Raw genomic sequence first — 72,089 nt, 5'->3', positions numbered from 1 at the left:
CAAAGACCTCTATTGTATTCCTTATACTATTTGTAGTCTATTCTTAGGGTCTGTTTGTATTCTGTTCTGACTGATGTCTTGTTTTACTTGGGGCTAGACATTCTTATGTTCTCTTCATGCCTAGAGCCTACTCCACCCAGGGTTTATGTATTCCTTTGAGATTTCTAAATAGGGTCTCAACAGCATTGCATGTATCTGTGGTTATGTTGCTTATTCTTATGGACAAAGTAGATTATACATGGTTCTTAATTTTTATTGGAATTAATTTTTATGTATTAGTATTGACTCAGAGATCATGCTACTTTTATTCTGATGGTATTTCCATGGGATTCCTTCCTTTCTCTTTCTCTCTTTCTCGCTTTCTTTCTTTCTCCTTTCTTTCATTCATTTATTCATTCTTGGTCTCAAATATTCCAGACTGTCCTTCAACTTTGTAATTCCAATTTAATTCCTCTGCTGGAATTAAAGTGCACCACCATGCTCAGCCACATAGAAAATTTTCAAAATCAGTGACAGTAAACCAGACATAGTAAGAACCAGAGATTCATAAGTTAACATTTACATAAGTATGCACAAAACTGCACAACTTAAACAGTATTGGGATAAAGGGTTCTTTAACAGTGGAATAATGAAAATAAAATGTGAGGTTAATTTGTTGGGACATGCAGAGGACTTCTTGGCATATTTGAAGATAACTTTAGAGATGTTTGCATAAACTTAAATAGATGAAAATGCTTCTTTTCTAGATTAGAGGCCAGTGTGTGTCATGTCTTCCCTTCACCACAAGATTCAGTAATATTTCAAATACAATGGGGCTTTGGAGAGGCTTGGCATCTTGGGCTTTGTTTTGTTCTTTTCTCTAAAAATGTGATGGTGGAGGGAAAGAATCTACTCCTCCCCTACACAGGAATGGTTTGAATTGAGTTCAAACTCAAGGACAAAAGTCCACAGAAATTACTTGTTCAGAATTTGTGTGTGTGTGTGTGTGTGTGTGTGTGTGTGTGTGTGTGTGTGTATGTGATGAGCCATCTTGACAGCCCCAACAAAGAATTTTGATGATTGTAATAGTCAGAGTTCCCCAGAGGAACAGAACTGATAGAATGAATCTTTCTGTCTGTCTATCATCTATCCATCCATCTAAAGGGGATTTATAGTGGTCCAGCTAGTCCAACAATGGCTGTCTACCAATGGAAGGTCTGAGAATCCAGTACTTGTTCAATCCACAAGGCTGTATGTCTCAGCTGGTCTTCAGTATACAACAGAATTCTGAAGAAGCAAGCTCTAATGTCAGCGAAGCAATGGACTTGACAGACAGATAGACAGACAAAGAGAGACAAAGAGAGGGAAAGGTAGAGGCAATATGATGTAGAAGTTCTTAGTGTGTGAGAGGAGTATCTTTAGCATTCATGTATGAGACTACCTTACTTATCCCTTCTCCAGGTACCCAATTAGGAATTGGATGAGGATGCTCAGCAGTCCAGCATGGGTGAGTCCTCAGTGTAGCCATATGAGTTCACTGTGATTGTGATTAACCCACAGACCTATTAGCTACTCTGATCTGAACCACTCACTGAAAGGTATCTTGATGGCAGTTGGGTTAAACGAGTGAACACAAACTGGGAAGCCCATAGTTTGTTTAAAGATTTGGAAGCTACACTAGGTCAGTAAATGGCCCTAAAGATGCAAGGCCCTCATCCCTATAACCTGTGACTGTTGTCCTCATGAAGGCCCAGAGACTTTGCATATGTATTAAATGTGTTCTGATAGGAAGATCATACTGGATTACCTTTGCATCCATGTGCCTTTATTAGAGGCAAGCAGAGAGATTTGAATACACACAAACACAAAAGAAGGTGTTGTTACCACAGAGGCAAAGTTAGTTATGTAACTGTAAACCAAGAAATTAGAGCAACCAACAGAAGCTAGTAAAGGCGTGGAATTTGTTCTCTCCGGAAGCCTCAGTGTGGTGCATAGACCTGCCAACTCCTTGATTTCAATCAGCAGTGATACTGATTTATACTTATGGCTTCCAAAATACAAGAATAAATTTTTATTAAGGTTTATCTCCTATTTTAAGATAACAAGTTTGTAGTAATGGAATTAAAGCAGCCATAGAAATGCTAAAGAAGTACATTCTGTCCTTGCTGGCAGCTATAATGTAATTGGAAGCTAATTTAAGAACAACCAATAGAGGAGGCTAGAGAGCTATCAGTGGTTAAGAGTACTTGCTGCTCTGTCAGTGGACATGGGTTCAGTTCCCAACACTCACATTGTGGCTCACACTCGTTTGTAACTCTGGTTCCAGGGGATCAGAAACCTCTTTTGGTCTTCTTGGGGAGTCAGGTATACAAGTGGGTAAAACACCCATATACATGAACAAAAAAGAATAACCGATATGAAGACAGCCTAAAGGGAAGTTGGAAATTAAGTGTGTATAGTGATTGCTGATCTGCTAGATCACACTGATGCTATAGCTGTATTGGTGATCTAACTCTCCAAGCATATAAATGAACAGTTCTCTGATGGTGTTACTCTGAGGTGGGCCAGTTATTAATAGTTATTGACTCTCACTGGGCAGAGGTGGCACAAGCCTTTTGTCACAGCACTTGGGAGGCAGAGGGTGGCTGATCTCTGTGAGTTCCAGGCCAGCCTAGACAGCCAAAGGCAGCAAAGGCTATACAGGGAAACCCTTGTCAAAAAAAAAAAACCATAAAAAGTACCAGGGTTGTTTGTTTGTTTGTTTGTTTTAGAGGTTTTGAGACAGGGTTTCACTGTAGTTTTGAAGGCTGTCCTAGAACTCATTCTGTAAGCCAGGCTGGCCTCTAACTCACAGAGACCCACCTGCCTCTGCCTCCCGAGTGCTGGGATTAAAGGCGGCACCACCGCTGCCCAGCTGATAGTACCAGCTTTTAAACTGACATATAGGGGCTTGAGAGAGGACTCAGTGCTCAAGAGCAATGGCTACTCTTACAGAGGACTTGGGTTCCATTCCTATCACCTACGTGGTGGCTCAGAACTATCAGTAATTCCAGGCTCAGATCATCTGGCACCCTCTTCTGGTTTCTGGGGGCACCAGGCATGCATGAAGTACAAAGACATACATATAGGCAAAACACCCATACATGTAACATAAGAAAAATGTGCTTCTTTATATGATACAGAGAGGTTAAAATCCTTATCTCTGAAGCTTAATAGATTAACTTTTTAAGACAGTGTTTCATGTAGCCTAGGTTGACTTCAAATTACTGTGTTGCTCAGAGGGCCATGACCTCCCCCTGATCCTCCTGATCTCCCTTGTACTGACATTAGAAGACTGTACCATAATTCCCAGCTTCAGTGATATGCTGAGAATCTATTTTTACTTACATATATGAGTGTGTGCCTGTGTGAGTTTGTGTGCACCACATGTATGCATCTGGGAGTCCATGGAAGCCAGAAGTTGTCGGGTCCCCTGGAACTAGAGTTACAGGGAATTATGAATTACCAAGCATGGGTGTTGAAAATGATCCCAGGTCATCTTAAAGAGTATCAAGTGCTGTTATCTGCTGAATCATCCTTCTAACACCTATCAATGAGTTTAAAATATAGAAATACATATGTGTCCACCACATTGGTCACAACTGCACAACTTCCAAAACAATGTATATGTATATGTATCCACCATCTTGATTGTCCTCCATTAGTTTTTCCTTTTCTTGCACCTGGCTTTTTCACTCAACAATGGATTTAAGTTTATGCTAGTCACTGTGTCAGTAGTTTACTCTTTTTTAAATGTATTTTTTTAAATGTGTGTTGGTGTTTTGCCTGAATGCATGTTTGTATGAGGGTGTCAGATCTTGGAATTACAGGCAGTTGTGAGCTGCAATGTAGGTGTTGGTAATTGAATTCAGATCCTCTAGAAGAACAGCAAGCACTCTTAACCCCTGAGCCATCTCTCCAGCCTGCAGTAGTCCACTCTTTAACTGCTGTACAGATGTACCACATTTTGTCCCCTCATTTTGTTTAAGGACTTTTGGAGTGCTTATAGGATTTTTCCCCTCAGAAATAAATGTCTATAGACAGCACTCCTTTTCTGTGTCTTTTGGGACATGGCTCACATATCATTATGAGTTATTACTGTTATGTTCTATTGGGGGATTTCTCCTGGAAAGAAGATAGTTTTTGAATCTTAGTCAGCTTGAATATGTTTACTCTCATGTATGAATGCTGTCTTTGTTGAGCAAAATATTAAAAATTATCATCTTTCCTCTAACGCTTAGGATTTCTGAACAGAAACCAATGCTGTCTACTCTCCAGTTTTCTGTAAGGGCTTTGGTAGAGCTTATCATTATTCTTGGCATCTGAACACTGTAAAGCAATGGAATGCTTTCAACTTTGGCCATACTCTTGGAACTAAGAAGTTTTATACTTAATGTAAACAGTGTAATGTCACTGACAGTGCACTGATAAGTTATTATAATCTTTCTGATTTCTTTGCAATGAGAATATTTAGAATATGCAGGGGAAATTGATGGTATAACCTTTAGCCCTCTTCAGATATTTTAAAGTCACATATATATTAGTCCTGAAGAATATGCTACAGGATATATGGTTTCTGTATGGGTCTTCAAGGTTGGGGGTATTCTGAATGTCTATGATGAAGAAAGATACATTGTTACTTATAGCATTTGCATGTAAATTGATTATCCATTGCAATCGTTTTTATCAGACATTGCTCATCAGATCAGACCCTGAGCCCCATTAGGTATGCTTTTTGAGGTAATTCTAAGGGACATGTAGTGAAGAACTGTCTGTGACTAAAGGAAGCCATGTGGACAGTCTTCATGTATTTAATGGCCCCCCCAAAACCATTCAGCCTTTCCCTACCTTTATGATTCATCTCTAATGACAAATAAAATGGAATTTCAACTCTATTTCCATGTTGTGTCTGATGAGTTTCTCTAAAAATTTCCTGGTTTAAAGTAGAAGCCGTGTCTTTAAAGGTATATCTGTAATCCCAGTACTCAGTAGGCAGAGGCAGGAGGGTGAGGCAAGAGAGTGAGAAGTTTGAAGTTAGCTTTGGATACATGAAACCTTGTCTCAAAAGAAAAATAAAGCTGCAGTTGAAAGACTACAGAATCAGCTTTACCATGGGGAGTTTCCCAGTATGAATCCTCCTGCACTGAGTACTTCCCAAAACTGTGTTTGTGGGGCTGCAGTCAGAGCCAGCCATGCAGCTCCAGGTTCGTACCTGAGAGGGAAAGTGTGGGTGAGAGAAAAGCTAGTTAAAGGGCTTAAGAATTCAAGACAGAGACTCAGGGTAGCTTTCAATCCATACTGAATGCTGCTCTTAGTTTATTCTTTCACCATCTTATGTATTCAACCAACTGTGGGAACTAAATGGCAGAAGACTTCTGTTAGCATGTAGAAGGGGCAAAGAGACTTACTTCTCTTAATTCTCTACCTAGCCACACCTGCCATCTGGCCTTCAGGGTCAACAGCAAACACACCTGGGCCCAAGCCTATTATTTAGATAAGAGCCATCCACTGCCAAGGGCAAAACATCCTGTAGCTGCCAAACTAACGTCTTATGGATTTGAACTCTCTGAACTTGGGGCAAGATAGAATGGACTCCTTTTCATGGGTCCTGACAATTCCCCCTTCTTAAATTAATAAAATAATACCTGTGCTTCTGCAACAGGACAGATGACTATGTCTGCCTTAGGTTGTTTTCTTTAACCTTCCAGCGCTTAACCATCTTCAAACCACACATTCTGCCATGTGTGACCTGTCTTAGGTCACCTGGAGGCAAAAAGATCTTACCCATCCCTGACTGTAAGCCTCTGTAATTAAAAAAAAAAAATTAGAGGATGGTGCATAGCCCAATGCCACACATCTCTGAGCCAGTTCTTTTATCAAGAGTTCACAAGCAAGCTTGATAATGCTAAGCAATGCATATGCTTTTATGGCTTCAACATCTGCAAAAGAAGAGGATGAATCAAGATAAAATGGCCTTTTACATTGGTCTGGGATGTCCTGAGTGACTTTTGCTGTATCAAAATCTAAATCTGCCTTTTTAATTACATTGTATCCAAAGACTCATAAGCATGACTTCAAACTCCTGTCAGAATGAACTCTGACCTTTTACACCCATAAACACTTACATATAGCACTACAAGGTTGCAAACATCAATGATTGCAGTATGATTACTAACAATAGACATACCATTGGCTGGGTTACAACTCTCATAATTTCAGTTCACTCAAAGAAGAATAAAATGGTCTCCTGGTGGGTGAGCTATGAATAACTCCACAATTCTGAACCTTTTCTTTTTCCCTTTCCAAAGTCCAATGCACTGCTACTTGTAATTTTCAAAAATAGGCTTGAGGTACCACAGTTGAGTGCTGAATGCCAGCTGTAAAACTTTTGTTCATCCCCTGTTCATATATTGAGGGGTTTTCTACAGTAGTGTTCAATTGTTCTAAATGAGTCCTTTTCCCCAAAAGGAAAAAACTGTCCAAAAAAAAAAAATGTGTTCTGTGTCCCAAGATGTGGTGTGGATAACTGCTAAACATTCACTCCTTGGCTGGATCCAGGATGAAAACTCACAGGTCTGGAAAGGCAATGCAGCAGGCTTATTGAGAAACTGGAAATCTGCAACTGACAGTCTCCTTTCCTTCTTGGACTGTAGAATCAATGACATCAGTAGGTGGAACACAGCTTTCAGCAGGTCTCACTGGAACTCATTTGAGCAGGCTCCCACAATCACAGGTCCGGCATTCCTCTGCTCCACGAATCTCACCAGGCATTTTGACAGCCACCAAGCCTCATTTTCTTCCTTCAAGAAAACACAAACATGCCCTCAACCCCATATTAAAATAGGGTCAGGTCCTTTCCATAATCCAGTGCAACAATCTTTCCATTTGGCCTGACCAAAAGTCGCTTGAGTTCCATCATGACAGAATCTGTCTGTGGCAGATTGCTCACGGGCACCCACATTAAAAAAAATTTTTTTTTAAATGATGAGTGCATGATTTAATGCATTATGTGGAGAGTGGGGGCACAACTCCCCTCTACTTACTTTTTGAAGTTTCATTTTTCAAGGATCTATGGGCAAGCTCCACAATTCTTTGTCCTTGAGGATTAAAAGGAATGCCTGTTTTGTGTTCAAATTTCCATTGGGAACAAAATTGCTGAGATGCTTTACTAATATATCCAGATGCGTTGTCTGTAAGCAAAACATTTTAAACAGTGACTTATCACATGATTAGTAGCTTCTCCAGTTTGTGCAGTGGCCATTAAGAAGCCTGAATATGTATCAGTTTCTACATGCACATATTTTAATTTGCCAAATTCTGCAATATGAGTAATATCCATTTGCCATAAATGATTAGGAAAGAGGTCTAGAGGATTTACTCCTAGATTAGTTACAGGTAAATGTTGTGGGCACACATCACATTATTTAACAATTTGATGAGCAGTTTCTCTAGTCAAACCAAATTGCTTTCTTAGACTTTTGCTATTTTGATAATGAAAGTTATGTGACTGCTGAGCTAGTTCTATGTAGAATAAAGCAGCCATATTTGTTAATCTGACTCATTACCTCTAGCCAGTAGACCAGGAAGGTTTGAGTGAGCTCTTACGTGACTCTCAAAGCATGTTTGTTTGTTTGTTTGTTTGTTTGTTTCCCTCTGATGAATAGCATTTTGAATTTACTCAAGCAGTATTCTAACCTGATCATTACTAGTTCCAACATATGGAACTGTCTCTCTATTACTTGAAGAGTTAAAAACATAATAACTATCAGTATACAAATTGAATGATTCATTCACTAGAAGCTGAAAAACAATTGCAACAGTTCATGTAACTCAGCTATTTGAGCTGAAGCTGGAGTTGTCTGTACTATATACTCTTTACTGTCAATAACATAAACCACTTTTCCATTAGAGGAACTATCAGTCAGAACTAACATAGCATTTTTATAGGATTACTCCCTACAATTTTAGGGAATATAAAAAAGGATGCATTTGTGCAAATTGTAACAGTCTATGAGCTGGAAACTAATTATCAATTATTCCTAAAATTTGAGCAAAAGCAATTGCCCACGAATCACTGTTTTTGAAGTAAGCAATCAACCTGTTGTTTGGTATAGGGGACATGTATTATACTTGATTCTCTGCCAAAATATCCCTAGATCCCATGCAAGCTACTGCTTCAAAATAAGGGCTTAACACTTCAGCTGGGGAAACAAGTAGGTACTAGGTGCAACCATAATAATGGTCTATTTCTGAATTTCACTGAGTCAAATAAAGAAAACTCCCAGCACCTTCTAGAAATGGATGTATGGGTTTCCATTAACCTAAACTGGGGAATGATGTTCCTCATTCAGACCACGGCTGGAATCCTAGCCAATTCCTTCCTGTTTCGTCTGTATACCTTTCCACTGTTCACTGCACAAGTGGTGAGACCCACAAGCTTGATTCTCAGTCAGCTGGTCACATCAAACGCCCCAAAGGTATCCCTCAGACAGTGGCCACTTTTGGGTTGACATCTTTCTTGGGGGGGGGTCTGGGTGCAAACTTATCCTCTACTTACACAGAGAGGTCAGAGGGGTCTCCCTCAGCATCACCTCCCTCCTCAGTGGCTTTCAGGCCACTAAGCTTCACCACAGTACTTCTGGGTGGCTCAGCCTTAGAATTATATCCTCAAAATATATTGGCACCTGCTGTTTCCTCTGCTGGACCTTACACCTCCTGCTCAACCTCCACGTTACTATGATTGCAGGTGGTCCAAAATATAGCAAAAACCTGAGTGCTAAAGGAATATATAGATACTGTTCCTCAACCATGACTGAGAGATTGAGTTTCACACTAGCAGGAGTTATTTCATCCCTAAGTGATACGTGTCTGGTTATCATGGCCTGGGCCAGTGGCTCCATGATTTTTGTCCTGCATAAACATAAGCATCACATCCAGCACATCCATAGCCACAGCCTCTCCCAATGGCCTTCCCACAAAGACGGAGCCACACGAGCCATCCTGATCCTGGTGGCCATGTTTCTTTCCTTTTACTCTGCTTGTTGCCATGCTTATTAATCTATAAGGTCTTTGGAATTCAGTATTCAATAAAAATGACAATTATTGCTTCACACTTCTTGTAAGACTCAAAAACTGAACGTGGGACTTCTTGCAAAGAATCATGTAGCCTGACTGCAGCTCTTCACCTCTCCCTCTGTGTCACAGATCCAGTCCCCCAGTCTCATCTGCAGCTTGCAGCAGAACACCCGTGTAAGCATCCCCAAGTCTGATTTCTAGAAGATCCCACTAATATTCCCATCCTAGTGCCCCTCCTTCCCCTTATTGCTGTATTCTATCCCCCAGCTCCAACAGGCTCTCCTTGCTAACACATAGGTCACTCCTACCAGGGAAGCAGGTAGGCTGAGTGCAGATGTCCACCTCTCCTTCTCCTCCTCCAGATACATCCTCAGTCTCATCCCCAGCTCTGTAGCAGAATCCCTGCTGTGGTTCCGTTTCTTCTCTGACCCCATCCCCAATGAATCACAGAGATCTCCTCAGACCTTCTTTCTCTCATCTCATCCTATTATCTCAGCCTCCAATAGGAGCAGGCATTCTCTGAGACCAGGCAAGTAGGTATGCTAAGTGAAGACATCAGCCCCTCATTTCTTCATACTCCAATACCCTGATCTCATCCATGTTTTGCACCAGAAGACCTCTGCAGCCTTCTTCTCCCTCCCATCCATATCTTCTATAGATCCCACAGACTTTCTCTTCATAGCTTCCCTACCCCTATCTTTGCTCCATTCCAGCCCCCAACTCCAACAGACAGTTCCTGTGAACCCATAGGCCATTTCTGCCAGAAAAGCAGGTAGGGTAAGCTTACCACATATCTTGCCCACTCCTTCTGTTGTTACCATCCAGTCCCCAAGTGTCATCTCAGAAGCTAACTGAAGACCTTCACCACACCCTCATTTCTTCCCAATCCAATCCCCCAATCTCATCCCATGTTTTGCAACAGAATACCCGCTTCTGGAATGAACTCCCTTCAATCTCTTTTAACCCTATTCCAAGGAGACTAAATAAGCAGATCCTTGTAGAACATTCTTCTCTCCTCCCACTTCTAAACACATTAGCACAGCTAGTCTAGCCACATTCCTAACTAAAAGCACCCATTACACATTTTACCAGGAAACCCAAGTAGCCACACCTATCAGGTCCACAGGAAATTTCCTTCCAGGCAACACACAGTCACCATCATCTCCTAAGAACCAGGGAAGAAAGAGAAACAAGGCACAAAAGGCCCAACAGAGACAAAATCAGATTTCAGCACCTAAAGCTGGAATTTGAAAACCCAGAGCCAGATGCATAGACACTACCATAAAAACACAATTGAAAACAACCAGGACAACATGTGCCTGCTAGAGCCCAGCAATCCTACCATATCAGCCCCCGAATATTCCAACATAGCTTAAGTAAAAGAAAAAGACCTTAAAGGAGCCTGTATGAAGATGTTAGAGGTCCTTAAAGAAGAAGTAAATAAATTTCCTAAAGAAATCCAAGAAAACAGAAACAAACAGTGGAAGGAAATGAATAAAGCTATTCAAGACATGAAAACAGAATAAAACAAAAAACAAAAAAAAATGAAACCCACGTAAATCTGAGAATTCTCAGAGTCAAGCTTCACCAACACAATGCAAGAGATGGAAAAATGAATCTTAGGCTTTGAAATTAAAGAAGATGCCAGAAAATGGAAAGATCTCCCATGTTCTTGGATAGGTAGGATAAACAGAGTAAAAAATAAAAATAGCAACCTTGCCAAAAGCAATCTACAAATTCAATGCAATCCCCATTAAAATCCCAGCACAATTTTTCATGGACCTTGAAAGGATAATAATCAACTTTATATGGAAAAACAAAAGACCCAGGATAACCAAAACAACCCTGTACAATAAAGGAACTTCAGGAGGCATCACCATCCCCGACTTCAAGCTCTACTATAGAGCTGTAGTCCTGAAAACAGCTTGGTATTGGCACAAAAATAGACAGGTAGACCAATGGAATCGAATCAAAAATCCTGACATTAACCCACACACCTACAAACACCTGGTTTTTGACAAAACAGCTAAAAGTATACAATGGGAGGAGGAAAGCATCTTCAACAAATGCTGCTGGCTCAACTGGATGATGGTGTGTAGAAGACTGCAGATAGACCCAAGTCTATCACCATGCACAAAACTCAAGTCCAAATGGATCAAAGACCTCAACATAAATCCAGCTACACTGAACCTCTTAAAGGAGAAAGTGGGAGGTACCCTTGAATGAATTGGTACAGGAGACTGCTTCCTGAACATAACTCCAGTAGCACAGACACTGAGATTGACAATTAATAAATGGGATCTCCTGAAACTGAGAAGCTTCTGTAAGGCAAAGGACATAATCTACAAGATCAAACAGCAGCCCACACAATGGGAAAACACCTTCACCAACCCCACATCTGACAGATGGCTTATTTAGAAAATATACAAAGAACTCAAGAAACTAGTCATCAAAACACCATATAATTAAATTAAAAAGTAGAGTACAAAACTAAGCAGAGAATTGTCAGTAGAGGATTCTAAAATGGCTGAAAGACACTTAAGAAATTGCTCAAAATACTTAGCTATCAGAGAAATGCAAATCAAAACAACTCTGAAATACCGTCTTACACCTGTCAGAATGGCTCAACAAAAAAAAAAAAAAAAAAAAAAAAAAAAAAAAAAAAACAGAAAAGGGAACACTCCTCCATTGCTAGTGGGAGTGAAAACTTGTACAGCCGCTTTGGAAATCAGTATGATTGCTTCTCACGAAAATGGGGATCAGTCTGCCTCAAGATCCATTAATTTTACTCTTAGGCATATACCCAAAGGAGGCACATTTATACAACAAGAACATATGTTCAGCTATGTTCATAGCAGCATTATTTGTAATAGCCAGAACCTGGAAGAAACCTAGATGCCCAACAACTGAAGGCTGGATAAAGAAATTATGGTACATTTACACAATGGAGTGCTACTCAGTGGGCAAAAAGACAAACAAAAACAATGAAATCTTGAAATTTGCAGGCAAATGGATGGAAATAGAAGAAACAATCCTGAGTGAAAAAACCCAGTCACAGAAAGACAACATGACATGTACTCATCATATATGGATTTTAGACATAGAGCAAAGGATTACCAACCTACAATTCACATCTCCAGAGAAGCTAGGAAACAAGGAAGACCCTATAAGACATACATGGTCCCTTGGAGAAGGGGAAAGGGAGAAGAGTTCCTGAACAAATTGGTACTATGTGGGAGGAGGGAAGTATGAGAAAGAGAAGGTTATGTGGTTAAAGAGAAACCTGGCACTAGGGATATTGCCTGGAATCCACAAGAATGAGCCCAACTAAAAATCTAAGCAATAGTGGAGAGGCTACATTAAATGCCTTTCCCATATAATGAGATTGATGACTACCTTAAATGCCATCTTAGAGCCTTCACCCAGTAGCTGATGGAAGCAGAAGCAGATACCCACAGTTAAGCACTGAGCCGAATTCCTGGAATGCACTAGAGTGATGAGCAAAAAGGTTAAAACAATGCTGGGGAAACCCACAGAAACACATGACTTGAACAATTGGGAGCTCACAGACCCCAGTCTGACAGCTAGGAACCAACACAGGACCAAACCAGGCACCATGAACATGGGTGTCAGGTGGAGGCCTAGGCAGTCTATAGGGCCTCTGGCTGTGGATCCAGTATTTATACCCATGCATGAACGGATTTCCCCAAGGAGGGATAGTCTCTTAAACTAGGTATGCGGAAGATGGCCTAGGCCCTGACCCAAATGACTTGACAGACTTTGATGGTCCCTCATGGAAGGCTTACCCTTCCTGGAAGTGGATGAGGGATGGAATGGGGGGTCAGATGGGGCCTGGGAGGCTGGGAGGGAGAGGGAACTGGGATTGATATGTAAATTAAGATTGTTTCTAATTTAAACAAAATTCATTTAAAAATACATTTTAAAAAGAGGTATATAATTATAGAGTGTGAATTTCCATTATATTATGATTTCTAAGAAGAGATCTAAGTATTGAAATGAAATTTTAAAAAGTGTTAGCTGAAATGTCAGTGAACTGGAGTATTCCTGACTTTTAATTTTATACATTTATTGACTGATAGGTTTGTATGTGCATGTGTCTGTCCATGTTTTTGGACATGTAAGTGCCAAAGCACTATGTGAGGTCACAGGGTAAATTTGAGAAGTCAGTTCTCTCTTCCAATGAAGTGAGGCCTGGTGATTTAATGAGGGTGCTCAGACTGCCTTTACTTGCTAATGTGCTGAGTCATCCTTCTGCCTAACTTTTTTACTTCAATATGGGGATTATGGGTGGGTTGGAAAATAACACTCATCTGCTGAAATAACAGACTTTGGAATTTGTCTTCTTACTTGAATATACCTATTTTGTATTATTAAGTGTGTGTGTGTGTGTGTGTGTGTGTGTGTGTGTGTGTGTGTGTGTGTGTGTATGATGCCTTGCAAGTGCAGTCACAGGACAACTTTGTAGGGTTGCTTCTTTCCTTCTAACATTATGCTTGTTCTTTGCATCACACAGGTCATCAGGTTTGTGTCTGAAGTGAATTGACCTGAAAACCTCCTTCACTAGCCTTGGTATCTGTTTTTAAATGATAGAAAAAAGGACACAGTAGCTTGGATATTTGCTCATGACATTCCAAAGACATGGATATTTCTTATTTTATTGTTTTCTGCTGTTTGGTTGTGTGTTTGTCCAAATTCTGCATGATAAGCTTTTCTGAAATTCCTTAAGGAACTTCAGAGACCACCAAGAACATGGATTGGTGGATCAACACAATTTACAAATTTGTAGGATCCATGCTGGAGCTATAGAGTGTGAAAAGTGTCTTAAAAAATGTTTAACTTCTGCTACTGGCCTATTAGCTTCTTAAACTTACCAGGGATCTCTCTACAAAACAATGCCCTGAGCACAACTTCTTCTGGGTTTGTAAGTCCCTCAGTAGACAATCAAACAGATTGTCACCCTTCCTGAAGGGTGCAGATGATGCCCAAAGCTGTGACTTTGGATGCAGAGGAGCTAGGAAGTCTCAAGAGATGGGAATAAAACTTTTAATGGCTCTGGGATTTAGTGGCCACCCACATCTAGCACCTCACTATACAGATTATGCCCACAACCTGCCTGCCTAATTTTCCCTGTGTGGTCTTAGCCTCAGGTCCTAGGTCAAGGGCATTCCTACATAAAAGCTTCCTTCACTGCAAGCCACTGCCCCATATGGGGCTGTCCTGTTGCTGGCTATCTGGTACTCAGCAGACATGTGGCTGTGCATGCTCCTTCCTGTTCTCGTTGGCTGTCTCTCTGGGTCTGCCCTTTCTCAACCAAGGGCCTGGCTGTTGCCAAGGCAGAGGCCTCACTTTGACCATCCTGGAGATGTACTGTTGGGTGGCAGTTTCTCCATCTTTGACCTGTCTCGTGGTACGCTCTATGACTTCACTGCCCCACCAGCTGGACTGCAGTCTTCAGGGTAAGTGCTGGATGTGGGATTGGAGTCTCTGAAGTCCCTAAGCTGTTTTACAAAGATGTGGGAAGCCTTGGACAAGGGATGATTTTCAGAATCCCAGCTAGATGGCCACCACCCCCAATTTTTCTTTTGGCTGTTGGTAAAGTGGTATTATCTATTGCTTATGTTTGTTGTTGTTGTTGTTTGTGGGTGTAGTTCATTTCCTTAAGTTGGAGTTTTCCTTCCAGAACTTTTTGTAGTGCTGGGTTAGTTGATGTGCATTTTTAAAACTGGTTTTGTCATTGAATATCTTGGTTTCTCCATCAATGTTAATTGAAAGATTTGCTGGGTATAGTAATCTGTGCTGACATCCATGATCTCTCGGTGTTGGCAGAATATCTATCCAGGACCTTCTGGCCTTCAGAGTTTCCATGAAGAAGTCAGGTGTAATTCTGATAGTTTTGCCTTTATATGTTACTTGGCTTTTTTCCTTTGCTGCTCTTACTATTTTTTCTTTATTCCATAAGTTTGGACTTTCTTTTGTGGTCCACTCTATTTGGTGTTCTGTAAGCTACTTGTACTTTCATTGGCATGTCTTTCTTTAGCTTGGGAAAGTTTTCTTCTATGATTTTGTTGAATATATTTTCTGCACCATTGAGTTGGGTTTCTTTACCTTCTTCTATATATATAATTCTTAGGTTTGACCTTTTCACCATGCCCCATATTTCCTGGATATTTTGTGTCAAGGATTTGTTAGACTTAAGATTTTCTTTGGCCAATGAATCTGTTTCTCCTAGTGTATCTTCAATGCCTGATATTTTCTCTTCCATCTTTTGTATTTAGTTAGTTATGCTTGCATCTGTAGTTCCTGATTCTTTGCCTAACTTTTCTATTTCCAGTGTTCCCTCAGACTGTATTTTTGGGTTTTTGTTTTGTTTTGGTTTTTTGTCTCTATTTTAGCTCTTTGAGTAGTTTCTTGTAATGATTTGTTTGTCTTTTCATCCATTTCTTGTATTTTTTCTTCCATTTCTTTAAGGGATTTTCTCATTACCACTTTGAGGTCTCTATCATCATCATAAAGTTGTTTTTAGGGTTATTCTCTACTGCTTCATCTGTGTTGGGATGTTCAGGTCTTGCTCGTGTGGAGGCCCTAGACACTGGTGGCATCATATTATTCTTTCTGTTGTTTATTCTTATACTGTCATCTACCCATCTCTTCTTCCAGTGCATACATAGGGTCTCTCCCTCCTCTGGTAGCTATGAGACCAAGGTTTTCTTCCACTGGGTGCAAGCAGTTCTAATACTCTGATGGCTCTTCTACTCCAGTAGGTGTTGGTGGGACTTCTCCTGTTGTTGGAGGTTGGATCAGCATGTTGGCTGACTCCAAATGAGCCAGTCTGCTAGGGTACTCCCTTCCCCCATTCATTAAGTCCTCAGTCCTCAGGATGCTTGGAGCAGAGCACTGAAAGGCAGGCCAGAAACAGGCCCACATTTACCCTCTCCTGTGGTTGGAGGTGGGACCAAGATGCATCCTTCAGGTATATGCCCAACAGTGGTATTGTACTTGAGGTAAGTTGATCCCTAATTTTCTGAGAAATCACCATACTGATTTCCACAGCTGATGTAAAAGTTTGCACTCCCACAAGTAATGAAAAAGTGTTCCACTTTCTCTACATCCTCTCCAGCATAAGTTGTCATTGGTGTTTCTTATTTTAGCCATTCTGATCGGTGTAAGATGCCTTAGTATTAGTTATGTATGCCATTTTGGTGTTTATCGTGTTACATCTCAAAAGACTGCTAAGAAATGCCCCATCCTTCCTCTCTGTTTTTAGATGAGAGTGAAGAGAGATGTCTGCAGAGATGCTGTGCATGGAATTGTAATCTGATAAGGTAAAACTAGAAGCTTCTAGGGTCTTACAAGAAGTTTGTCCTTTCCCTATAAATGAGTTTCTGGTGAAATTCTGAGAAAACTGCAGGTTTGTAGTTTGAGGAGGGTCTTAAACAGTTTCTGCTTGTTCTGGAATCTTCTTCTCTGCTGGCAAAAGGCTCTAGCCAGAATCTGGAGTGCGGGGCTCCCTTCTCATGTCCCCAAGGTTTTCTTTGACTTTCAGCCCTACTTCAATATAGAAAACTCTCTGTTCATACCTCCTCAATAACAGTGTCACAACACAAAGGGTGTGAGATGAGGAAGGCAACAAGGACTTTCCTCCTGGGCTTGGAACTGTCACTATATAACCGTTGGCTGCATGGTTAACAAATGCCTCTGTTCCAGGCACTAAGGATGGGTGCTTCCCCAGGGTAGCTGTGCTTCAAACCACTAGCAGCCAGAGACTGAGGAATTCTGTTCCCCCGCTAGTGGCAGCTTTAGCAAAATCTCTATTGTTCTAAGAAAACTCGAGACTCACAGGCTAGGGTGAAAACCTGCAAGCCCAGAGAGAGTAGCGCCTGGCTAGCTTCCTCTCTTAGCTGGCCTCCTGGAAGCCACTCCCCTTCTACACTGCCCCAAGTAAAAGACCTAGGCTAAGCTCCTCCCTGCTACTTCCTGTCAAATAGTTGCTAACCCCACCTCTCTCAGCCCAGGTTAATTTTATTTAGTTAATGCAAATGCAACACATCTTTACATAGTTAAACAAATAGAGCATAGACAAATGTAGCCCAGCTTTGCCTAGTTAAACAAATATTCCACAATGGCTGGGAATAATTGTGAGGGGACTGACTTACTTGGCTTTGGCTCATGTGGGTGTACACCAGCAAACAGAACAGAAGCTCGGGGAACTGTAAGCACATAAAATGGGCCTGGAAATGAAAGCCCCTGGAAGATAGGAAGGGCCACCTTAGTAGGATAGTCAAGGCTGTGTTCTACGGGTTGCTGGTCTCAATGGGAGTGCTGCAGTAAGTACTTGCTGTGCAGAGTGGCTCAGGAGGGAGAACAAAATGACAGTGCAGAGGGCTTGTTTTTCTCTTTGCTGTAAATTAGGGCTCAGGCAAGGCCCTGGGTCGTCATCTTAATTCTCTTGGTAATTAAAATGTATTTGGCCCTTTAGGGCAGTGATGGCTCATGTTTGCATTTATGACAGCTTGGGAAATGTCTCTTACAAGAAAATTGATTTTGTAGAGTCAGGATGAACACTCACACACATTGCAGGACACCTCAAATCTAAATCCATTGAGAGGCAGCTTGGAGCCAGGAAGATGTTTCCAATAAATATAATATATAGAGTTAAGTATATATTTGTACACATATATATTTATGTATTTCAAATATCTATATCCACATATTTGACAGGGTCTCACTATGTAGTCCTGGCTGTTCTTTAACTCTGTGGAAATCAGGCTAACCTCAATCCCACAGAGATGGATTTGTCTATGTGTCCCAAGTGCTGGGATTAAAGATGTGCCACCACAACCCCTTACCCCCCCCCCAGCTCCAAACCTTTCACAAGCAAAACCTATCCTAAATGAAATCTAATGCAAAATTCCAACTTCAAAACCAAGGCATCTGAAAGTATACCTACGGTAGCTGACAAGGACTGAGGATACAGGGAACAGGGTCCTATTGGAAGTATTGAGAATATTCAGGAACTCGGTTGTAGTCATGGCTGTGCAATGCTGGAAATTTTCTGAAATCAATAGAACTTCTGAGGGACAGCTGACATTCAATCTCTAGCTCACAGATGTCTCATAGGGTCCATCCCTGGGGTATAGAATCTTCTGAATTGCAAGAGAAATCAGTGGTTCAGAGTCTTTACTGGCTCTAGGGTAGGTGAGTTCTTTCCTTCCTCCCCTCGTGACATTTGGCAGTGTCTGGGGTATTTTCCATTGGAGTAGGGGATGTTTGTCACCTAGTGGAAAGATGTTCACCTCATGGTGTACAGAAAACAGAAAGAGAGAGGGGGAGGTTTCATGGACAAGATACACTTTTCAAAAGAACATTACCAATGGTCTTCTGCCTTCATTGAGACTCTAGATCTTAATAGTCCATTGAACTATGACATCAACATAATGATGAAGCTAGTGCTCTTATGGTCTCACAATATCTTGATAATACCACTAACTGAGGACCAAGCTTTCAACACCTGAGATAACAATATTCTACCCTTGGCCTCTAAGTACTCATGCTCATCTTTTTGTTTAACTCATATCCGTGAATCTTAATGTCTCAATAATTCCGTGTTTCTCAAAAGTCCAAGTCTAGAGTATCTTCTGAGACTTGAGGCAAACTTTTAACTGTGAGCCCCCCCCCCCAAGAGCAAAGAACAAGCTTCATACTTACAAAATATAATAACACAACAAACATTCCCATTTCAAAGGGAGGAAATGGAGACACAAAAAGGAAAGATTGGGCCTTGATGGTGGGGTGTTAAGAGTAAGTTTTTCCTTGCATGCCAGGTCCCACTGCCGTGACAGTCCCAAATAATTCACAGAGATGCTGTATTGGATACAATGCTATTAGCCAGTTACTAGTTTCTTATCTGCTGGCTCTGCCTTAAATATTAACCCATTTCTATTAATCTAAGTACTTCCACGTGGCTCATCTTACCGGAGAGAGGGACTGGAGTTTTACCCTGTAGGCTCTCCATCTTGGATTTCCCTACTCCTTCCTCTTTCCTCCTTGTCTCCTAGTCCCTTCTATCTTGCTTTTCTATTGTCCAACAGTGCTGTATTCATTAACCAATAAGAGAAACATATTTACAGAATGACATCTCCCATCATCTCTTTTCTGTCAAAAATAAAAGGGTTTTAACCTTAACATAGTAAAATATATCACACAACAGTTATCAAATAAGAATCACAGTTAACAATATTCAGTCCATTAACATTTAGCAAGATTTAAAGAAAATATTCCATCATTTATCCTATCTTTGTGAGTCTAAAGTATTATGTGTAATTTATCTTTATTCCTAACTAAGGAAAACTATTACCATAACTGTCTTCAACTTTATCAAAGACCACAGAAGGATAATATATAAACTCTAGAAATGACAGAGCCTTCTTGCTACCTGATCAGTCACCTGAAGTTCTTCTGTAATGTTTTATCTTCAGCCCATAGGCCATAGTGTGTCTGGAAGACTCCAGCAAAGCAGGAAACTTTAAACTGTCCATATGTAGTGGCAGTTTGTCAGTCATTTTTCTCTGTGTCCTGCAGACTGTCTGGCAGACTCTTTCATGAAGCAGGAACTTTGTAGCAATGTCCATCTCGTATCAGCAGTCACTTTCCTGTGGGTCCTGCATGTCCAGTTTATACAGCATAAAGTCAAACAGTCCAGACAAGAGCAGTATCTTGTCCAAATGGCTAGTCTTGCCATATTGGAAGCAAGTTCCATAACATGTGTCTTTAACGTCCATCTTCCTTTCTGACACAGGTGGTGTTGCCAGGAGCAATTGTGCCTCATTGTTAAGAAAAACCCTAAACCATTTTAAATGTCATATTCTGTAGGTCTTTGAAAAGTTTGAAGAATGTCTACCCATCTCAAATACATCACTATATATCTAGAAAACCTAACTAACTTAACTCTAAGTTTTGACTATCATAGGTAACTATCTATAATCTGTACTAATTTATACATTACATTTATAAATGAGCTATATAAACACAATACCTAAACAAGAGGATAAATATGCATATCACAAAATTGACCTAATTTTGTATCAATAAATGAAAATCCATTCCAAAACAAAGTATTCATTTCTATGCCATAGTGGGGAACAACTTTAACCCCTGCACTCGGGAGACAAAGGCAGGTGGATGCTTTTCTTTGTCTGCTCTTCAATTATTTGAATAAGACCAAGAAGAACCCTTAAGAGTAACCCTGATGACTCTGGTGGGATCCCCCAAATTTTCTGGGAACAATGTGATCTCCAAAAGGGCTTTGACAATTCTGTCTTTATGACTTTTCTGGCTGTATCCAGCATGGCCTTTTTCCTGGGCTGGTTCTGCCCGTTGCAGTGACACTATAGACATCCCAATTTCTGGCATCTTGGACTTTCTGGTATCTCTAGTGCATTTAGCATCATTTCTGTAGATACATACATTGTTTTCTCAGAGGCTGCCTATAGGGAATCTATCATCATACACATTGTCTGACTTCCCAGACTTTCCTTTAAAATTAGAATGGGGGCTGGAGAGGTGGTTAAGAGTACTTTCCAGGGGACCAAGCTTTGTTTCTCAGCACCTACAGTGCAACTCACAACCATCTGGAACTCCAGTCCCAGGGGACCTGACACCCACGTTTTGCCCTCTTAGATCACTCTTGTTTAAAACAAATCAAATAAAACAATGAAAAACAAAAAGAAAACAACCAAACCCATACACATAAAACAAACAAATAAATAAAAAGTATTGTGGAAACCCTTTGTGACCCACACCTCATGCCTGCCATATGTCTGCAAAGTCAGCATTGTGCTAAAAATAGGTTTGCTGCTAGTACAAGCAGAAACCAGACAAGCACGGCAGCAGGTTCTGTGTGTGTAGGAAGATGGAACATGGGAAGACACTTTCCTCATGGAACATGGGAAGACACTTTCCTCACCAGCCTGTGCAAGCAAGGAACCCTGGATCTCTCTCTCTCTCTTTTCATTTGAAAGCAGTCTTACAAATGAGTTTATACTTGTATTACCTTTGGTTCTATAATGGATGAAGTTCCATCATGGTCTAATCACCCTTGATGGTACCACTAGCTGAGGTACCATCCATACTAGAATGACTATCCTGTTATGCATTCTACACCAGACAGCCCCTAACTACAAAGAATCACATGATGCAAGATATTAAGTTGTTCCCAAATCAGGACATCCTGATCTCCTTTAAATAACACCCTTTTGGGTCAGAGAAAGCACCATGGGTTCTGTTTGCTCAGACATTCGGGTCAGATGTTCATGTTCTCATATATTAGTAAAGAAGCAGAGGGTTAGCAAGCCTAAGAGTTACCCCCTACTGCGACTTCCACTTGAAGTAGTGTTTCTCCAAAATGTTATTATGGGAGATGTCATTCTGTAAATATGTTTCTCTTATTGGTTAATGAATAAAACCCTGTTGGCTAATAGGAAAGCAAGATAGGTAGGACTAGGAGACTATGAGAAGAGAGGAAGAAGTAGGGAGGAGATTCAAGATATAGGACAGGGAGAACAGAATTCTGGCTCTCTCTCCGGTAAGATAAGACCATGTGGAAATACTTAGATTAATACAAATGGGTTAACATTTAAGACAGAGCTAGCCAATAAGAAATGCTAGTAACAGGCCAACAGTATTTTATCTAATACAGTGTCTCTGTGTGTTATTTGTGGCTGGCGTGGCTCTGGGACTAGGCCGGTGGGAAAAATATACTCATAACAAAATGGCGCCCAATGTGAGGCTCAAACCCGTGATCCTGAGATTAAAAGTCTCATGCTCTACCAACTGAGCTAGCATTATTTATGATTTATTATATCTTGTCTGAAGATTCAGAAAGCAAATTCAGCCTCAAATTGTAGAGATCAGGCTGTGGTGGTACACACCTTTAATCCCAGGACTCAGGAGACAGAGGCAAATGGATTACTCTGAGTTCAAGTTTATCTAGAGCTACAAGAGACTGAACCAGCCTAAAAGATAGACAGAGCTCATGTCTTTAATCCCAGTGCTAGACAGATATAAAAGATAGGAGCAGGGTCTTCAGTAGTCAGTCTCAGGATTTTCCAGTCATGTTGAGGAGAACATAGAAGTCTGAGTGTTTCTGAGGAGCAGTGAAGTTGGGAGCAGTCTGAGGATCACCTCTTTGGTCTGAGCTGAAATAGAGGTAAGAGATAGTGGCCAGCTGCTTTGCTTTTATGATCTTCAGCTTGAAGCTTGAACCCTGTTATCTGTCTCTGGATCTTCCATTTATTGTGTTACAATGTTAAGTTCTAAAATGTTTCTCATAAGTGTAAGTTAAGTATATATGGGTGTTATTGAGATGAAATACAACTTCCATTTAATTGTTTAATTAATTTTCCCTTTTATTAAAAAATTGACAGGGCAGTGGTGGTGCACGCCTTTAATCCCAGCACTTGGGAGGCAGAGGCAGGTGGATCTCTGTGAGTTCCAGGCCAGCCTGGTCTCTAAGAGCTAGTTCCACAACAGCCTCCAAAACCACAGAAAAACCCTGTCTCGAAAAACCAAAAATAAATAAATAAATACCAATTATTTATTCATTTTGTGTGTGTGTGTGTGTGCGCGCGCGCGCGCGCGTGCTTGCGTGTGTGCGTGCGTGCGCATGCAGCTTAGAAGACAACTTTTAGGAATCAGTTCTCTTTCTGCCATGTGCGTTCTGGGGATTGCATACAGGTTGTCAGCCTTGATGGTAAGCACCTTTACCCACAGAACCATCTTGGTGACCCTAGACAGCTCTTATGCAATTCAGTGTTTGGTATTCAGTTGGCCCTTGAGCAACATGTGTTTGCACAGTGTTTATTAAATAACACATTGATAATTGTCAGGGTGCACCATGTAGAGCATGTCTGTAATGGAAACGAGACCCTTCAAGGTGAGATTTTAAGGACTACGTGACAGCAGAAAAGCCCAGCCTCTCTGATGGACTGAACCCTGACCAGCCATACAAAGCCATATTTATTGATTGTTACACAAAATATTTCCTGATACCAAGTTCCCTAATCTCATTTACATGTCTTATTAAAGGAGAGCACCACATGACCTCATGATTTTAGTTCTTTATTATTATGTGTTTGCAATAAACAATAATACAAGACACTCAGGGGTGCCTGAAGCTTCTTGTGACCAAAGTCATTGGATGGCTACAATGCCCATTCAGTAAAAGAATTCTATAAATCACAGAAAACAATCACTGTTTTCCACAAGGTTTCTTCAAGGTGAAAATACTACTAAAAAAGCAGCTATTCATTCTAATATCTACCCCAATACAATGATTCTGCTAAATTTCTACAACAGATAATGTCTTTGGGGGGGTTGTCAAGAAAGGATTACTCTGTAGCTTTGGAGCCTGTCCTGGAACTCTCTCTATAGAACAGGCTGGTCCCAAACTCATGGAGATCCTCCTGCCTCTGCCTCCCCAGTACTGGGATTAAAGGCCTGTGCCACTGCTGCCTGGCAGATAATGATCAACTATGTTTGTAGTTGCATAATTTGCAATAGCAAGAGCCTGGAAGCAACCTAGATGCCCCTCAACTGAAGAATGGATAAAGAAGATGTGGCACATTTATACAATGGAATACTACTCTGTGGGAAAAAAAACAATGGAATCTTGAAATTTGCAGGCAAATGGATGGATCTTGAAGAAATCATGCTGAGTAAGGTAACCCAGTCACAAAAGGAGGAATATGGAATGTCCTCACTCATATATGGATTTTAGACATAGAGTGAAGGATCGCCAGCCTATAATTCACACTGCCAGAGAAACTAGGGCACAAGGAGGATTCTAAGAGATTCATACAAACTCCCTCACAGAAGGGGAAAGGGACAAGATCTCCTGAGCATATTGGGAGTTGGGGAGAGGCAGTGAATGGAGAGTGAGCTAGGAGAAAAAGAAGGGGAGGAGAGGAAAGCAATGGGATTAAGAAGATTGCGTCAGGGTAGGAATAGATGAGAGAAAAAGAGAGAAAGAGAGATGCCATAAAAGAGGGAGCCATTATAGAATTGAAGAGAAAACTGAACCTAGAGAAGTGTCCAGAGACCTACAAGACTGACCCCAACTAAAAATTTGAGCAACAGTGGAAAGGCTACCATAAATGCCCTTCCCTGATCATGAGATCAATGACTAACTTATCCACCATCATAAAGCCCTCATCTGGAAGGGGACACCTATCTTCAAATGCTGCAAGGGGGTCATGGGATGTTTGCTTCTTGTAGCTACCTGGGGCCTCTCTCTAAAACAGTGCCCTGAGCACCATGGAAACCACTGCTCCTGGACTTGCAAGTCCCTCAGGAGACAGTCGGACCCATTGCCCCCCTTCCTGTAGTGTCCAGATGATGCTCAGAGCTGTGACCTTGGACTCAAAGGTGTTGGGAAGCCTCAGGAGAAGGGGATAAAACTTTTAATGGCTCTGGGATTTAGTGGCCACCCACCTTTAGCACCTCACGATCCTGATTATGCCCACAACCTGCCTGCCTAGTGTTCCCAGTGTGGTCTTAGCCTCAGGTCTTTGATCAAGGGCATTTCCTACATAAAAGCCCCCTTCACTGCAAGTCACTGCCCCATTTGGGGCTGTCCTGTCACTGGCTGTCTGGCGCCTAGCTAGTAGGATGTGGCTGTGTACTCTCCTTCCTGTTCTCTTTGGCTGTCCCTCTGGGTCTGCCCCTTCTCACCCAACAGCCTGGCTGTTGCCAAGGCAGAGGCCTCACTTTGACCGTCCTGGAGATATTATGGTGGGTGGCAGCTTCTCCGTCTTTCGATTCTCTAATAGTACTCTGTCTGACTTCACTGCCCCACCAGCTGAACTGCTTGCTTCGGGGTAAGTGCTGGATATGGGGTAGGTGTCTCTGAAATCCCAAAGCAGCTTTACAAGGTTGTGTGAAGCCTTGGACAAGGGTTGGTTCTCAGGATCCCAGCTAGATGGCCATAACCTTTCTCTGTGTACATATGCAGCAGGTCTGTTGTTTGCCTTTTCCATCACCTCTGTGTCTGTCTGTCAGTCATTCTTGTTTATAGCAGACTGAAATATAGGCTGCTCGTGTACTGGTTGTAATGAATGTGTTCCACAGGTCCAGTGGGTATTCTTGGTTCTTTTATACGTCCTTGTTTCTTAAAACAATGCCTAGACAGGTATGTTTGTTGAATGCATTAATGTGTAACTAATAGATCTTCCATCAGTTATCAGCCCCACAATTCCTCTCTACTGTATTCCTGTTTTTGATTATTTTTGTTTGTTTGTTTGCTTGCTTGCTTGCTTGTTTTTTTTTTTTTTTTTTTTTTTTGAGACAGGGTTTCTCTGCATAGCCCTGGAACTCTCTCTCTCTGTGACATGGCTGGCCTCAAACTCCAAGAGATCCCCTGCCTCTACCACTGGAGTTCTGGAAATAAAGGTGTGTACCACCACAGTCAGCTACTGTATTAATTTCACGTGTAATTTTTTTCTAAGAGTCTCATGTAGCCTCTAATTCACTAGGTAGTCAAAGATGACCTTGAATTTCTGAAGGTTTCCAATTATTCCTGTCTCTACCTACTGGGTGCTGGGATTATAGGTCTGTACCTCCACACTCAGTTTATGAGGTGATGCAGATGAAACTTACAAACTGAGCCATGGACACAACCCTTCCTTTGCCCATTTTTGTCCTAGCCTTTCCAGCTGTTGCACACAGTAGTTCCAACACAGTCTTTTTGGTTATTATTGGTTTTTAAATGTCTTTATTTAGTGTCATTTTTCTTAATTGGCTGCGTATGGAGTGTAGGACTCTACTTCTAGCACTCAGGGAGCTGAAACAGGAGTATTGATGATTTCAGGCCAGATTGGAGTCCATAATGTGACTTGAGTTAAAAATAGTTGTTAAGAGTGTTTTCTAAAGTAACTATGATCATTTTGTATTCAGTCACAAATGCAAGAGATTTTTCTCTTCTGCATTTTCACATTTAACATCACTTTAAATGACTAGTTTTATGAGACAGGATCTCACTTTGTGGTCTGACTAGCCTGGAATTCCTTGTGTAAGTTCTGGCTATCACAAACTCACTATCTTCCTACATCCCCAGCTTCAGGGCTGGAATCGCAAGTGTGTGTCATCATACCTGGATACCATGTTATTTTTTAAGCCAGTGAATAATAATTGTATGTAATGGGTACAGAGATGTATTTTAATAAATGTATACATTATGGAATTATTAATTAAGCTCCCCAAACAGACCCATCACTTTCCATACTTTTTTGGTGCTAATAACATTTAAAATCTAACATAGGAGACAGAGATGGGAGAATATGAAAGTGGAGGTCTTAGGGTCTGGGGAAATGTCTGAGTTGGTGATGTGTCTGCCGTGTAAGCATTAAGCCCTGAGTTTGATTCCAAGTGCCCATTTGAAATCATAGCATGTTTAGCATCTGTATCCCTGGTTAGGAGCAGAGAGACAGATTCTAAAAGTCACTGGCCAGCCAGATTATCTGAATGTATGAGTTCCAGGTTCGGTGAGATAAACTGTCTCAGAAAATGAGATGGAAGGGGGGCCAGGGCGATGGCACTCGGCATGCAAGGCTGATGGATGACCTCAATCTGAACCTTTCCTGAAACCCACATCAAGGCGGAAGGAGAGAATTGACTCACTAATTTTTTCCATGACCTCCATATGCTGCAGCATGTGTGGCTCTACGGACACATCATACAGACACATGCACACAACAATGTGCAGACACCTGCATCTGCCATGAGATCTTGTCTGCAGTGTTTGAGTCCTGTCCTGACCCAGCATTTCATATTTCTTCTCCCCTACTTCTGGCTCTTACTTTTAGCAATTCTGAAATAGATGTTAGTTACTAAATATTGTAGCCAGCCATGCTATGCAGTACTTTTTTCTCTGTTTCCTTGAGATAGAGGCTCTCTATCTAGTTCTGGCTATGTAGACCATGGTGGGTTCCAACTCAGGAAGATCACCTGCCTCTGCCTCCTGGGTGCTGGGATTAAACAAGTGTGCTACCAGCTTATTCAATAGATCTCCAGTTATCCCTCCCATATTCTGAAAGTCCCCCATCTGATTACTGTCTCCACACCACCTCTGGCTTCCCATGGAATATTCTGGACTGTGCTCCTGTGCACATCTGTGTACAAGTATTTGTGGAGATGTATGCTTTTCCTTGTGTCCCATGAGTCACTGTGTTTATTCTTGTCCCATTTACCACATCATGAGTAATAATATGGGCTTCTCTCTCCCTCAGAGTTTCCCAGTGGGGCTACCGGGTGGCCCAGAGTTTTGTCTTTGCCATCGAGGAAATTAATAGGAGTGCTCACTTGTTGCCTAATTTGACCCTTGGCTTCTCCATTCGAAACTCAGGGGATTCAGTGCATGGAGCCGTCCATGAGACTATGAGCCTGCTCACAGGGCAGGAGGAGCCCATCCCCAACTACACATGCCAACATCGCTCACCACTGGCTGCGCTGGTTGGGGACACAAGGTCATCCCTGTCTGTCTCCATGGCCAGACTTCTGGGGCTGTACAGGTTTCCCCAGGTGAGTTGCTCAAAGCCTTCTTAATTTGTGAGTATAGTACAGTTCCTCACTGTTGACAGTGAAAATGATGGTGGTGGTCACAGAAGTGAGCAGCTCTACTGTGGAGACAGGCTCCCTGCAAATATTCTTCATGCCCAACATGGTTTTCCTGCATGTATAGCTATATTAGACAAAACTATTATTCCCCTGCATTGACAAAAAACTGGGACTTTTTAAAATTAAAATGCATATTTAAAGGTTTTGGTGGTTTGAAAAATGGCTCCCAAACGCAGTGACACTATTAGAAGATGTGGCTTTGTTGGGGTAGGTGTGATCTTGTTGGAGGAAGTGTGTCAGTGTGGAGGTGGGCTTTGATGTCATCTGTGCTCAGGTTGACACTGCCCTTCCTGTTGCATGCCTATCAAGATGCAGAATTCTCAGCTCCTGTCCCAGGAACATGCACACCTACATTCTGCCATGTCCTGGCACGATGGCAATGGACTAAACCTCTGAAACTGTAAGCCATCCAATTAAATGTTTTCCTTTGGAAGAGTCGCCATGGTCATGGTTTCTCGTCACAGCAAAAGAAACACTGAGGCAACAATTTACTTTTTCCAAATGTGTATGAATATTTTGCCTTCATGTATAAATATATAGCATATGTGTGCCTGGGTTCCATGGAAGTCAGAAGAGGGCATTGCATTCCCTAGCACTGGAATCACTGATAGTTTTTAGCTGCCATTTGAGTGTTAGGGATTGACTCAGTTTGTAGGGTTTCTGAAATTTGTGTTGTTGTTGAATTCCAACTTTAAAGCATGCTAGTTTGATAAGATGCAGGGGACTATTCCAGTTTTGTTTTGTTTTGTTTTGTTTGTATCTGTTGGGTTTGTTATGTTGCCTCCTATGTGGCCGATTTTAGAGGAGCTGAGAAGAAGGTATATTCTTTTGTGTTTGGATGGAATGTTCTATAGATGTCTGTTAAATCCAATTGGGACATACCTTCTGTTAGTTCTTTTGTTTCTTTGTTAAGTTTCTGTCTGGTCCTGTCTAGTGGTGAGAGCGGGCTGTAGAAATCTCCCACTATTAGTGTGTGTGAGAGTCAGACCAAGCCTACCTGTGGTGCAGGAATAAAATATTAGGGACAGGTGAAGTACAGATGCTGAGAGGAGAGCAGGTAAAGCTACGGATCTGGGCTCCATTTCAGAAGCCACAGGACTGTGTCTGGGATGATCAGCAGTGAGGGGCACAGAGATTCTTCTAGAATCAGTACAATTCTCAGAGTAGGATGCTCAAGCCCATTTCTGAAAATTATTAATGTTTTAAAACTTAATATACATTTAGGTGCGTATGTCTGTTGAGTCTATGCCACAGATACAGGAGGAAGCCGGGGAAGGATATCTGATTTCCTGGAGCTGGAGTTACAGCAAATGTGATCCACCTGATGTGGGTGCTGGGAATTGAACTTGGGCCTCTAAAAGACCCACAAGGACTTTCAACTGCAGAGCCATGTCTCCACTCTCCTCCTTCTACATTTAATCCAGACCATCAGCCCACACCTCAGTCCTGATCTCATCCACTCTTTATTTCCTGGCTCTTCCCTGACAGGTCAGTTACTCATCCTCACTACCCAGCCTCAGTGACAAGATCCAGTTCCCATCTTTCTTGCGGACCCTGACTAGTGACCTCAGATCATCTCTTGCAGTGACCCAGCTGATAATTCACTTTCGGTGGTCCTGGGTGATCATTCTGGCCCATGACGATGATTTTGGGCAGCAGGCCAGCTCTCTGGCCAATCAGGAGCTGAGCCCAGCCGGTGTGTGCATTGAGTACACTCTCCATGTCCCTTCCCATGAGTCCTTGGGGAAGATTGAAGAGATTGCCCAGAAGATGCAGAAATACACAGCCAGGGTTGTTCTGGTTTTCCTAAGCAATTCTAATTTCCAACTCATCCTGTATGGCTTACTGGACACCACTGTGTCAGGCCAAGTCTGGGTCAGCAAGGGCACTCTACACATGGCACTAGCCCTGGCCATTCCAGGCATTTCCCAGGTACTGCATAGCACATTTGGTCTTCTGTACCACAGCAGCAGTGCAATTGGCTTCCCTGAGTTTCTTGGTCACCTGCGCCCCAGCCAGGCCCCAGGAGACGTGTTCATAAAGAAGTTCTGGGAGTCTACCTTTGATTGTACATGGCCCCACCAGAGCAGCCCAGTAATAGAGGGTGTTCAGTTGTGCTCAGGAAATGAGAGTCTGAAAAACAAGCTGTACCCTTTCCAAGAAGTGAGTAAAATTGATGCTGCTTACACAGCTGTCTACAGCATTGCCCATGCTCTGCAAGATATGATTGACTGCGAGCACCAGGATGGGAAAGGTAGAGATTCCCAGGCCTTCCAGCACTGGCAGGTAAGAGAGGCAGTTGTGCAGGGATGGATGGGGAAGAGGACTTTGGTTCTGACTAAGCTGTAGAGGTGAAGCTGACTATATGCTTTAGCAACTGACAGGCATCTTAGAAGGAATAATGGACAAGTATTCCAAGGTAGCATGTGATCTCAGATGAGTCCATTCCCTGGGTATTGCCTGACTTAATAAATAGAGGATGCCTAGTGAAAATTAGTATTCCTAAGAACAGTAAATAGATTTTTTAATATCCCAAATTTAAGCTTTGATAAACAGTGGGTGAGTTTTAGTATAATCATGCTGCAAATCAGAATTTCAAACTGATATCAAATGCCATTTCTTTTTTATTTTTCCTTCTTTTGGTGTATGGTATATGAATGTGAACACGTGTGTGTGTACATGGAAGTGCATATGGTGGGGTGCACACTCATGCATACATACATGTGGGAAGGCCTGGGGATGATGAGAATTCACCTTTCAATCACTAAACTCCAGAAATTGTTGATGTGTCTAGTCTTGGTAGCCAGCTTGTACTGTGCATCTCCTTTCTCCACCTTTTTTGTGTTTGTACTATTATAGCTTTTATCTTAGTATTTTTTTTATTGAGCTATATGTTTTTCCCCACTTCTCCCTCCCCTTCTGACCTCTCACTTTCCACCCTCCCCCGTGTCCCCTACATTCCCTATTTACTCAGAGGTTCTTGTATTTTTCCCCTTCCTAGGTGGATCCATGTATGTCTCCTGGAGTCCTCTTTGTTACTTTGTTCTCTGGGCCTCTAGGCTGGTTGTCTTTGCTTTATGTCTAATAAAGTTCATATTATATTTGTCTTTCTGGGTCTGGGTTACCTCACTCAGGATGGCTTTTTCCAGTTCTATCCATTTGCCTGCAAATTTCAAGATGTCATTGTTTTTTAAAACTGAGTAGTACTCCATTGTGTAAATGTACCACATTTTCCTTATCCATTCTTTGTTTGATGGACATCTAGGTTATTTCCATGTTCTGGCTATTACGAATAATGCTGCTATGAACATTGTTGAGCAAATGTTCTTGTGGTAGAATTGAGCATCCTTAGGGTATATGCCCAAGAATGGTAATGTTGGATCTAGAAGTAGATTGATTCCCAATTTTCTTTGAACCACTATGCAGATTTCCAAAGTGGTTGTACACGTTTGCACTCCCACCAGCAATGGAGGAGTGTTCCCCTTTCTCCACATCCTTTCCAGCTTAAGCTGCCATCAGATTTTTTTGATTGTAGCCATTCTGATCAGTGGAAGGTGATATCTCTCAAATTTGTTTTGATTTGCATTTCTCTTATGACTAAGGATGTTGATCATTTCTTTAAGTATCTTTTGGTCATTTGAGATTACTCTGTTGAGAGGGTTTTGTTGTTGTTGTTTTAGATCTGAACCCCATTTTTTATCAGATTATTTGGTAGTTTGATGTTTAGCTTCTTCATCCATCTGTCAGATGTTGGGTTAGTAAAGATCTTTTCCCATTCTGTAGGGAGCTGCTTTGTCTTGTTGACCATGTCCTTTGCAATCCAGAAGCTTCTCAGTTTCAGGAGGTCCCATTTATTCATTGTTTCTCAGTGTCTGTGTTACAAGTGTTATATTTAACAAGTGGTTTCCTGTACCAACACATTCAAGGCTACTTTCCAATTTCTCTTCTATGAGATTCAGTGTGGTTGGTTTTACATTGAAGTCTTTAAACCATTAGTACTTGAGTTTTGTGCATGGCGATAGATATAGATCTATTTCCATTCTTTTACATGTCAGCATCCAGTTACGCCAGCACCGTTTGTTGAAGATACTCTCTTTTTTCCATTGTATAATTTTAGCTTCTTTATCAAAAATCAGGTGTTCCTAGGTGAGGGAGTGAGTGAATTGATGTCAGGGTTGATGCTTCAAGGCTTCTTGCTCAATTGCTGACACTTGTCTCCAAGCTTCAAATCCCAGGCTGTAATTAGAGATGGGCTGTTACATCCCTTTGACATTTAGTTGGGGTCAGAGGTTTGAATTCTCATCCTCAATGTTTTATGACAGGTGGTTTAGTCATGGAGCCACCTCCTAAGCCCTTACTTATTTTTCTATTTTAAAAATATTATTAATAATTTAATACATGTATATAATACAGTTTGGTCATTTTGTCCCCAGTCTTTATATCTTCCTTCCTTCCTTCCCTCCTTTCTATCCATCTATCTTTTTTCTCCAAGCAACTCGGGGTAGCATAGATTCAGATTTTAAGAAGATCCCTGAAAGATATGATGAGGTCAACAATGAGAGTGGTGGCTAAGAAAGGGGTATGTTTTCATCACCATCATTCAGGTGACCTGAATTTCTACTATGTCCCTGGTAAAGATACACATGGTTGGAAACTCCAAGGACAATGATAGTTGTTGGCATTTTGGTTGATGGCGACAGATTAAAATTTACAGAAGGCATGTTGGTGGGCCATACCTGTCATGCTAGCCTTCAGGATGTTGAGGCCAACCTGGTCTACAAAGCAAGAGCCTGTCACACTAAAAAAAAGGGTGATTGTCAAAATGTCTGTGTGTACTCTATGATGACAATATAATAAAGTAAATTCAGTGGGGAGTGAGTGAATGGAAATGACAGGCTGGAGAAGTGATTTCTGTCTGGATTTATGAGTTCCAAACAAGAATAAGAGAAGTCTCATCATGGAAAGAAGTGATATCATCGCAGGAGGCAGGGACAGCATGTGTCAAGACTCTAGAACGGAGACAAATAGGAGACCATCATGTATGGGACTGACGAATTGTGGGAAACTGGTCAGAGTGATTGGGTGGTCGAGGTGGGCAGGGGCCAGTCTGTGGAAGTCTTGCTAGGGTTTGGAGTCTACATAGAGTCATGGGAAGACTGAAGACAGTAGTGCAAGGCCAAATGAGATCCTGGTGCAGGAATCACATTGTCATGTTTGGGGGGTTTAATTTTAAGGCTGTTGAGAAGTCTCAGTGGGTAAAGGCTCTTGTCTCCAAGCATGAGTTGGATTCCTGAGTACCACATGGCAGCAGAAAGAGAGAACATTCCTGAGAGTTGTTTTCTGGATTCCATAACATGACATACACACACACACACACACACACACAGAGAGAGAGAGAGAGAGAGAGAGAGAGAGAGAGAGAGAGAGAGAACTAGGTTTAAAAATGATGTGGATTAAGTTTTATTAATTATTACTTTCTGAAGATGGACCATGTTCCCGAGTCCCTGAAAATATCACAGGTATTTGTTTTTCCTCATGCCTAATGGGCCCAGTCCATGGTTGAAATGACTGTATCATTGCATAGGTGAATGGCATGTGGTATTTTGGACAAGACTCCAGACTGGCCGTGGTTGATCTACAATGTCTCCCTTCCTTCTTCAGCTGCTTCACGCCCTCAGGAAGGTGCACTTCAAAACTCCTGATGGAAGTGAAATTATGTTTGATGCTAATGGAGATTTGGTCACAAAATTTGCCATTTTCCAAGGGCAGAAGACCCCCGAGGGTGTATTTCACTTAGCTCACGTAGGAATGATCAACCCTCAAGTCTCTTCGGGTAATAAAATGATGGTCCATTTGAAGGAGGATCTCCAAGTAAGTTGCCTGATTGCACAGTTGACTATTTTCCTAGTGTGTTAAAGTCATAGGGAAATCCCAGTTCTGGAGGTCCTCATTGCTACATGTGCATGAAGTTGATGCAATTCTAGATTAGGCCAGTCAGTTATAACTGGCTGTGCTGTTTACATCATAAGAGTTCTTTCTCTGAATGATATTGATTAACAATAAAAATGAGAATATAAAAGCTGTGTATTGGGAGATGGCTCAGTGGTTAAAGTATTTGTTTCTGCAAATAAAAGGACCAGACTTTGGATCTCTAGAATACTGAATGGGCAGTGGAGTTCTCCTGTAGTTTCAGCCTTGGAAGGTGGAGATAAGGAGATGCCCATAGTAAGCTGGCTAGTAAGACTAGCCCTATCAGAGACTTTGGGTTTTCCTTTGAGCCTCTGCCTCAGTGAAAACTGTGAAGAAGCCATTGAGGATGGTTCTCAGCATTAACCGTGGGCCTTCACATGCAATTGTCCATAACTGAACATGAGCCCACATAGATTTACAAATGCACATACACATATTTATACTGTACCCACAAAAAATGGGGGAAAAGTATACCAGGCTCACAAATAGAATGAGAATTTGCAGCTGTTGCTCCCTTGGGAGTGTTTCAGTGTCTGTGTTCAGGACCAGCTTTGAGAAGAGGAAGATAATGACCCACTATGTTAAACACATTTACAGGGGCCTTGTGGAAAATGGATGCAACAGACACCCAGTTTACTTGCTAAGTTGATTTATTTCAGCTCCCATAACAAGTACCTGAGAAACAGTTTGAAGTGAGGAAAAGATTTAATTGCCTCATGGTTTGAGAGACCCATGGTCAGATGCAACCATTGCTTTGGGGGGGGTGTGGTTGAGGCAGCATGATATGGCAGCAGGCTTGTGTGGTAGAAGAGTTTGCCGAGTTTGTGGGGCACAGATGTGGGGAGGTAGAGAGCTTGATGGATAGGTAAACAAGTTACATCTTACCTGTGTACAGTCCCAGTGACTCACTCCCTCCAACTAGGTCCCATGTTCTATTTTCAGTATATACACAGTTCATCAAAATGTGTATCCACTGAGTAATTAATGCATTGATTATGTGAGAGGTGTTGTCTTAGGGTTTTCTATTGCTGTGAAGAGACACCATGGTCATGGCATCTCTTATAAAGGAAAAACATTTCATTAGGTGGCTGATATTTTCAGACATTTATTTAGTTCATTTTCATTGAAGTGGGACCTTGTGGCATGCAGGCAGACATGGTAGTGGAGAAAGAGCATAGATTCCCACATCTGGACCTGTCAATAACAGGAAGTTAGCTGGGACACTGGGCATGTCTTGAGCATACATGAGACCTCAAATTCTATCTCCACAGTAACACACTTCCTCCAACAAGGCCACACCTATTCCAACAAAGCCACACCTCCTAATAGTGCTCCTCCCTATGAGCTTCTCCCTATGTATGAATTACATTCAGCCACCACATTCTACTCCATGGTCCCCTAAGCTTGTACAGTATCATAATGTAAAGTGCATTTAGTCCAATTTCCAAAGTTCTCACCATCTATCACAGTTGAAATAATGTTTCAAACCCTGAAGTTCAAAGCCTCTGCAGAGGTTAATGCCAACTCTTAACTGTAATCTCCTATAAAAATCAAAGTAAAAAAAAATACAGATCACACACTTCCAACATATAATAGTACAGGATGCTACATTAGCGTTCCAAACCATTTAAAAGGGACATAGTGAGGAAATAATGGAGGAAAGAAAAATTGAAAACCAGATGGGCAAACTATAAACTGCATCTTCATGTTAGATATCAAAATGCACTTTCCAACTCTGTTGACTTCAATACACTTCTGTCTCTTGGGATGGTACCACTCCATTTTAGTAGATTTCCTCAGCAGACATCCCCAGGCTCTGGCATCTCCGAAATGTTTGGGTCTCCAGGGCAATCCAGGCTTCACATTCACAGCTTCACACAATGGCCTATCTAGGCCTCCATTTACGGTCTACCCTGACAGAGTCCTGTCCTCCAAGACTTTCCTTAGTCTCAGAATAAAATTCTATAACCTCTTTCTCCTATCCTTAATATCATAACCATGTGACCAAGCTTTCAAGTTCTGCTTGTTATTTGGGCTGGAATATGGCCACTTCATTCAATTACATCTTCACAAGCTTTCTGTTTTTGACAGTTCTATTCACCAACTAAGATTGACTGTCCTAAAACTTGATCTGTAGATCTGCCTGGTTTCAAACTCAGAGATCTGCCAGCATCTGCCCTCTAGGATCAGGGATTAAACGTGTGCACCACAACATCTGACTCTAAGCTTTTTTTTTATTTAATTTTATATAACAAAGTCCAATTAAATGAAAACAAACATTTATACACAATATTTGGGAATTTGGGCATCGTTCTTTCCAAACTACTTCCTGCTGGTAAGGGCGCTGTCTTGGGGGATTCGAAGAAGATTCAGATATCCTAGCTGTAGTCTGTAGGGCTGTTTTGTCCAGCTGTTTGGAATGTAGGATCAGCTTGTACTCTGTTTCAGGCGGTCTGGTGTGATCAAATCACATTAGTCTGTAAGGAGTCCACATCTTATCATTTTCTGTGGAAACAAAAATGACTCTAAGCTTTTTAAAAATTCTTTTCAGGAGTTGGAAACTTAGCTGGGAGGGATCTTGCCCTGATACCACACTCTCTTTATTCCATTTCTTAATCTGTTTATCACCTTGAACATGGGACTTAGCTCAATTTCAGTTCCTGGTGATCATTTTCTCCTCAGATTTTAGATTTTGTTTTCTTTCTTGTTCAGGTTGCTCCTTTTCATTATAAATCTTCATTACAATTAACACAACTAAACACACAACAAAATATATATTAGGCTTTTTGTGATTTCTCCTGCCAAAAGAATTAATCCAAAACCCTCCACATTAGCCTCAGGCAGACTTTGGACAAGGGCAAAAAGTAGCCACCACATTATTCACCCAAATATCCTAAGAACCCCAAGAACAATCTCTAGGCCACACATTCCTATTCTTCTCCTCTGAAGCTTCTTGAGCCATGCCACAGTTCATCTAATCATACTCAGCACCTTGGTCTTCCATGCCCCTACTAGTATGTCCCATTAAGCAGCACCCACAGCTTTCAACTCCTTTACTAATCTACTCTCCCACAGTCCATATTTCTTCAAACAAAAGCATAGTCCAAACCTATCACTTCAATATCCTAGTGCCAGGTACCAACTTATGTCTTAATTGGGGTAATTTTTATTGCTGGGAAGAGACACCATGACCACTGTTTTTGGTTGTTTTTGTTTTACTTTTTTACTCTTTTGGCTCTTTGCTCTTTGAGGTGCCTAACACCCAGCTACCAAATTAATGCATGTGGAGACTTATTCTTTCTTATAAATTCCCAGTCTTAACTTGACCTACTTCTAGGCAGATCTTCTTAACTTAAATTATCCCATCTACATTTTGCTTCTGGGCTTTCATCTTTCTCTATTCCTGTATATCTTTCTTTACTTCTTTCTATGAGACTTGCTGTGTAGCTGGGTAGGGGGAACGTGATGGCCTTCTTCTTCCATTTTTCTTGCTCCTTAATCTCTACCTCCAGATTTCTCATCCCATTTATTCGGTCTTCCCCTCAGCCCCAACTATCCCTCTCCTACCTTGCCACATTATAGACCAACCAGGTGTTTTGGATGAACAAAGTACACAGCATCACCGGGTTAAACAAATGCAACATAAAAGAATGCACCACATATGTGCATAATTAAGCAAATGTTCCACAGCATAAACAAATGTAATACATCTTAAACTATTCTACAAGAGACCATGGCATCTCTTATGAAGGAAAAACATTTAATTGAGGTGGCTTACATTTTCAGAGTTTTAATCCATTATTTTCTTGGTGCAACATGGTGGCATGCAGGCAGACATGAAGCTGGAGAAGGAGCTGAAAGTCCTAGATCTTGACCTGCAAGCAACTGGAAGTGAACTGGGTCACTTGGTGACTTGAACATATATGATACCCCAAAGACCCCACCTTCACAATGACACACTTCCTCCAACAAGACCATACCTATTGCAACAAAGCCACATCTCATAACAGTGCCTCTCCATGTGAGTCTGTGGGGGCCAATTACACTCAAACCACCAGAGTCATTAGGATGAAATTATTCTTTAAATCCCCTACCAGGTAACCAGTGGTCCAACACTGGAAACTTTGGGAAACACTGAGATTCAAACCCTGACATTTATTAACAAATGTAGAAGCAGTGTTGAGATAGGTATGTCTACATGTGGAGCTGCTGTATAGAAATGTCTCAGCTTTCTGCCTTATGACAGTGGACAAAGAGTCCCCTCCTCTGAAACTTTGTGTAACTTTGTTTTGATGGCATCTCCAATCAATGGTAGCCTTAAGGCTTTCCACATGACAACGAGGTTCTATTCTTAGATTTCTCAAGCATAAATGCTAAGTATTTATAGGATCCTTTTGAAGAACCTTTCAATGGCCTTCATCTGGGGAGGGTTTTTGTTTTGTTTTCTGTTTTTTGTTGTTGTTGTTGTTTGCTGTCTTCTGTTGTGGCAGAGATGTCAGCATCCCACACTTCATTCTTCATAATCCTTGCCTGGAGGTGGAGCTATGTTAAGAGAAACTGAGTTATCTTTGGCAGGTCCAAGGTCAATGAGAGGACCACTGAGTATGCTGTGAAAGGTGTATGTGTGTGTGTGTTAAGCGAGTTAATAACTACAATTTGTCTCTTATTGAAACTGGATGCTACTTTATTATTAGAGTCAAAAATTTAAACCTTAGCAGCTTCAGAGAGGGAGACTGAGAAAAGTAATAGAGACAGCCATGTCTTCTGAGTTAGACATGAGTACATCAAGTAGCCACCAGGCAGTTGGGAGTTCAGAGAAAGAGAAATCTAAAGGCATGAGAAAAGTATGCACAGGCTATGGACTTTTGTAATGGTTTTGAATACTTACAGTTGTATTTTAAGTTTTATTTTGCATTCATGGAAGTTTCCTAGCATGTATACTTATATAGTATATGCATGCCTGGTGCCTGTACAGGCCAGAAGAGGGCATTGGATCTTCTGGAAGTGGAGAACAGTGTGTGCTGCTATATGAATGCTTGGAATGGAATTCTGTTCCTGTGGAGGAGCTGCTTGTCCTCTGAATGACTGAGCCTTCTCTCCTTACTCTTTACCTTCAATTGTTGATGAGGCTGCCCCAGAGAGACTGGAGAGACAACACATCAAACTGTTCTGTTTTCTCATCCCTTTGTCAAGAAAGCCCGATGTAGCCCTTCCTCTATTACACTCAAAGGTACCTCTCTTCCAGTCTGGCATCTGCTGGAATAGACATGTTTTCTGTAAGGCATCTGACTAAAGAGAGGAAACTCTCGTATTCTGGTACTCATGGTGAGGTCAAGCATGTGTGTCCCTGCAGAGTCACTGGTGACACTATGCTCACTGTTACTAGGTGCCCACCTCTGTCTGCAGTGAAAGCTGCCTTCCAGGGTTCAGCCAAGTGCCCAGGCTGGGAGCCCCCCAGTGCTGTTTTGATTGCAGTCTTTGCCCCGAGGGACAGTTTGCAGACAAAAAAGGTAAGGGCATGTGGAGCTGGAATCTCAGAGTCAACAGGACACTGTGAGCCTCCTGTATTTATCCATCATCTTAGTTATGTTCTACTTATGTGAAGAGACACCACAACCAAGGCAGCTTCTAATGGAAAAGCATTTAACTGGGGCTTCCTTATAGTTTCAGAGGGTGAGTCCATGACCATCATGGCAGAAAGCCTGGCATCAGGCAAGCAGGCTTGATAGTAAATCAGTTTGCTGAGATGTTACATTCTAATCCACAGGCAGCAGGCAGGTAGATAGGCCTTGTGTGGAAATTTGAACTTTCAAAGGCCGCTCCCATTGACTCTCTTCATCCACTTGCCAATCTAACCCACCAATTCACCAACTAGGAACTAAACATTCAAGTATATGAGCCTAGGGGGATCGTTCTTAGTCAAAACACCACTCCCAGTCATCTACAGAGGCTTCCCAGTGTTTGCTTTTCTGTGAAGTACCAGCCAGAAGACTACTCTTATAATTGTTCTTACTTAAATGCTGTATTGACACAGAGAAGTGAATGAACCCTAATTGTGCTGCATAATGAATTCACCTCTAGCAAACACTGCACATCCTTGACCCCTGGACCACTAAACCTTATAGACCTACTTCTATAAGCTTTAGTGGTCCCTCAATAGATCTGTGACTTCTGCTGACACTGATGAATTTCACTTACATTTAAAACCTCCAATGAGTGGAATTGTATGGTGATTCACAACCAAGTGTAATTCCAGTTATAGGGGAAATGATGACGTCTTCTGATTCCACAGGAACCACGCATGCACATCATTTCCATACAAATGTACAGGAAAAAACACTCAACAGGTAAAATAAGTAATTACAAAAGAATAAGCTGCAGAGACTGGTGAACTGGATGATCAGTTAAAGTACTCACTGTCAACCCTAACAGTGTAAGTTCAGTGCCTGGGACCCACATGGTAGAAGGAGAGCACCAAATTCCTGAAAGGCGTACTTGCACACCTTGGCATGCCTGAGCCCATAGAGACATACACACAAAATATACAAATAAGTTTGATTAGAAAACTGAGGTAGGGGAAATGATTAAGAAATACTTTCCATGATGATCTCTGTCTCCACATGCATGTGCACCCACTAACATGTGTGCACACAAAAAGCTGCACACACAGAAACTCACATATTTAGGTATCCCGGTGGAGAGGTATAAATCACAGAACTTAAGAGATTGTGGAAGGAGGCTTAGAAATTCACGGCTTACTTAGCCTGAGTTACATGAGACCCTGCGAGAAGATAGAAACAAAATCCCTCACAGAAAAGTGTAGCCTGTGCAGTTTTCTCCTCTGTGCTTTATTTCTAATATCACCCATCCCACCTATGGTCACCAAGACTAATTCATAAATACACAAACCGACAGTTAGGCTGTAAGAGCAGTTAGTGCCTGGGACACCTTCCTTCCTAGCTGATGCAGTTAGCGTGGTGTTGTAAAAATGTGTCTGTGTGTCTCCCATAGACATGAAGAGATGTCTTCCATGCCCCGAGGAGCAGTACTCGAGCCATAGCAGAGACCACTGCCTGCCCAGGACAGAGCTCTTCCTGGCCTTTGAGGAACCTCTGGGATTCCTGCTGGCTTCGGTGGCACTCTTCCTGGCCGGTCTGGCCGCCCTGGTTCTGGGAGTGTTCCTGAAGCACAGGGACACCCCTGTGGTCAGGGCCAACAACAGAACCCTCAGCTACGTACTCCTGACGTCGCTCTCCCTCTGTGCCCTGTGTGCCCTGCTGTTCCTTGGCCGCCCCAGTGTGACCACATGCCTCCTCCGTCAGACCACCTTTGCTGTGGTGTTCACGGTGGCCATCTCCTGTGTTCTAGCCAAGACTCTCACAGTGGTCCTGGCTTTCAGGGCCACCAAGCCTGGGGGCAGGATCCAGGTTTGCCTGAGCCCCGGAGCTCCTACCTCAATGGTCCTCGTCGCTTCCTCCATGCAGGTCGTTCTCTGTGGGCTCTGGTTGGCCACCTCTCCACCGTTCCCAGAAAGGGATATGGTCTCAGAGCCCCAGCACACTGTCATTCGGTGCCAGGAGGGTTCTGGCACTGTCTTCCTCTGTGTGCTGGGCTACTTAGGGCTCCTGGCAGGGGGCACCTTCTCCGTGGCCTTTCTGGCCAGGGGCCTGCCAGATGTCTTCAACGAGACTAAGTTCCTGACCTTCAGCATGCTGCTCTTCTGCAGTGTCTGGACAACCTTCCTGCCTCTGTACCACAGTGCCCGGGGCAAGGCCACTGTAGCTGTAGAGATCTTCTCCATCCTGGCCTCCACTGCTGGGCTTCTGGGTGGCATCTTCATCCCCAAGTGCTACATCATCCTGCTGAAACCAGAGAGGAACACCCCTGCCTGGCTAAGGCAAAACCTCCAGGCACAGCAGGATCGGCAGAGTGAGATCCTCCAAACAAGGTGTCTCCCCAGGTCCATACCACACAACTTCGTGATGTAGTCCTTGGGGGAGTCACCAGGACCAGCCATGTGATTTTTGGCTCACTGTTTCACTGTGCATTATCGAGGTTAAATAAGGATCAGGATAAACAAATAGGCCGAATAGATGTTTATTCAGGGAGAAATAACTTACAACCTAGACAGATGAACACCAGGAAATTCAACCCGATCCTCTCCTGTCCCAGTCACGCCAGAAAGAGAGCCTTTCCTCGCTCCTTCCGAACTCCTTCCACAGGTCACTCCGCCCATGGCTCCACCCCCCAATGGGCGTGGTCAGTGCCACAGACGGACTATCTCACTACAGTGCATCAGTGGCATTTAAAAATCAGATCAAGATAGAGTGAGATATTTTGAACAAAAAAAAAAAAAAAAAAACTCATGACTGTCAGTCGATGGTGGACACATAGATGGTCAATCACTAGTCTCTCTCTATGTATTACAAAAATCCATCACAATTATGGTCATTTGAAAAGGGGAGCTGGCAAGATGGCCCAGTGGGTTGATACATTTACCATTAAGCATGGTAACCTGAGATTGATACTCAAGACCCAATGTTGGAAGGGGAGGACTGACACCACTGGTTGTTGTGCGAGCTCTGCGTTGCTAATAAAGCACACACTCCCCCATGTGCATACACACATATTATGAATGCCAAAGTGTGAAAAGGGTGATGATGGTGATACCAAGCGTTTCTGGGGGGGGGGGTGAGGAATTGACACGGAGATCATTGATCTCTTTTGCTTTGAGAGGGCCAGTACTGAGAACTGAACCTTTCACTGAGAGTTCCTTCACAGACTTAACTTTGTGATTTAGCTACCCTACTCTTAGATACATGTCCATGATAAATAGAAACATGTCTACCAACAGTGTAAATGAATTCTCAGAGAAGCATTATTTATGCCCTAAAATTGAAAAAAATCGTAATGTGTAGCACGGATAATAAAAACCCACAGACAGATATTGTGGTTCAAGCTGAAGCTCAGAAAAGCAAAGCAGCCAAGACAACAGAGAACTCTTACCTCTTCCAAGGCAGGGCAATCTCATCCTTAACATGGCTGGAGACTAATTGGCTGGTCTGAGACCCTGCTCCTGCCTTATATTCCTCTCTAGTACTAGGATTAAAGGTGTTTGCCACCACTGCCCAGCTCTATAATTAACAAATGTGGCTGCTGGGGTTAAAGGTATGTATCACTACTGCCTGTCCTCTACAGCTGTGTCTAGATTTTCACCCTGATCTTCAGGCAAATTTTATTAGTCATAAACAATATATCACCACATAAATGTTTTTCAGTTGCTGAATGCTTGGTAGGACTCACTCACCACTAGGACATTGTTTGCCAATGAGAAATAAATATAAAAAGAATACTGATTGGTATATGGTTAAACCCTGAGACTGTTTCACTCAGTTAAGGGATACAGACAATAAAAATAATGGATTTTAATATTCCATTTTATGAAATATCCTGAAAAATTAAGTTCATAACGACATACATTAGACTAGTGGTTTCTTGGGGCTTATGGAGATAGGGATTGGAGGCGAGGGGTGTAGACTAAAGTGTACAGCATTTCTTCTGGGAGTGAGGAAGAGCCACCATTTATTTGGTGAGGCTGTAGATGTGGCTCAGTGGTTCAGAGCTCTCACTGCTCCTCCTGAGCACCCAGTCTGGTTGTCAGAACCCATGTCAGGCAGCTCACAGCCACCTGTCAATCCATCTTCACAGGATCCAACGCCCTGGCCTCTGTGTGGGTCCGCACTCAGGTGCTCATACTGCACCCATGCTTAATCAAAAGTGATTTGGTAATGGTTGGAAGACTCCCCCAATATGCTAAAGATCACTGCATTGTCACCTCATTTTATTTATTTGTTTGTTTGTTTGTTTGTTTGTTTATTTGGGACAGGATCTTTCCACATCATCCAGGCTGGCTTCAAATTTATAGCAATCCCACTGTTTCACTCTCCTGAGTGCTGGGATTTTAGGTCATCTAGAATATTGCATAATGTAAATGGATAAATTGTACAGTATGGGAGTTATTTCTCAGTAAAACTGGTATTAAAAAATAATTATCCATGAATTACAGACTGTGAACTTCCATTATTTTCTGAATTCTAAGAAAAGGTGGAACTTTTTAAAGTGAAAATTAAGTAACGTTATGCTGCAATGATATTGAAGTGGAGTTATTGCTGCTTTAAATTGTATTTATTCATTGATTGACAGACTGGTGTGCACATGTCTGTCCATATTTTTGGACATGCAATTGCCAAAGCACTATGTGGAGATGAGAGCATAAGTTTCAGGAGTCATTTCTCTCCTCCAACCATGTGGTACCTGGAGATTTAACAAGGGTGGTCAGCCTGCCTTTACTTGCTAATGTGCTGAGCCATTGTTTTGGCTCTATCTTTTTACTTCAATGTGGGGATTATGGTTGTGTTGGAAAATTATACTTATCTGTTGAAATAACAGAATTTGGAATTTGTCTTCTTACTTGACTATACCTATTTTGTAGTGTGTGTGTGTGTGTGTGTGTGTGTGTGTGTGTGTGTGTGTGTATGCCACCACGGCTTGCATGTGGAGTCAGAGGACAATTTTGTCCAAATGGTTCTTTCCTTTTACCTTTATGTGTGTTCTTCAGATCACACACAGTTCATCGGGCTTGTGTATCAAGTGAATTTACTCAGAACCCATCGCGGGAATTGTTTCTCTGTCTGACCATGAGAAGTGAGGCTGGTGCTCTGCCACTCTTACATTGTTATTTTGTTCAGCTCTGTATTTCTTCCCAAGCTCACATTGCTGTCTCCCTGAGGTCTATGTCAGTACCTTGGCTCTTTTATACCACCTAGTAGGCTCCTCTTAAATTGGCCTTTCCTTCTTAGTTACTCCTCACATGTTATGAGGTTTACTCACTTTTTGTTTTCCCTTTGAGTGTTAATATTACCCTTACAATTCCAACTCACAGGCCTTCTTTAAATGATCTTCCACCTTGTTTGGAACTGTCTCTGAGGTTTGCCTTGCTCACTGAGGTCCAGAATTCTCAGAGACCCCCATACCTTAGCCCCTCAACTCCCTTCTCTGTAGCAACTAACTAATGTGTATGTATCAAATACCCATACAATGTTACCACTTCCCCACCTAAACTGTTCAAGTGCTTCCCTCCTAATTCACAACAAAGAAGCTGGATTTCTCAGCTAGAGATGCAGTTCAGTGGGTACAGTGCTTGCCTAGCGCACAAAGTCTCCAGTTAGATCTCCAGTATTGCATAAAACTAGTCATGCCTGTAATCCCCGCCCTCTTGAATTGGAGGAGTAGAAGCTCAATGTCATTTCCTCTTCCTGCCAATCTCTGACAACCTCTTATAACTCGCTCTTCAGCTTTTCCTCTTAACAGAGAGAACCATTCTAAGCACCTATTGTTGTATTTTCCGGGGTTACCATTGCTTCTCTGCAGTCCATAACTCATGTTGCCCTCCATATATGCAACGCACGTGCCATAAACAGGTCTGACTTGGCAGAGATTCCCTCGGTTGTTTTCTGTTCTATCCTCAATCACTGCTCAATAAATGCAGACTCAAGGAAATACCACAAAGTAATTCGATAACTTAGATTCCCATAAGGTTTTGCCACCTTGAAAGAGTTTCGGGAGACAGCTCCTGGTGTTCTTCATAGGCAAGTGGGACTTCGTTGGCAGGGGACACTCAGAATTAGATTCTTCATCTAAAAAAATGGGGGAAAGGAGGGGGGTAATAGAGATCATTCCGCGTCACCAGGCTCCGACTTTGAAAGCGGCTACTTTGAAATGCCATTTTACTGAGAGGCAGACCACCCACTTCGGGCTGTCAGGTAGGGAGGGAGAGAACCATCTCAGGTGGGTGACAAGAGCAAGGGAACCACCCACCCTTTTTGGCCTAGGACACACGCGGAACCGAAGAGACTGGGGGTGCTGCAGAGGCCGGACTTCGGATGGTGCTGGCTTCCGGTACAAGAACGGAGCGCGCCTCCCTGAAACTACAATTCCCAGTAGCCCTCGCGTCGCGCCCCGGTCTACTTTGGGGGGTGCGGCCGCCATTGTCCGCGGCCGGCGTAAGGCCTTATTCCGGACGGCCGTGCTACAGATGTAGCTGTCGCCGAGAGACTGCCGGGTCTTGGGAACGGTCAAGGAGAAGCGGCGCCTGCGGTCAGGGCTGGGTCAGTGCCGGGGAACCTCGGGCGCCTTCTCTCTCCTCGCCGGCTCGGTGCCCCGGTTGCCCTCGACCTCCGGGGTCTGGGTGCCGGCTTTCTTCAGGCTGGGAGAGGCCGCCCGGACTGGGCCGAGCAGGCCAGGCCTGGAACGTTGTCCCGGGGCAGGACGGAAGCCAGACGCCCGGTGCAGCAGCTCCGAGCCAGGTAAGGCGGGCAGCTCGCTGAAACGAGCGCCTGGAGCGACCCGGTTGGGGAGGCCAGGAACCGAGATAACGGCCAGCAGGCTCTCACGGCTTCCCTGCCGAGCGAAGGTGCAGGAAGGGCGTCCAACCTGACTTGGGAAGCGCCCGGGGTCTTTTAAACTTGCAGCGGCACGGAGGTGTGTGGCGTGCGGTGTGCGAGTGCGCGCAGGGTTCTTGCAACTTGCTTGCCCTGAGTTTTCGGAGTGTGAGTGTAGGAGTCTTGCAACTTGCTTGCCTTGAGTTTTGGCTCAGACAGACCCTGGCATGTCTCTGTGAGCGTGCTACTGCTTAGTACCAAACGTCTCTCCGAGAGGCTGCTGCTCTCACACAAAGACCCGGCGTCCGTGCATTTGTGGGGTCTGACTCTGGACTTTTGTCTCTGATGCGACGCCAGGAGGGGACTGATAGGCTTGAGTCTGGGAGGTCTTGCAGGTGTTTGTTGTTGTTGTTGTTTGGCTTTACCAAAGTGTGGGATTCAGTGAATTTGTTGTTGACACAGTGTGCAGCTGTAACCCCTCCCATCCCAGAACTTTTCATTACCCCCACCACCACCAAAAACAAAACCCTTGTGGCACACATTTAGTAGTCACTCCGCTTGCCCTTTCCTCCAGCTGTAGACCATTAATGTATGAGCACTGTGTGCAGTGTTTGTCCATCTAAGTGGAATGGCTCTCTTGGCAAAGTGTGACATACACATTTTCACCTTTAACCAGGATTGGTCAACCCCGCCCCCAGCCCCGCCCCACAGTATTCATTTTGCTCCGGTTTAGTAATTTTTTTTTTTCTTTTTCTTGAGTGTGTCTGTACTGACTATGAGATTAGTGTTGGGCCTCCATCTTGGCTTTTGAGACAGGGACTCCCTTACTGACCCTCTTTGATTCCACTCTATTGACAGAAATGCCCAGGGATCTTCCTGTCTCTGCCTTCCCAGTGCGGGTATTACCTGCTCTCCACCCACTGCATCAGATATGAAGATTTAATTCAGATCCCCTTGCTTATGACCAGCTCATGTCCCCAACTCCTCTACTGTGTTTGAAATGTACATTGCATTTTGGAAAAATCATGCTTCTCGGCGGACTTTTGTTACGTTCTCACTGGCTCTTTTTCGAGAAAGAGGCAATGTTGTCTTTTTTCACTTCTTCTCTAGGTTGGCGACTGAAGTGCCGGTCAGTACCCTGGCTGATTAATCCTCAGGGATGGCAGCCATCAACCCATGGCCCTCCTGGGGTGAGTCCAAATCATGATCTTTCTGCACCTTCTCTGCAGGAGACGTACTGTCGCTGTAAACCACAGCTGAGAGGGGAGTGCTGGTTTGGGGGGGGATAATAGAAGGTCTGGTTGTCTTAGTACAAAATTAGAACTGATTAGTGCTTAAGGGGAAATTTATTCAGAAAAGACAACATAAATTAATTATATATATATAATTAATTTATAGGACTCTTTAGATAACAGTCATACAATACATACAATCAAAATGTTTTTTTTCTTCTGTGTTTTTTACCTTTATTATTATATTTCACTTATATAACATTGATCTGTTTTTTTAAACAATGTTAATAGTGCTATGTGATCATTTTATGTTTTAAATTCTCATCACCATAGAAATCAAAGCAGTATCTATGCTCTTAAAAAATAGGTAATGTTGCATCTTACCAGATATTTATTCAGCCATTTAAAGGGTTCTGTTTTTAATTGCCTTGTTCTTAAATCATCTTCCAAAGTTGCATTTCCTGTACATATCCAGGTTATGTTGGGTTTGTCATATGCCCTTGGGTTATGGAATAATCTTTTATGGTGGGTCTCTGTGAGTTTGAGGCCAGCCTGGTCTACAGAGTGAGTTTCAGGACAGTCAAGGCTACACAGGGAAACTCTGACTTGGAAAATAAGAAAGCTGACTGGCTGGTAGCGAGGCATGAGGTATAAGAGGGACAGTCAGACAGGACCCTGGGAGGAAGAAGGGTGGAGTCGAGAGATGCTATGAGTGAGACACAGGATGAGAAGTAAGTACATGAGGTAAATGAGCCTCAGGGCAGCATAAGATTGAAAGAATTGGGTTAAGTTGTAAGCTTATGAGGCACAGAGATACACTACCTACACCTTTGGACTCTGTAGGGCTCTGTCATGCTCCATTTTTTAAAGTTACCTTTAGTCACTGGGCTTTTGTCATACCTGATCCTTCTCTACAGGTGCCCTCATGGAGCAGTCTTGGGGGATGGCAGCTGCTGAGTCTTCTGCTTCCTGGGGTGAGTCAGCAACCTGTGCCCTCAGCTGTGTTGTCTGCCATGTGATGGCCTCTTCCTTCAGTGATCTGTCATGGCTGGGCTCAGAGCTGGTGACCCAATAGACCAGCACTCACTCTACAGAGTTAGAGTAAAGAGGGATCAGAAAACTGTAGGGGTAAAGTGATGATGACATCTCTAGGACAAATAACATGAGAATTAATGTCTAGACACTTAGGGCTCAGACCCAGAAAGGCTGTGAAAAGTGCTTCTCAGAGATGGTGCCTCATTGCATAGGTCAGTGAGGAGCCACATGTTGTTACCTTCTCCAAGCCCCATTCCCTTCATCTGTGGGGTAAAGAAGTAGCTTTCTTCCTTACCTGGGATGGTAGGGGCAGGGGCAGGATCTAGCCTTCCTCATTTCCATAGGGTACATGAACTTGTAGCAGGAAGAGATGCCTCCGTGACTTCTTTGTCTTTCCTAGCTCTGTGCCCTCAGGATCCAGCATGGCACATAGAGGGAAGCCCTGAGGAGAAGGGAAGGAGGACAGCTGGGCTCCCAGCAGCCCAAGGCCAGGTGAGATGGAACTTCTATTATTCTAGAAAGGCCACTGTGTTCCCAAAGGGTGAGGGTCCATGTTTTCCTTGGCCACCCTAGTTCATATGGCTCCTTAATTTCCAGCAGCAAGAGCCTAGGTCAAGGAGGCAGCCCGTTAGCAATTCCTGAATGCAGGTAGGGGAATCCAGCCAGTTCTCCATGATACACAGAGCCTTGCTGTCACTGCCTGACCTCAGAGCTGAGGCACAACTGTATCATCACTTGTTTTGGGAGAGATGATAATACCCATTTTGGCTGGCAGCCCCTGTCCCTTTCCCCCTGTTCTTAACTCATGTGTTCAGAACCAGGCTCAGGCTGATGCTGTGTAGTGTACTCCATGCTTGCTGTGAGAACAAGAACAGATGGGATCTCTTACCCTGAGGACCTAACAGGCCACTTTCCAAGGTGGTTCACTCAGGTAATGGCACTTATGGCTCCCATGGGCTACACATGCTCTGTAGGGTACAAGAAACCCAAGACACAGAGGGAATCCCTAAGTCCTATTGCAGTTCAGTCCACTGATGCCTTGGGGGGTGAGACGGAGTCTGCATAGAGGTCAGTAGGGGACGGAATTGTGGAGGAGGAGTTTACATTTGAGTAAGCCAAGAGGTAAAAGGAGGGTATCAGATGGGTGCTTTCCGGTCTGGCCTGCCCTGCTCCACAGGTGTGTTTGAGAGCTGGGGTGGACTGTGTGACTGGTGTCTGCATATAGACTGATTTTAGGTAGGAGAAGCTAGGAAGAACCCAGGTGGGCCTGCATGGTTGCTGAAGAGCAAGGAGCCTCAGGATTGTTGGTGGCAGGAGGCACTGTGAGCCAGAATGTGGCTGGAAGGGTGTATGGGCGGAGAGGCTGTGAGAGGCGGGCTGCCGTCGGAGGCTTCAGTCTAATCAGGGCCTGGAAGCTGGAGAGGAGGGTAAGATCAGAGAAACAAGGGAGTCCACCACAGGCTTTGGGACTATGAGAGCCCCTCGGGTAGCCTCCCCCGCCCCCAGGATAGGAGGGCAGTGCTGATGTTGTATAGGTGCAGTAGTTTTCCCATCTCGGGAGCCAGCTCCAAAGACAGCTTCCTCTTGGTTGCTGGCAGGTGTCTCCCCAGACTTCATCCTTCTTCTTTCTCCCAGCATCCTTTGTTTGACCGCCAATAGCTTTTACCAGCCACTGAGAACATGACATAGTCAAGGTGTGCAGAAGAGTTATTCCACCCCATTGCAGCAGTAGTGTCGGCTTTCTCTTCCTGCCTAGGCTCTTCTTCAGAAGCAGCCACTTGTGGTTTTTCTTTTCTTTTAAATATAACCATGGAGATAATGTCTACATTCTAGAAAGTGTATCAACATACTTACAAAGTTGTACAGTTCATTGGTTTTTAATATAGTCGCAGAATGTTGTTTCCAACCTCTAATTCTAGAGGCTGTTTATCACCGCAAGAAGAAATCTTGTATCTGTTAGTAGTCGCTCCTTTTCTCCCTGCTTGCAGTCCCTGGTAATCATTTATCAGTTTTCCAACTGGGTTTGCCTATTCTGGTATTTAATGTAATTTAATTTAAACAGAATCATAACACAGGACTTTTTGAATCTGGCTTCCTTCACTTGGCATGTTTAAGAGTTACTAATTTTAAAAGCCTTTTAAAAATTACATTTATTTGTGTGTGTGTGTGTGTGTGTGTGCGCGCGCGAGCGTGTGTGTGTGTGCGTGCGCACATGGAGATGTGTGTGGGGGTCTGAGGACAGCTTTGAAGAGTTGATTGTCGACTTCCGTCATATGGATCCCAAAGAATGAATTTAGGTTGTCAGGTGGCCATCTTGTCACTGAGCCATCTTGACAACCTGCCCCCCCCCCTTTAAAAGATTCATTTATTAATAAAAAAAAAAAAAAAAAAAAAAAGTTTTTTATGTATGTGTTTGGTTGTGTGTCTGTGCACTCCGGTCCGCTGGTAGAGTAGACAGTGCTCTTAACTGCTGGGCTATCTCCCCAGCCTCTTAACAATTACTTTTAGTGTGCACATGTGCATGCGTGCCTGTGAGTGGTATTTGTGAACTGCCCAACATGGGTGCTGGGATCAGAACATCGGTCCTCATGATAGAACCAGTGTGTTTAAATGCTAATGTGTGTTTAAATGCTAAGCTGTTTTGCCAGCTTCCATGAGTTAGTTCATATTTCAGGCACAGTTATTTTTTGTTTTGTTTTGTTTTCAGTTTATTAAATCTTGATGTTTCTAAATGTGAATTTTTAGAAGTTTGTTTTTTAAAAATTAAATCAAACTTGCACTCACTTTGTTTACTTCCTGCTGTGAAAGGTAGGAAAAAGTAGTTTGAATATTTAGATCTTTTATCTGTAAATTAAAATAATGAAGCAAGTGAATGTGAGACACTAAGATATAAAATGTTTTAAAATAACATCTCTATTTAACTTTATGCCTTCCCTCAAATTAAAAAGAAAATAATAAAACTTCCTACTCAAAGCTGACAGGTGAGCTGCATTGAACGTGTGCTGTCACCACATGGCAGTACCTCTGTCCCCGAGAAGCAGAAGGGCCTGGATGGAGTGATGCAGGATGTGGTTACCTGGCATCACAACTTTGGTGGCCACGGCTCACTGCTGTCGCAATGTGACCATCATTTTCAGATCCTGTAACAAAATCACCAGCAGTGAACATAGGCTAGGAAGACTAGATGGGCACCGAGTCGGTGTCAGGGGACAGAAGTAGCTGGAATCAGTGCTATGAAGAAGCCTAATTAATCACTGCGCTGTACTCAATGGCAACTTATGTGAGAGTTTCTGAAAATGATTAGTTATTGCTGAAAAAAATAAAACCGTTAAAGTAACAACACCTTGTAATGTCTGAAGAGTTGTGATTTCTGAGAACATGCTCCTGGCCCCCTTCCCAGGTCACTGCTTTGGAATTTTCCCTGTTGGAAACTTGGACTTGAATTTTAAATTGTTTTTGTTTTTTGAGATTGAATTTCACTGTGTAGTCCTGGTTAGCCTGAAACTTGCTATTTAAACCAGATTTCCTTTGCCTCCTAAGTGCTGGGATTAAAGACATTCATTACCATGTCTACCTGTGACTTGTTTGTTTGGTTTGGTTTTCAAAACAGGGTTTCTCTGTGTAGCTTTGGAGCCTGTCCTGGAACTCATTCTGTAGACCAGGCTGCTGACTTTAAACTCACACCTATGACATCTTAATTGAACAAGGTCTTGAGGAAAGCAGTGGACCTACGGTCCACATATGGCTCTCTCTCCTGTTAAATAATTATTGAAATACAGCCATCACCTGGTGGAAACATCAAACGTTCATCTCTCAGCTGAATTCCTTCTTGGAAATATGTCAATAAAATTTCATCCAGCTGGACCCTTGATCCTGTTCTTTCAAGGAATAGAGGAAATAATATTAGTGATAATATCCCAGTGTGCTTAAAAATAACCAGGGAGCCTGTCCAAATACAGACGTGCTATCTGGAATGGTCCACTGATTTTTTTCTGCATGACAAATACCATGTTTGGCAAAGATGAGTGGTGTGTACTAATCTGTCATTGTGTGTGAAGGTTGACTATTTATTTCTGCGAAGATCTTACGCTAAAATGCTAATAACAGCCTGGGATGGTAGTGTATGTCTATAGTCCCAGCACTTTGGAGGCTAAATCAGGAGAACTATGAGTTTGAGGCCATGTTTTTGTTTTGTTTTAAATGTGGGAGCTGGAAAGTTGGCTCCATGCTTAAGAGCCCTACTGCTCTTCAAAGAGACTGAATTTGGTTCCAGCATCCATGATAGGTGGGCCACAACGACATGGGACTCCAGCTCCAGAGGATCTGATAACCCTGGTCTGGATTTGGCTGCTGCCGGCACACAGTGGCATACATTCACACAGACACGCATACATAGATAAAAATAAACATCAGTCCCTACAAACAAGACTGGCTGGTGAGACGGCTCAGCAGGTGGAGTGCTTGCCATCCAGTAATCCATGGTGGATGGAGAGAATTGATTCTACAGCTGTGCCATGGCATCTGTCACATTTCATACACACACACACACACACACACACACAAAACCACCCCCCAAACCCAGTATTGTTTTACCATATTTGCTTAATTTTCAATCTTTTTATGGGTGGACTTCTAAGTCCTCTGCACCTGTTATCCTTGCCAGTGTTCCTGTTATTTCACTTTGTACATGTGAAACTGCTTGGTTATATATGACCCTAGAAGCGGAATTTTACTAAACCTTGGGATTTGGGGTCTACTTTTCGGATGCTAGTGACACCATGTTGGTCTCCAAAGCCTGAAGCCACTGCTCAGTGTACACTCTAGGAGAAAAAATACTATTTTCTTGAGTCTTTGATAACACTTAACATCAAATCTTTTTATTATTAAGGTCAAAAAGTATTACATTACTTTGATTGCTAGTGAAGCTGGTATTATTTAATATTTTATTTCCTTCATTTTGTCTCATTCTCCTTAACTCCCAGATTTCTAGCCACCACCTTTCCCCCATGCATTTTGGGTTCCAAATATATATGGACAGTCATATTTATGATAATATGAGTTATCTTCTGTTTGTCTTAATTTGCAGTATCTTACCAGTTAAAATGATTACTGATGTTCTCTCAAATATATGTCTTTGTTTATGACTGGTGGTTTTTGCACCCTTTAAGATACCCTGTATTCTTTTTAAAAGTAGTTCTATCCTTTATAGTCTTTCTGGAGTCTTTTGGTAGATACTGGGTTTCCTACATACACTACTTTGTGACTTTCTTCCTATGTGTTGTTGTCTTTGTGGAGTTGGAAGCCCAGGAATCTTTCTGCTACCACGGACCTCTTTCTATCTACTTATTTCAGTCCCATCTTTTCACAGTCTATGAATCCTTCTTTTCTAAAACAGCCTGTCCTGAAGCATCCTCTTCTGTTTTGTATTGCAACTGCTCCAGGCCGAGAGCCTGAAAAGAGAGAGGCCTTACAGTTGTTTGAAAGCTGGCTCGATCTGCTATCTGGATTTGGGTCCCTTGTCCACCCCTATTGTGCCTTTACCTGGATGGCAGATGTTCTGTCTTCCCTGTGTTGTCACTAAGAAAGTCTGTGGGACTGCACCCCATAGTTTTGCCTCCTACTTGCTGCTTCCATCTTTCCTGCCAATCCCACTGGTTCCGTGGACATGCGTGTTACTTATTTCTGCCTTCAGTTCCCTTAGTGCAAAGTTATAGCCCTCTCCACCTTCAATGCCCAACTGAAGATGTTTCAGCTCATTAGTCTGAGAACATCCCACACTCTTGAGCCTAGAGGGTCTGTGGTAATTTTGCTCATGTGTCTGAGTGCGCTGCTGCTGGCTGTACTACCCACTGGGTAGAGTGGCTGGTCAAGCTGTCCTGAGCACAGGCCTTTGCCCCAGCTGTTCCCAGGCTGACTTCTCTCCTGCCTTTGCTGTATCATTTCAGCTGAGACAAGAGTCACTTCTATGGTCCTTCTGCGGGTGGCTCCTGCCCTACTGCAACCCTGCCTACTGTGGGGGTGGGAATGTGGGACAAGGAGGCCTTTTGTTGCTTAGCATTGTGGCAAGAATGTGGAAAGTTCATGGTGCTTCTGGTCCATTTTTTTCATTGGATGGATAATTCCCTTTAATTAAAAGATACTTTATGTGTTATAGGTGTTTTGCCTGCATATATGTGCATGCAACACGTGTGCCTGATGTCTTCAGGGCAGAAGAGGGCATTGGATTCTCTAGAACTGGAGAAAAAGACAAATAGTTGTAAGCCTCTGTATGACTGCTATAATTTAACCAGAGTCCTCTGGAAGAGCGCTCTCTCTCTCTCTCTCTCTCTCTCTCTCTCTCTCTCTCTCTCTCTCTCTCTCTCTCTCGCCCCACTGCTTGATCAAATTTCATTTATGGTAGTTTTCTCTCATATCTCATCCTGACCACAGTTTCCCCTCCCTTCCCTCGGCCCCACTCTCCCCCTCTCCTCTCCCCCAGGTCCACCCCCACCTCTCTCTCTTCTCTGAAAAGAGCAGGCCTCCCAGGCACACCCACCAGACACAGCATAAGCCAAGGCACATACCATTACATGAAGGCTGGATGAGGTAGTCCAACAGGAGATGAAGGGTCACACAAGTAGGCAAAAGACTGAGAGACAGTCCTCCACTTCCACTGTTAGGAATCCCAAGAACCCATAGAGGTTAGATAGTATGAGACAGACATGGGCAGGAAGCTCTAGGTAGTAAGCATGGCCTCCCAGCTTGTTCCTTTCATGACTGCCTTGTGAACATTCATTGTGCTTAGGTTTTTACACTTCTCTGTCAATGTGTAGAAACAACAGAAAATTTGAAGGAAACAGATATGGGAAGATCTGCAACAAGAAAAGTAGGGAATTGACCTTGTCACCAAGGTTGGGGAGGGTTTCTCCGAAGGGGGAATGGTATGTTCAGCACTTTTAGTTGCTTCGTGTTGGAAAGGTGGAGGTGGAAATCCACATCCAGGCTTACCAGTCTCAAAGTAATAGGGATCTTGGGGAGAGTTTGTCTGAAAAGAAAATCCTTCAGTGTATGTGCATTGTCCTCAGATTCTTCAGTATAGATCAGCAGCAGTGATGGACACATACAAAAAGAGTGGATGTCTGCAGGAGTTGAGCTTTGAGGTGGTAAGGAGGTCTTTGCAGCAGAATCAGACAGGAATCGAGTTTTGAGGGATAAGGCAGTCTTTGAAGCAGAATCAGGTTTTTGTTTTAAGCCAATCATTTTATGAAGGTAGAATGAATGTGGTTCTGTTTGGCAGATTTAAAAAAAATAAGTCAGTATATTGAAGAAAAAGCAGTAAGGGCTAGCTCAGATCAGAAGTGACAAATTGTTTAAAAGATGTGATTGACAGACACAAAAGAGGGGTAGGGGGAAAACTCTATCCAGGTAACAGAAGCTAGAAGATGTAGAGAGACGGGAGTGGGCCAGATGACCCTGAGAGTGTATCTGATGCGATAGATAGATAGATAGATAGATAGATAGATAGATAGATAGATAGATAGATAGATAGAAAATCAGCCCAGCAGGTTTGTCTTAGAGTTGATTCTGTATTGATGGTAGAGGTAACCAGGGAGCCACATTCTAGTCAGAGATTTGGTCCTTATGTTCAGATGTGTTGTTGGGGCAGAGAAGTGAATAGAGGATATAGGGTTTGTGTTCTACCACCCATACACTCTGCCCTGGGAAGGAAGGAAACTCTGAGGATGTCCAGACACTGGAGTCTCATGATTTTTTTTTTTTTTTTTTTTTTTTTTTTTTGAGACAGGGTTTCTCTGTGTAGCCCTGGCCTCTTGCAGATTACACTATCCTCGAACTCACAGAGAACCTCCTTCCTCTGCCTCCTGAGTGCTGGAATTAAAGGTGTGCACCACCAGTACCTGGCCATCGCATTGATTTCTTAGGAGTATAAAAGATATAACTGCAAATATCAAACTTAGGTTTGCATTTTTCTCTAGTTTTCTAGGTCCCACTTTCCTTTTCCCCTTTGGATTTTATGTTTTTGTTTGCTTACAAGCAAGTTCTTACTGGCTAACCCAGGCAGGCTTCGAAGTCTGACCCTTTTGCCTTGATGTTGTGAATTCCTGGATTATAGACCAGTTCCTTGCCTGGTTTCTATATTTATTTTTGTCACTATGTTGCTCAGGCTGATACTGAACCTGGGAACAAGAAACTGAGATTATAGGTGGATGCTACTCTGCCAGGCAGTTTGAATTTTTTTTTTCCTAACTGGACTGTTTTTTGGTGGTGGTGGTGGTGGTAGTGGTGGTTTTTGTGCTACCCCTGTAACCATCTCCCTCAGCCCAGGGTGCTCTGGGCCATCCTGCTTACCCTTAGTTCCAGCCCTTTGATGGAAGTGACCAGTAAATGGAAACTTTCTCCCATGGTAAGGGTGGTAGATTCCACCTTCCAGGTACAAGATCCACATATTGGAGCAAAGACTCTTCCAACCCAAGCCCTTTGGCCCACAGACGGCCTTTTTCTACTGTGGTCCAGGATGTATCCATGTATGGAGATCACAGAGCATTGTTAAGGTGGTATTCCTGTTCATACTGGCCATTGTTAACAGAATTGGTTTCTAATAAGAAATAAACTGGTGATATTTTTGTTTATGATCTAGCAAAGCTAGCCACACTAGTTATCCATAGAGGCCAGGCAGTGGTGACTCACACATTTTATCCCAGCACTTGGGAGACAGAGGTAGACTACCCTGAGCTACCAGAAGTTGATCAAGTCCAAAATAGAAACAGCACTCACATAGTGGTGATCTCTGCACTTGGGACCTGACACCTAAAATCCCAGCACTAGATAGGAATATAAGGTAGGAGGAGAAGAGCTCAGTGCAATCTGAGGTGGAGACAGATGCAGGACAGGATGGTCCCTTTCTGTCAGAGCATTGGTAGAGGTGAGAACTCTCCAGTGGCTAGCTGCTTTTCTTCTCTGATCTTTAGCTTGAACCCCAATATCTGTCTGGGTCTTTATTAATAGCATTTAGAATACATGCTACAATAGGTTAGAAACTATATTGACAATTCTCTGTGTGTCTTTCATTGCCTCTGGGTTAACTCTTTCGGCTCTTGACAGTTTAATTAATAGTATGTGTACATGCTCCCTTCCAGGTTAGAGCTTTTAGAAGTCTTTGATGAACTTTTTTTTTTTTCCTGTGGTTTCTGTAGGCTCTGATATCCCGAGAATATCCCAAGTATAGGGCCCTGGGTGTACTCAGTTGAACTTGACACATACCAGCTAGACTGCCCTATAACTCACTTTGTGAACCAGTCTGGTCTCACACTCAGAGAGACCCTCCTGCCTCTGCCCCCTGAGTGGGGGGATTAAAGTGAGTCACCACACCTGGCTAAACTGGATAACATCTAGTATGCCTTTATATCTTGTCTCCTCTCCTCAAAGACTTCAGCCTTATTCCATCCTTAGAAAATTTGGAAAGGTTTGCCACAGGCTGAGAAGGATCATATATGCTCTTTCAGGAACCAGTGACTTTCAAGGATGTGGCTGTGGCCTTCACCCAAGAAGAATGGGGACAGCTAGATATTGTTCAGAGGACTCTATACCGCGATGTGATGCTGGAGACCTATGGACACCTACTCTCTGTGGGTAAGGCAGATACTGCCAGATAAATAAAGCTATTTCCTCCATAATGTCTTCTCCATTCTTGGAAAGTTGTATGTTGTATCTCTGAAGGGCTGAGATGATCTTGAACCTTGAGATTCAGATATGAAACTCCTAATACAAAATACAAAGAGAAGGTTGTGCATAATCTGCTTAAGTCAGGAGTCACTGGAAGAAGAGGCAAGAGAGATTTCTTTGGCAACTCCAAAGCTTTGTCACCAAAAGTACATGTCTTTCCTTCATCTTCAGGGAATCAGATTGCTAAGCCTGAAGTCATCTCCCTGTTGGAACAAGGAGAAGAGCCATGGTCAATGGAGCAGGCATATCCTCAAAGCACTTGTCCAGGTGAGGTGAAGCCTAGGAATCGAGAAAGGAACTTTTCTCAAAGCTCTTCGTTTTGATAAATGGGCTAAGGGTAGAGGAGTTATCTTCTAATACATTTAGAACCTCTCTAGGGAACTTTCTACTTCATTCTCTTCCTTCTTCCTTCCTCCTCCTCTTCTCCTTCCCTTCCCTCACCTTTCCTTCTTCCCTCCCCTCCCCTCTCCTCACCTAATCTCACCTCTATATTCTTCTCTTCCCTCCCCTCCCCTTTCCTTCCCTCCTTTCTTCTTCCCTCCCCTCCCTTCCCCTTATCTCCTGTCCCCTTCCACTTTTCCCTCCTCTCCTGACCTCTCCCCTCCTTTGCTGCTGTCTAGTTTCTTGAGTTCTTTATGTATTTTGGAAATTATCCCTTTGTCAGATATGAGTTGCTGAAGATCTTTTTCCAGTCTGTAAGCTGTTGTTTTGTCCTGTTGCTGGTGTCCTTTGCCTTACGGAAACTTTTTATTTTCAAGAGGTTCTATTTATTAAGTGTTCTTCTTAGTGTCTTCACTATTGAAGTCCTGTTCAGGAAGTTACATCTGAGATGGCTCAGCCATTAAAGGCTAGGGTCACAACCAAAACAGTTGTCACCTTAAAGCCTCCAAGCATGTTGTTACTCAGTTTTTCCTTTCTATCTTTTTGATTATTGTATTTTGGGTCTCACTGGCATGCTCCACCTCAGTTTCCTGCCAGAAATTATTAGAACTATGTGTTTCCCTGTTTGGAAAATCAAAGACAAGCCTTTCTTGTGACTCTTCAGAGAACCCCAGACGGATAAGATAAAGGTTGTTCTGGGTTGCTGACTTCTACAACTCTTAAGATTAGTCTGTTGTGTAAGTCAGCAAGCATGTGATTGCATTATAATAGTATGAAATTAATACAGATTCTTTTGATTATTGGACTGATAACCCAATGATGGCACATTGCTGATCTCTCTCTTTCTCTCTCTCTCTCTCTCTCTCTCTCTCTCTCTCTCTCTCACACACACACACACACACACACACACACACACACATACACACACACACAATTTGGCAGGCATTTTGCTGAATTCAAAAACTTACATTCATCTATCACAAAAGTCTGCTTACAATTAGTAAAGAGCTAGTATTTATATACAAATGTTCAAACAGTACCTTACTGTGTCATTTTTCTAGTCCATTTCTTTTGCCACTACTCAAAATGATTCTGTAGTAGTCACAGGAATTACTTCTCCAGGGGATCTTCAAACTGTGATAAGATTTCTCTTTGAGCTGCTGAGCCTTATGTGTTTAAATATTGACTGAACTTTGGAACAACAAATATTATAGTAGTAGTTTATTATAAATAACACCCTGGCCTGAACCTTTTGTTGATACTTTCTCATAACATCCTTCCAATAACAAGATAGGAAACAGGAAGGCATTAAGTACAGAAGTAAATTATAGCGCTACTTAATGAATTAAATATTACTTGCCAAAGACCTGCATGCTTATTTGTTAATCCTTCCCTCCCTCTTCTGCCCTGTCCTGTCTTTGTCAGGAGTATCCAGGACTTCCATCCACTCACTAGGATGACTTATAGAATTTGAAACTCACTACCATCAGGGTTATGATTTATTACAGTAAAAAGAATACAAAGCTATTGCGGTTAAATAAGGATCAAGATAAGCAAATAGGCCGAATAGATGTTTATTCAGGGAGAAATAACTTAAAACAGACAGATGAACACCAGCAAGTTCCACTGGATGCTCTCCTGTCCGAGTCCCGCCAGCAAGAGTGTTCCCCGGCTCTTCCTCAGACCTCCTTCCACAAGTCACTTCCGCCCATGGCTCCACCCCCAAATGGGCGTGGTCAGTGCCACAGAAGGAGACAAAGTAAATATCTCACTACACAAAGCAATATCATATAGTCCAGAGGAAACCAAATATAAATTCCTGCTAATGTTTTCATGATGAAGTTGTATATTTTTAGCAAGAAATTGTGATGATCTGTGAAATTGTCTACTAGGAACCATGGATGAGCTTAGCCAGTATCCAGTGTGCATATTCAAAGTTGGTCATATAGGCAATAATTGAGATTCCCCATTCTTCAGAACCCTAGAAAGAAAGCACATCTTCACTAGAAATGACATTAGTTAAAGCTATCCAGAGAAGTTGGTACAGTGTGCTTTAAGACCCTGAGCATGAAAAGGTGTAGTAACATTTACAACATTTCATATTCTTGATTCTCAGGAGTTAGCCAAGGCTGAACCAACTATGCAAGCCAGTTGGTAATATGAATAGCTTGAATTCTCAGTCCTGAAGAGTCATTTTTTTCTGTAAATCTTCCTTTTCATGTGAAAGTACTCCTCAGTGGTTTTATTAGTGTGATTATATACTTTCCTTGGTAGTTAGCAATTATTTACTTTTCACTATTCTCTATTATGATATTTCTCTGGCATTCATATCTGTACTTGAAAATGAAATATACTCTAGCCTTTTTCTGTAATATGAATAATGAATCACACCAGTGAATCCTTATGTACTCACAGCTCCCCCTGCTTCTGTTTCAGAGTGGATGAGAAATATTGAAAGCAAAGCATTGGTTCCAGCACAGAGTATTTTTGAGGAAGAGAAATCAAATGGAATGGCATTAGAAAGATATATATGGGATGATCCTTGGCTTTCCAGGATAGGAGTTTGGGGATGTAAAGACCAATTAGAAATGTATCACATGAACCAGAGTACAGGTATGAGGCAAATGGTCTTCATGCAGAAACAAGTACTTTCTCAACGAAGTTCTGAATTCTGTGAACTTGGCACAGAGTACAGCCAAAGCTTAAACTTGGTTCCATCTCAGAGAGTTTCTCAGTTAGAACATTTCTATAAACCTGATGGACATCTTGAAAGTTGGAGATGTAATTCAGCCCTAATGTATGCAGATAGGGTTACCTGTGGAAATAATGATTATGACAAAGCCTTCTGCCAGTCTCTTCAGCCTATATGCCCTGCAGGAATGCAAACTGGAGATGGTTTGTTCAAATGTACTGATGCTATGAAGTCTTTCAATCATATTATACATTTTGGTGATCATACAGGAGTACAAAAAGGAGAAAAACTCTATGAATATAAGGAATGCCATCAAATCTTTAACCAGAGCCCATCCCTTAATGAACACCCAAGACTTCAAATTGGAGGAAACCAGTATAACTATAAAGAATATGAGAATATTTTTTACTTCTCATCCTTTATGGAACATCAAAAAATTGGTAGTGTAGAAAAAGCATATAAATACAATGAATGGGAGAAAGTCTTTGGATATGACTCATTACTTGCTCAACATACAAGCACTTACACTGCAGAGAAGCCCTATGAATATAACAAATGTGGAACGTCTTTTATTTGGAGTTCTTACCTTATTCAGCATAAGAAAACTCACACTGGAGAGAAACCTTATGAATGTGACAAATGTGGAAAAGTTTTTAGGAATCGTTCTGCCCTTACTAAACATGAACGGACTCACACTGGAATAAAACCCTATGAATGTAACAAATGTGGGAAATCCTTCAGCTGGAATTCTCACCTTATTGTACACACAAGAATCCATACCGGAGAAAAACCTTATGTATGTAATGAATGTGGGAAGTCTTTCAACTGGAACTCCCATCTTATTGGACATCAGAGAACTCATACTGGAGAGAAACCTTTTGAGTGTACTGAATGTGGGAAGTCTTTTAGCTGGAGTTCCCATCTTATTGCCCATATGCGAATGCATACTGGAGAGAAACCCTTTAAATGTGATGAATGTGAAAAAGCTTTTAGGGATTACTCAGCCCTTAGTAAACATGAAAGAACTCACTCTGGAGCAAAACCATACAAATGTACTGAGTGTGGGAAGTCCTTCAGTTGGAGTTCCCATCTTATTGCTCACCAGAGAACTCACACGGGAGAGAAACCCTATAACTGTCAAGAATGTGGCAAAGCTTTCAGAGAACGCTCAGCCCTTACAAAACATGAAATTATTCATTCTGGAATTAAACCCTATGAATGTAATAAATGTGGGAAATCATGTAGCCAGATGGCTCATCTTGTTAGGCATCAAAGGACTCATACTGGAGAAAAACCCTATGAATGCAATAAATGTGGAAAATCCTTCAGTCAGAGCTGTCACCTTGTTGCCCATCGGAGAATTCACACTGGTGAGAAACCCTATAAATGTAATCAATGTGAAAGATCCTTTAATTGTAGCTCTCACCTTATTGCACATCGGAGAACTCATACTGGAGAGAAACCATACAGATGTAATGAATGCGGGAAGGCATTTAATGAGAGTTCTTCCCTTATTGTACACTTGAGAAACCATACTGGAGAAAAACCCTATAAATGTAATCACTGTGAAAAGGCTTTCTGTAAGAATTCTTCCCTGATTATCCATCAGAGAATGCATAGTGGAGAGAAACGCTTTATCTGTAATCAGTGTGGAAGAGCTTTTAGTGGTCATTCAGCCTTACTTCAACATCAGAGAAACCATAGTGAAGAGAAACTGTAACTGAATTGATCAGAGACTTTTATTGTATTTGACGGCATGCAATAAAAACGTACAACATTGGGAGAGGAAAAAAAAGCCTGTAAATATTACCAAGAGGGAAGTTTTTCTCTAAGAATTTAGTGAGATTGTCTTTATTATACAACAAGAAATCTCTTTTTAGAAGAAATTTTGAGTGACGTGAGTAAAAAGACCAAGGAAAACCTTTTTGCAGTTATGTAGCCTGTATTCATTAACAGGAAATTATAGAAAAGAGCTCCTAAACTTCTTCTGTGGTCCACAAGGAATACATATTTGAGGAACAAGATTGGGGAATGAGGCATTCTAGCAAGAGCTCTTATTTGTAGATCAGTGTGCATTATTAAGGGGAAAGTCTTATGCCAAGAGTAGTGTTTTGGCTGCGAAGACACTGCCTGGAATATTAGATGGAAAGCTTTACATTATCATTTTGTGCATGATTATAGAAACAGATTTTGCTATTACAAGGGGAGGGTCTAGGTGCTCTTTAAGTGATAGAATGTGGAATACTAAATCTGAATTTAAGAAAAAAAAACTAGTGCAGTATTGAGTAGGGTATTTACTTTTGATCAAGATTAACCTCTTTAGAAAAGCTTAGTAAAGAAGATCACTAATGATGGAAGATAGAAAGGCTGTTGCCTAGAAATAATGAGACTGAGTTTTGAAACAGAAAGTGATAGTTAATGATCTAGTGTGTCAGTGTCTGTTGGTACTTATCAATGAATTATTGGGCAGTTAGTTTATAATTCTTTAGGCAGTTACCATAAATTATAATTGTAAACACTGGCAATATATGTAACAGAATGAACAACCATAAGAAGGACACAATTGTATATAAACATCTATTGTAACATCTAAAAACATGTGTTTGGATAAAGACCTCCTAGATCCATGGAGAAATTAACCTAGTTAATTTGTTAAATTTTTTTAGATTAGTTTTTGTTTTACATATAAATAAGAACTCACTATGTTCTGGTCTTCATTTTAAATGTTTTTTTAAAAATGTTAACTTATTCAATTCCCTTAAGTAAAGTAGGCATTGTTGCTATCTCAATTTTACAAATGGATAAATAGAAGCAGAAATTTTGAGTTACTCACCCAATGGACACATCTAGTAAGGAGTACAGTTGAAATTGTTTGGCTCCAGAGTTGGTGTTTTTAACTACTGTGTTTTCTCATTTTGGTCAGTGTTTTTATAATAAAGATTTGATAATAAAATTCAAGAAAATCCTAAGTAATGGAGAATGGAGTTTCCTGATTCCTGTGTCCTGAAGGATTTCTGCTAACATGTGAACCAAGATATCTTTGGAATATGAACAACTCTGAGAAGGCCATGGGAAACCACTGGATCCTGGGTTCCATAGAATTCTACAGACAGCAGGGTAGTGTGGACTTGAGCAAGTGTAAGGACTGCCCCATGTGGATTCAGAAATTCACCTGAAAAAGCAGAGACAAGGCTGTTTGTTCTTTGACATGTTGGAAATTAGTGCCTATTGGCACACCAGTTTTCAAGGTACCCTCTGAGTTCATTGTTAGCCTTTTTCTTATCTTCTCTGCATGAAAAAATTGCTTGAGGATGGGGGGATTCAGGAAGTTCTGCCTGAGTCCATCACTGTAGAGAAGTTCCCTTAAATGAGAAAAGAAGCAAAAGAAATTCAAAGACTCAGGCAACGATCGTTTCTGGATGTACTTCAAGGGTATTGGGTAGAAATTTGGGACATACAAGTTTCATCTAGCCCTCAAGGGTCCAGGACTTCCAGTGGTGAGAAGTGGTGACATACTGGTGTTAAAATACTGTGTTCACTTCTCTTACAGCTTCAGGCAACTTGGGATGTAACATTTAGTGCCCTCCTTTGCAGGGTTTGATAGTCTCTTAATAAATGATATAGGTGATGTTATAGTTACTGTCCAGTCAGCTGCCCTGATGCAATATACTCAACAAACTTTTCCTATTTAAAAAAAAATAAGAGTAGAGAATTATTGAAGGAGACACCAAGTTGCTTCTACACACATGCATTTGTGTACACAAAATTAAACATATATACACAACTAAAACAAACTATACTAAGGGCTGGGGATATAGTTCAATGGCCATATGCTTACTAGCTTGCCTAAAGCCCTTAGGTTCAATTGCCAGTGAGCACCTCCTGAAGAAACCCTCCAAAGTGCAAAAGAAAAATTGTTTTATAATTTGATAAAGATACATACAATTTAAGAACAATATTTTAAAAGATCCGTTTATTTTGTCTTTGTATGTATATCACATACTTACCTGAGGAAGTCAGAAGATGCCAGATGTCCTGGTACTCAGGATCCAGAGTTATGGATGGTTGTAAGCCACCATGTGGGAGCTGGGTACCAAATTCAGATCCTCTGGAAGGGCAGGTCCTCTGGAAGGCCACTGCTTCAGTCCCATTCTTTATTCATTAGGAATGTCCTTCAGAGTTTCCAGGTATGGTGGCTGTCTCATAATCCTACGCTTTCAGAAGGTTGAGGCAGGAGAATCTCAAATGGAAAATTCTGCCTTGAAAAATAGCATCTTTCTGGAAATGAAGATGAAATGTTCCAGGTCAACCAAAAGGGATCTGCACTGAAATAAATTGATATGGTTCTTTATGAAGAAGAAAAATCAAAGCAGAAACATGAAAATGTAGGAGGCTATGAAGAGCAAATATGTACACTTTTACTCTGAGTGACCAAACACTTGGTGGGGCTTCCCCTTCCCCTTATCATTTGGGCTCCAGCTCCTAGGTTATTCAGCAACCCTGGCTGATCTAGCCAGTTCACATTCATTCCCGTTGCCATGCTCAAAAATTGTTTCATAGCACAAGCCAACATGTAACCTACTGCTGTGGAATATTCCTTCTGTACATTGTGAATATTTATCACTCAAAATGGTTAATAATGAAGCTGACTTTCTAATAGCCAAATAGGATAAAATTAGGTAGGAGAGCCAAACTGAGAATGATGGGAAGAAAGGCCATCTGCTAACCAAGCAGGACATGTAGAAAATGAGGTAACAAGCCATGAGCTACATGGTAAAGCATAGATAAGAAGTATAGGTTATTTTAAATGTAAGAGGTAGTAAGAAGCCTGAGAATTTACAATTAATACTAAGTTTCTGAGTAATTATTTGGGAGCAGTCATGGTACAGGAAAACTCCACTTAAAACAAACCCTTTATTTTTTGGTCCTTTTTGTTGGTTCTCTTCCCTAATAGAATATAAGGTTGTGAACTCCATGAGAGTTGGGACTTTGTTTTGCTCTGTGCTCTGTTGACCAGCATAACAGCTAGTATACTGTGGGTGTTTGGTGGCATACCATACATAGCGTAGATAGACTCTTTAGTTTGCTTTTTTGGTTCTAGGGATCAAATTCAGAGCCTTTATGGTGGCAAATGTTCTACCACCTAGCTACACCACCAGTTTGCACTGAGTTCTTGATTAGGCTTTGTGCAGCCTGACCTCACTAGGTCAAGACTCATGAGTTCTCCCTGTCTGCTCCTGTAGCCTATGGAAAGGAGACAGTAGAGTTGAATATGAAATGGGGCCACAGAAAGAGGTGGCTGCAATTTTAGATAGTTGTTCAAATGGTGGGAGGATTAAGTACTCACTTCAGAGACAAGCAAATTACCTTGGCCTTGCAGACCATTATGAGAAAGTAGCAGTGAACTTGGGCAGTGGACGGGGGGTGTCCTCAGTTGCATGGTCTTCAGGCTGTGAAGGGTAGAGAACCTTGGCTTCTGAAAATACTATTTTATCCTGGCAACCACCCTGCCTTGTGATATCACACAATGAAAATCTTTATGTGAATAGAGTAGGCACCAGTCATTAGGAAGCATCTGCACTCGGGTGCATCCTCCTTGGAGGAAACTGGAAGATTTTTTTTAAAGATTTATTTATTATGTAAGCAGTGTGTATCTGTCTGCAGACCAGAAGAGGACATCATGTCTCATTACAGATGGTTGTGAGTCACCAAGGTGTTGCTAGGAATTGAACTTAGGATCTCTGGAAGAATAGCCAGTGCTCTTGATCACTAAGCCATCTCCTCTGCCCTCTGGAGGAAGTTTTGTGCCACAAAGAGGTAGGGTCTGTGCAGGAGAATTGGGTGCCTGCATGGATATTCCATCCAAATTATAAAACGAGCTAAAATTCATCATTAATTCTGTTTTTTGAGCTACGAAGCATTGCACTGTGAACTGGGTACTATTTTTTTCCTGGCATTTTCACACGAGCAAACTGAAACTGAGGGGATTTAAGTGAACTGATAAAACTCAAAAATCTAGCTTTAGAGTTCATTGGGGTATCTACAGGTAGGGAGGTCATAGGCCTTAGTGAGGAACCTGTTAACAGTTGTTTTGACAAATGGACATGTCAACATCTCTTCTTACATCCATATTTTTATGTCTATATATCAGTGTGCTCTCAGCCTTTATCAAAGAAGCTTATGCAGGCAAGGGTTAATGCAGAGACTCATAATTGGTCCAAGTGCTGAGGATAACTGATGCTGGGTGAAGTGCTTAGTCCTAAATGGAACATCCATATCACTTCCTACAAAGCTCAGGAAGCATCCTGGAAGACTAATGAAAATAGTGTAAAAGTTTGAGTATGGGGAGGTATGTTGTAAAAGAATTTTCTGAACATAACATGGTCATTGTACTCATGAATTCAAGGCATCTATGGTTACTCTTAGAGGCCCTGCACAGAATTGGCCTGAGGGCATGTCATCACTGATTGGGGAGGGGCTCACAAGGCTCTACTCCTTCCTGAAGAGCTAGAGGCACTTAGTAGTTGATGTGTATATGTGCGGAATTGTGTTGGTTGGTTTTTGTCTACTTGACACAAACTTAGATGTATTTGAGAAGAGGGAATCTTAACTGAGAAAATATGTAATATTGGCCTGTAGGTAAGTCTTTGGCATTTCTTTTGATTAATGATTTATGTGGAAGGGGCCAGCTCATTACTGATGAGGTTAGCTGTTGACAGTTGGTCCTGGATAGTATAAGAAAGCAGGCTGAACAAGCAATGAGGAAGAAAGCTAGTAAGAAACATTTCTCTATGGATTCTGGTCCAATTTCTACCTCGGGGTTCCTCCCCTGTCTTCCCTTGTCAGTCCTTATTTATTGCTAAAGACATGATACACTTAGGACATAGGACTTGAATGATTCAAGCTGCATCTAATGCAAAAGCTTCCATCTTGAGATCTAGCTTCCAATAGTTCCAGAAAGTATTATGCAAGCTGCCAAGGGAGGGAAACAATTATTAGTCCTTACTAGCTGTGACACCTATGAATCACAATAATGATCAGCATGGGAAGATATCCATAAAGATACAATAGTGGCACTCACATGTTAGTAGTAACCAACAGATGTCTAATTGGACTTAAAGCCCACTCAACAGGGAGGAAAACATGTCTGGTACTATTACCAGCCAACTACCCAGGGTTAATAAGGTCATGTATCTTAGATGTGCTACTGCCATTTTGTTAGGTTAGCATAATTCCTAATTACATTCTAAATATTAACTTTCTACCCATAGATAATTATACTTATCACTTCTCATCAAAAAAGATTTTATTTTTAGCAAATAGAGACCAATATAGAAAACCACAACTGGACACACTACAGAGATCAATGACTGGTGTGTATTCCAGTTCCAGTAGCTACATCTACGCCACAGTCCCTGCATCCATGGCTCAGAAAAAAATCACAGAAGAGGGGCAGAGAACTTGTAAGAAATAGAATACCAGGAAGTCTGCTGTGAGACCATCTTTCCTAGAAATGGATTTACAAACAAGAGCTAAGCAATGGCATTACCAATAAACATACCAACAAGGAAGAGATAAAAAAAAAATCTCACAAGATCCTGTCCCTATACAAAGAGCTATAAGCAGCTGATGATTGCTGAGAGAATGAAAAATAGCTAGAGATGTGTCCCTTAATTGTTTATCTGATGAATTTAGCACATCTCCAGGGACAGACCTGATTTGGATCAGTGAGGAAATGAAGACAGACAGACAGGGTAATTTGGGCTTGAACTGAGAGGTAGAATTACTGAATAAAGCTCAAGAGGAAGGGGGTAGGACTATTTTGTACAATTAAGGAGGCAGGGTTTGTATCATATGGATGAATCAAGGGGACAGATTTATCTGATCTTGGTAGGAGCAGTCTCTGGAGGGGAGCAGTCTTCAGCTCATAAACATCTGGGTGAAGAAAGCTTTGGTGGACATTTTCTTCATACACAGTCAACATCCACACTTGGACCAGAGGAAGGCTTTGCCATGTTCCTGAGCCTCGCCCTCCTGGGAAGAGGTTGCAGGGGACATGACTGTCATTCCACAATCAGTCTGAGGCTCTGAGGTCCTGGAATGTCTGTGTCCATGTCAACAACATTCATTCACTTGGGACTTGACTACCTCAGAGCTTTCTTCTCTCCCTACAGTTACCTAATACTATGTGGTTAACCCCCTAGTATAAGCATAAAACAACGAAACAGATCAGCATGTTATACTTAAATATTGGTCGCTATTTATCTTCTATCTATCTAATCCATCTATCTATATCTATCAACTATCTACCTTTATTATCTATGTGTATAACATGTATGTACATACACATGTAATAGTAATGCATTATATGTAACAATAAAGAAAACAAGATAGCAATTTGAGAGTGGGGGACATGGGAGTAGCTGGAGGGAAGGAAAGGGGGAGTGCTATATTTAAATTTAAAATATTAAAATAAGTTTCAAAAGAGGTTGACAGAATTATGATCAAAGTACATTATATAATTGTGTATTTATGTGTAATATATGTGTATATATGTCATATATATTTATAAGAATTTATGAAAGAATAAATTTTAAAATATTTAGAATCCAGACTGTCTTTTAAAAACTAAGCCTGGACTATTATTGCCTGCTGCTTTCTGTGCAGCCTTCTATGTTTTATTGTTGTGATTTGTTTGTTTTGAGGCAACATTTCATGTAGCTCAGGCAAGCCTTGAATATTCTAACTTGATATGTAGCTAAGGATGACCTCAAACTTCTGACGCTTCCACCTGCACCCCCTAAGTGCTGGGATTCTTCTGATTTATCACACTGAATCAAGATTCTTGCCCACCTCCTCCCTAATCTGCATTCTCCATGATGGCAGGAACCTTATCTCATTCCTGTCTGCCTTACTATAGGACTCCTGGCTCATTTAGTCAGTCACCTTGGCTTCTCTGGTTCCGGGAAGGAATTCCAAGGCAGCACCTTAAGCTGACCTCACACTGGGGGTTCTAAGTCAGAACACAGACATTCCATGAGAGGCAGAGCATCTCACTGGTCCAGTTGCTGGGCTGTTAGATAAGTATTTCTTTCTCGTACATGAAAAAGAACTGGTAATTTTAGAATGATGGACAAGGTTCAGATTTCTCCCTTTTTATTTTGGTTTTTATTGGAATGCCTACTTCATGTCTGCTTGCCTTATGCAGATGGTCTTTATCCTGCTGGGGAAACAGCAGGCTTACCAGGTAGCTTCAGCAGTGACCTTTCTTATTTCAGGGGGGCTAAACACTGGTTTCCAGGGAAATAAAGTTCACTGCTACAAGTTTTCTTTTCAAGGGAGTAGACAGTTACAAACACCAACAGCTCCTATAGGACAACCCAAAGGCATGTTTTCAATACTTCAACCAACAATGGTAACCACAAAATATACAAGTAAGTATTGCTTATTGAGATGAGGGTCAGAGCTGAGTGTGTGACATGTGGTATGGTGTGGCATGTATCTGTGGTGTGTGTGTGTGTGCATGTGTGTGTGTGTGTGTGTGTGTGCGTGTGCGTGTGCATGTGGAGTGTGTATATGGTAGCATGAAGGGTCCAGTGCTGGCTGTCTTTCCTCCCCTATCAGTGTACATAGCACCTTCCAGCCATTTGAAAGCTTGTCAGCAGGGTTCAGTTCAAAGCTGATAAGAAATCATTTGGCCAGACTTCATGGTTCACACTTTAAGATCCAGCCATCAGGAGACACAAGCAGGTGGATCTTTCTTCAGTTTTAGGCACTCTAGGGATACTTAGTGACTTCCTTTCTAAAAAAAAAAAAACAAAAACAAGCAATAACTACAACAAAAATGGTAAGAAATAATTTATCTTAAAACAGAGGAACCCAGCCTGATGATATTTGAAGTCATGTATGTCTCCTCTTAAGAGGAGAATGAAACTCCACTTCTATACAAGGGAAAGGCTCTGAAATAGACACAACTCATCTGTGTCCAGAGAAAGGCTATTATTGAAGGCTTCAGTAGTTCCGGCTTTCTGTCTTTAAGTACAACAGCTTTCAGCCATGTCTTTTCAAGCCCTTATCCTGGGAGGGAGTTTCTCAGATCCTGTGACGGCAAAACTAAGGTGTTACGTTTTGAAATCTCACAATCACAAAATGTGGCAGTGGATACAAGTAGGACTGCGTGATTTGGCAAAGTAGCTTATATGTCTACTAGGTACAGGGTGTGATTTATTAACATTTATACTTTTAGCTATCTATAAACCCTGTGTTTCCTTAGTCTGTTACCAATTTATCCCTGTATTTCCTAAATCTGTCTTAAACCAGTGTCTTCTCTTGGGTCCCCTTCAATGGCCTTATAGATAGACCAAATCCGAAGTTCCCAGAATCCAGGACAGATAAAGGTGAGTAGAGGGAACCAGAGTACAGGTGGGTATGATGTGGGGCTCTGGAGGGTACAGGCATGTGTGATCACTAGTCAGAACCTTGGTGCAAAATAGATTAAAGCCACTCCCTTTGAATAGTCATAATTGTGATACTACCTCTTGGTGTTCATAGGGGATTTGCAAAGAGACTGGAGACCAGAGGGCACAGGCTAAGTATGAGCTCCAGCTCCCTTTGGGTGACACATAATACACAACCAGCCCTCACAGCCCCCATGTGCACATTCCAGAAGTTTCTTTGCTCTTGGCTTTTCTTCTTGGAGCTTTCCCAAAACAACTTGCCTCAGAGTCTTCTTTAGACTTGCCTTGCTGTTCTTCCCACCTTAGAAGTTCCTTCTGGGTCTTTTCACATCTGTTAAATATTTGCCTGCTAGGAACCAATTCCTCACTCAGCACTCTTGTT

At 42.1% G+C, this 72,089-nt stretch overlaps 2 protein-coding genes and 1 pseudogene across 2 annotated transcripts; all 3 read left to right on the top strand.

Moving 5' to 3' along the window:
* Positions 1 to 8,315: 8,315 nt before the first annotated feature.
* On the top strand, positions 8,316 to 9,075 carry LOC127238454 (vomeronasal type-1 receptor 1-like; annotated as a pseudogene).
* Positions 9,076 to 24,777: 15,702 nt separating this feature from the next.
* On the top strand, positions 24,778 to 41,792 carry LOC127238972 (vomeronasal type-2 receptor 26). Its single transcript, XM_051207765.1, has 6 exons — positions 24,778 to 24,986; positions 27,393 to 27,684; positions 29,269 to 30,066; positions 33,442 to 33,651; positions 39,137 to 39,260; positions 40,762 to 41,792. Exons 1-6 carry the CDS (start codon positions 24,778 to 24,780, stop codon positions 41,736 to 41,738), a joined length of 2,610 nt encoding a protein of 869 aa, XP_051063722.1. The 3' UTR covers positions 41,739 to 41,792.
* Positions 41,793 to 45,790: 3,998 nt separating this feature from the next.
* Positions 45,791 to 71,876, top strand: LOC127238453 (zinc finger protein 606). The gene is made up of 8 exons (XM_051207071.1): positions 45,791 to 46,115; positions 47,301 to 47,380; positions 48,340 to 48,396; positions 48,858 to 48,949; positions 57,958 to 58,084; positions 58,349 to 58,444; positions 70,589 to 70,665; positions 71,802 to 71,876. Exons 2-8 carry the CDS (start codon positions 47,350 to 47,352, stop codon positions 71,874 to 71,876), a joined length of 555 nt encoding a protein of 184 aa, XP_051063028.1. The 5' UTR covers positions 45,791 to 46,115; positions 47,301 to 47,349.
* Positions 71,877 to 72,089: the final 213 nt, after the last annotated feature.

This window comes from Phodopus roborovskii, unplaced genomic scaffold (genome assembly GCF_943737965.1).
Source record: "Phodopus roborovskii unplaced genomic scaffold, PHOROB, whole genome shotgun sequence".
Classification (NCBI taxonomy): domain Eukaryota; kingdom Metazoa; phylum Chordata; class Mammalia; order Rodentia; family Cricetidae; genus Phodopus; species Phodopus roborovskii.
The sequence above is the reverse complement of the archived record's forward strand: the minus strand, read 5'-3'. Positions and strand labels throughout refer to the sequence as shown.

Bases quoted from the DNA above. Each gene is read 5' to 3' on its own strand.
- LOC127238972 (XM_051207765.1), top strand. From the start codon at position 24,778: ATGTGGCTGTGTACTCTCCTTCCTGTTCTCTTTGGCTGTCCCTCTGGG. The intron at 24,987-27,392 runs GTAAGTGCTGGA...TCTCTCCCTCAG, and splicing joins GCTGAACTGCTTGCTTCGGG to AGTTTCCCAGTGGGGCTACC. The intron at 27,685-29,268 runs GTGAGTTGCTCA...CTTCCCTGACAG, and splicing joins GGCTGTACAGGTTTCCCCAG to GTCAGTTACTCATCCTCACT.
- LOC127238453 (XM_051207071.1), top strand. From the start codon at position 47,350: ATGGCAGCCATCAACCCATGGCCCTCCTGGG. The intron at 48,950-57,957 runs GTGAGATGGAAC...ATGCTCTTTCAG, and splicing joins TCCCAGCAGCCCAAGGCCAG to GAACCAGTGACTTTCAAGGA. The intron at 70,666-71,801 runs GTAACCACAAAA...TGGTGTTCATAG, and splicing joins CAATACTTCAACCAACAATG to GGGATTTGCAAAGAGACTGG.